The sequence below is a fragment of the Xyrauchen texanus genome, chromosome 16 (assembly GCF_025860055.1).
Source record: "Xyrauchen texanus isolate HMW12.3.18 chromosome 16, RBS_HiC_50CHRs, whole genome shotgun sequence".
Classification (NCBI taxonomy): domain Eukaryota; kingdom Metazoa; phylum Chordata; class Actinopteri; order Cypriniformes; family Catostomidae; genus Xyrauchen; species Xyrauchen texanus.
Window position 1 is genome coordinate 8,356,714 of NC_068291.1, and position 72,089 is coordinate 8,428,802.

The window sequence follows — 72,089 nt, forward strand, 5'->3', positions numbered from 1 at the left end:
GGAGCCCCTTCTCCCCTCGCGGTTGGCAGCCGTCCTCCGCTTCCAGGCGGCCAGGCTTCTCGTCCCCCGGCAGATGGCCGCGGCAGCTCTGTTGGGGTGGACGGTAGTGGTGAGAACTCTACTACGCCGTATCCCTCCTCCTTCCCGGATTTTGGCACCAGTGTAACGCGTTCAGGAGTTAAGGAGGACACGAAGGTGAATAGCTCCTCTCAAGGTAAATATTTTATTGTAGTATAACACAGCTTTTAATTTACAACAATAAATTCGGGCCCCAGACTCTCTCTCCGGATGGGCACTTGACCACACCCCCGCTGCCACAGTGAGGATTATGAAATATAAGATTTAAGAACTTTCAAGAGCAAAGAAAGATTTTTTTTATCAAACCCCTCATCTCCAAAGGCTAGATTTGAAACTTGGGGCAGCTTGAAAACCTGGTAGTGTTCATAATCTTTCCATTCAAGATCGTTAATTGACAGGGGCATGTGATTTTTGATGATCATACTAGAGATAATTTCCTTAATCAAAGGAAACAAATTCAAATGCATCCAAGACATCTAAGGCTCCTCGGTTCACCCATCGGCCTTTCTGTAATATGAGGGTTATTTTGGGGATAATGAGTGGAGTAACCAATCCAATAAATCACCATTGCTTCACCGTCCATTAGGAAACATTTACGTTTACCACTTGAATCAACAATCATGTGATAGGCTGATGGATTAAATGTTTGACCCTCATGATCATTTAGACATAGGTATTTAACCCATGATGGACTTCAGTCTTGAACTTCACAATCCCAATTGATAGTAAAATAATGATATTGACCTGTCCAGAGAGACATTTGTATCCACATCAAAAATGATAAGACAATAATGATTACCAGTAGTAGTGAGAGCGTGAGGCCCAATCGGATGAAAGTCTGCCTCACTTTCAGGTGTATTTTTCTCTGGACTTCATCCTGGAGTATTAGCAGCTTAAGTTCATCTTCTGGTCCAGCCATCTGCAAACACAAGACCCTGGTTCCAGAATGCAATTGGTCACACAAAAGACAGGAATGAATGTTAATGTTTCCCATAGGAAAATTAGAAAACAAGGTTTAGATGATCTAGCCCTCCCCAATGGGTTTCAGCTGAGACCAAGTTCTCCATACTGATCGTAAATATCCTCTGTCTAACAAAACAGAGGTGTTTGTTGAGAACAATACCACATAAGGTCCATCAAATTTGGGGCCTAGAGGAGAGACAATTTCATGCTGCAACATAAATTTATCTCCAACTTCAGAAAGATTTGGTGTCTGTTTCCAATCTTTTTGGTCTTTTTCTTCCTGAATGATAGTGACACTCACTGTCTTTCAAACTTTGATCTAAAACCTTCAAATAATTTTGAAGCACATCTTTTAAAGGACCTGTAGGACCCTCATGTTGCAGAGGAGCATCCCACGGAAATGCATGTATCCGCCTGTCATGATTTTGAAAGGGCTGAGCTGAATCATTTTGTTTGGGCTCGCCCTCATGCCATACAGAATCATTGGCATGGCTACATGCCTTCCCTTCCCCCACTCTAGAACTCTCTTACTCAGAGCAGTTTTCAAAGTGTGGCTGAAAATGAGAGCCGGTTGCATTGATTTTTGCAAAAGATGTCTGATATGTCTAAAGGTAAATTCCTGCTCCAAGCTAAATTTCCTTCAGGACATGCACCCCAGCACCAGGGCCCATGGACACATTTACAGTTTGATTGAATTGGTCCTTTATCTCTTAGTGGATATGTATATACATACTAATGATTGTTTGTTCAATGAGGTATTCCCTAGATGGGGCAAAGTCACATTTGAGCGGGTACAATAACCGTAAATAATTCAGAGATATTAGTTATTTAGACATGCAATGTGTAGATATTATCTTCTTCTCAGGAGTAGAGGCCTTCTCCCCAACCTTGATGGAATGCCTGGCCTCACCCTCTGTGGAAAATTAGGAAAGAGCACAGAGAGGAACAAAAGGACACAGATGAGCAGAAGAGAGCACACCATTGCTGCATCTAGATGCCTACTATTATAGTAAAGTCAGGACGTAAATTCATGTTTCAATTAATTGATGACATGTAGATCATAATGAGGTAGATGTGTTGTTCAGTCATGGTTACTTTTATGAATCATAAAAAAAAGATAATAAAAAAAAACATAACTACGATCTTCCCCTCTTACATTTTTACTTGTGATTAATCAATCCTCAATATAATCAAATGGTTAAATAGGTTATGATTAATTATGTAATAAAAATAGAAATAGAATAAATGCATACAACATAAAATGCATATTCTCCGGAAGCCGTGCTAAATGAGAAATCACTGTTACTACACTCCTGGCATGGGCCAGACCCTCAGTCACCCCCTCATATTACATACATATTACTTGCACCTTTTAGGAAAAGAGAACAGAACATTTTATAATAGATTAATATAATATAATAAGTGAGGATTTTGAAGTTATAAGATATAACTTTCAAAAGCAAAGAGGGATTAGAATTTTTCCCCTTCACTAAAACAACATATAAAAATAAAAATTCAGAAAAATATTATTAATATTGTGCTATTAAGTATTGTTGGCATCTGTGGTCTCTTGTGGTCCATGCATTGTTGTCAACTAAAACTGGTCCTTGTTGAATTAACTGTAACTTTTTAAATAGTCGGGGGAAATTATTTTTATTTCTAAAGCAGACTGCAACTCTGAAAAACAGATAAACAGCACCTATTTATTGTTTTTCTATTTTAAACGAATTGATGAGCTGATTGAAATATGCTCTTTTACAGTTTTTTTTTCCCCACAATAAAATATTTTATAATAGAATATTTTGGGCAGCGACATGTTTTGTTTATAATTTAATTATAGGTTGGGTGACCAGACGTTCCGGTTTATTACACAGGACAGTCACAGTTTTTGGTAGGGTCACTTTACTTTATAAATCTCCTCATTGCCCTTCTCAATATTGTCTCTGATATCGTTCGCAGAAAGAAAATCTATTTTGTTGCATGGCACGTTGATTTGACGATATATTCAGTCTACTCTTCAGCAAATCAGCTTAAATGTATCTGGTTACCATGGCAATAACGTCATGCGCTTAGCACTCTATGTCGTCCTGTCAGTCAGCAAAAATGAATGCGTTTTCAAAAATTAAAGAAAGAAGCCAATACTTGTATTCACGAAACATGGCACAGAGAGTGAGACAAGTGTCACATTCAGACAGCTAAACGTCTAGGTTGAGGATGTAACCTCCATTCCCTGATGGAGGGAACGAGACGTTGTGTCAAAGAAGTGACACTAGGGGTCTCTCTTGAGAGCCTTTTGCATCTCTGATCTATGAGAAAGGCCAATGAGAAATTGGCTGACAGAATTTGCATGTCCCGCCCCCGGACATATGGGTATAAAGGGAGGGAAATGCATCTGTTTCATTCAGGATTTTTCTGAGGAGCCGGCAATGAGGTTTGGCCGCAACAGTGGCTCGGTTCAGCGACGTGGCCGGGAGGACACAACGTCTAGTTCCCTCCATCAGGGAACGGAGGTTACATCTGTAACCTAGACGTTTCCCCGTCTGTCGCTCACTTCAACGTTGTGTCGAAGAAGTGACACAAGGGGTCCAATTTAATTCACACCATGCGCTGAGCCGTGTACGTGTACTGCTGACACAGGAGCTGGCAGGTATTTTACGTGCCAAAGCAACCAGCTGTGCCAGGCTACACGTACCCATCCCCAACGCCCCATAAAATCGTCAAAGCCTTCTGGTTCTTTACCCCCGACAGGGGGGAACAAGGCGACGTGCCAAGCATGGGAGCAGGCTGTGCCAGCCGTGCCTTTTCTCTCTCTATGTTTCTCGCATAGAGTTAAAGCAGCTGGGGCCATCTTAACGCTATCAAACGCACTCGGGGAAGGCGATCTTTCCAAGTTTTCCTATTCTTTCAGGGGGGAAAGACCCTGCGGAGACCACACATGCCCAGACTGGGGGAGGTAAAGAGTGGTGAAATACATCACATGGGCTTTAAGGTCACATGTGGAGAATGTCATGTGGTAGATCCTACCTCATTGGGAGGGAGGAGTTGCTACAAACACCGCGACCAGGGGTCCGTGAGGACTGCCCAAGGGAGACGCTGGTCCGCTTGCAAGGGGACCATACCGCAGAAAATACGCACAGGGGGAAAAGTCCATGTGGGAGCCCGTCCTGTGGAGCACCTATTCCAGTACAGGGTAAATTGAGTACCCGCACTGGTCTTGGTCGGCGAATTCCTCAGCTGAATTTGTGGACCAGAGGACTAGGGAGGAGTCATCCAGGGAGCAGAGTTCGTGAGATCTCCTGGGGTAAAGGCGCATTGTATTACCTCAGCGGAGGGAAAGGGCGCTATGTGCAAGTGGTCCACCTGGTCAGTTTGTCAGCGTGTACCGAGTTCTACCATCTTGGACCTGAGAAAGCACGGGACGAAACCGACTCAACCCTGAGATTGTAAAATCTCGCAACGGTATTGGGTGCTGCTCTGCATATGTCTGCTAGGGAGGTGCCCCTGGCCAGTGCCCATGAGAACGCAACACTTCTTGTTGAGTGTGCTTAGAACCGCAAGGGGGGGGGCACGGCTTGGGTGCGATAGGGCAATGTAATGGCGTCCATTACCCAGTGGGAAAGCCTCTGTTTGGAGACAGCGTTCCCTTTCCGCTGTCCACCAAAGCAGACAAAGAGCTGCTCAGAACATCTAAAGCTCTGCATGTGGTCCAAGTAGATATGCAAAGCACGTACCAGACACAGCAACGAAGGGGATGGGCCTGCCTCTTCCCGGGGCAGCACTTGCAGGTTCACTACCTGGTCCCTGAAGGGAGTGGTGAGAACCTTGGGCATGTAGCCCGGTTGCGGTCTTAGGATCACGTGAGTGTCAGCCGGACCGAACTCCATGCAGGTGTCGCAGACAGAGAATGCTTGCAGGTCCCCAACCCTTTTGATGGAGCTGAGCTCGATCAGGAGGGCCGTCTTTAAGGAGAGGGCCCTGAGTCCGACTGATTCTAGCGGCTCGAAGGGGGGTCTCTAAAGGCCCGAGAGGACCACTGAGAGATCCCTGGAGGGGAACAGGCTTGGCCGAGAGGGATTTAACCTACAAGTGCCTCTTAGGAACCTGATAATTAAGTTGTGCTTACCCAAAGACTTGCCGTCAACTGTATCATGGTGGGCTGCGATAACAGCTACATACACATTCAAGGTGGAGGGGGACAGCCTCCCCTCCAACCTCTCCTGCAGGAATGAAAGCACTGACATAACTGCGCACCTCTGTAGGTCTTCAGCCCTTCAGGGCATGACACTTCCACTTCCTGTGACCTTTGTGGCCCTGAGGGCAGGTCGGTCACTGAGCGCAGTTCCTGCAGCATGTCAGGATCAGGACTACCCAAGTGCAGATCTTTAAGAGCCTTGGCCTGGTGGACTTGCAGGAGGGCCATGGCATGCAGGGTGGAAGTGGCCTGTCCGGTGGCGCTGTAGGCTTTAGAGGTCAGTGCAGATGTCATCCTACAGGCCTTGGAGGGGAGCACAGGGCAACCCTGCCAGGTGGCGGTATTCTCGGGGGACCGCCGTGTACCTGTGGGCCGCTCCGCTGTCGAAGGTAGTGAGAGCGGATGAGTGAGAGGCACGGTGACGGGTGGAGAAGGGTGTTCTCCATAAACTCGTCAGCCCATCATGCACTTCCAGGAATAAAGGAACCAGGGGGGCGCAGCTGTGAGCGGCACGCAGACCTGAGGAACCAATCATCCAGCCGCGAAGGCTGTGGGGAGGATGGAGGGTTCCAATCCAGCCCCATGCTAACGGCGGCCCAGGCGAATATGTCGGACATCTGGGCATCAGCCTCAGACTTGGCGTGCTGGCCCGAAGGCAGCAGCCCAGTCGAGTCATTCGCGTCAGACGCCAGACCACTCTCCGATGCAGCGGCGAGCTCATCCGGCTCGGGGGGTTCAAGAGGAGGGGGATTCAAGAGGCGAGCCGCTGTTGCCTCGAGCCTGGACGGAATTCAACAAGTGTGTCGGGGGCAGGTGGTTCGCGGTAGATGTACCCAGCGAAACCACGTCTGCTGCTATCCACAAATCGTCTCCATCGCCAGCTGGGTCGTCCTCAATCCCATGGGAAGAAGGAGCGAAGCAGGAGGCGGCTGGAGTGGCGTTCCTTCCGAGGAAGGAAAGCCGCGACCGCAACGTTGCCATGGTCATGTTCTCGTAGTGAGAACATGAGCCATCCACAAATGCTGCATAGGTGTGATCGCTGCCCAGACACACGAGACAGCACCTGTGGTGGTCATGAGCGGAGAGCACTCTACTGCATCCAGGAACTACACAGGGGCGGAAGGGCATCTTTATAAAGACACGTCCTGAAAAGGACGTTCAACGCCAGCTGTGTATATGCTCTTTTAGAGAAAATAACTCTTTTAGAGAAATAACTCTTTTAACTGCGCTGTCGAAGCGCCCAGGGTCAAAGCTGCACTGCCGTGCAGAGAAGGAGAAAGCCGCTGATATGTGCCGTAGATCCAACAGCAATCGCTCAGAGATGGGAGTGACTCGCAGCTCGCTGAATACACAACCAGTCGGCTCCGAAGAAATTTTCTGGATGAAACAGACGCATTTCCCTATCTTTATACCCGTATGTCCAGGGGCTGGACATGCAAATTCTGTCTCCCAATTTCTCATTGGCCTTTTCTCATAGATCAGAGATGCAAAAGGCTCTCAAGAGAGACCCCTAGTGTTGCTTCTTCGACACAACGTCGAAGTGAGCAACAGACGGGGAACTGCACTTTTTAAAGGAATGACCTTAAAGGAATATTCTGGGCTTTGTACACATTAAGCTCAATCGACAGCATTTGTGGCATAATGTTGATAACCACAAACATTTATTTCGGCTTGTCCCTCCTTTTCTTTAAAAAAAGCAAAAATCTGTGTTCCAGTGAGGCACTTACAATGGAAGTCAATGGGGTCTATTTGTAAACATTAAAATACTCACTGTTTCAAAAGTATAGACACAAGACTTAAACAATTTGTGTGTTAACATGATTCTATTGTAAAAACACTTACTAACTGCATCTGTGTAAAGTTATAGCCAATTTTACTAACAATATCATGATGTGTAATGTCAACAAACCCTAAAATGACAGTTTAAACAACATTACAGCTCAAATAATACATGCTTTTAACAGAAGAATTAATATAAGTACTTTTATAAATTATAAGCTTCACATTTCTGCCTTTAAACCCTCCAAAAATTGGCCAAATTCACTTTCAATTTTCCCATTCACTTCCATTTTAAGTGCCTCACTGTAACCTCGATTTTTGCTTATTTAGTTTTTTGAAAGAAAAGTAGAGATGGGTCGAAATTAATTTTAGTGATAATAAATATTATGCCACAAATGCTGCTGACTAAGCTTCACTTGTATTGAACTCAGAACATTCCTTTAAAGGTTGAGAATTTGTAAATGTAAAAAAGCTCAAATGTGGTTAAATAGTGAAAAACAAAATATAAAATATACAGTACATTTTCACAAACTATATATTGCAGAAGTCTGCATACCACTTTTGTTTTAGGCCTATATGTGTTCACACCCCTTTTAGAATGTAAGCAAATATAAGAGATAAAAGATTATATATTTGATATAGTACTTCCCTTCAAAAGCTAGATTACACTAAATGTACTGTAATTTTCACAAATCATTCCTTGGTTCTTGTGTTGTATTCTTGAGCGTCAATGAATGTTTGCACCTTTTATAATAGTTGTGTATGTGTCCATCAATTGTCCTAAGTGTCAAAAGCTAGATGTCTATATAATTTAGCTACTGTTGGAAAGAACTCAAATGTGCAGAAGATGCTGGGAAACCAAAGAATGTACAGTGTTTTTCTTAAGAAATGTGGGCAACATCACAGCTCAAGGACAAAGCAAGGACTTGTTGTGGCAAAAAAAATTATTAACCAACCATTATCACTGCGTAAGTGACACTCTGAATCAAACAGTCTTTTAAAAGAATTTATTCTTGCAAGAAGGACCCAGTCATTACACAGGAGATAATCTGTGCCATGAGTGAGACGAGAAGGGGAGGGCTGACTTGTATTTTATACCTCTTTTATCCAAGGTCTCTAACAGAAGCAGATCCTCCCCCTCTGCATTCCTCAGACACAGGGGCATTCCCTTGCAATGACTATCATTGATCAATGAGTATCAAAATTTATACAACAATTCCCCGCTTTTTATCATTCAGATTACTCAATCACAAAAATAAACAATAAGACAAATTTTAAGTCATATCATCACACTTACACTCTTCTTCTCTGATTTCCGCATAATTAATCACTCTCTTAAACATTTGTGAAATAACATTTGGAAAAAGTAAAAAAGCTTAGGCTGTTTTTTTTTTGTTTTTTTGTGGGGATAGTCCCTTAAGTATTAGCAAGCAAGTAAAGACTTTATCTGAAGCCGGGCTAAATGAGTAAACACTGTTACTGCACTTCTGACATAAAATCAGACCCTCAGTCACCTCAGTATAAACAAGGAATAGTGTAGAGATTAAGTAGGAAAAACACATCAATTTAACATTTTGGATATGTCACATCTCTTGGTTATGTCAGCAGGCGATAAAAATACAAGTAGAATAAAATCCCACATTTCAAACCCTCTCCTTGTACGTCATCTCGTAACACAGATTACAGCTGCTTATAACCCTCTTTACATATCAAAACTTTCTCAGAGAGAAAAGACATAGCCTACCTCATTTTAACACATTTCACAGTAGCTCTCGCTACTTGTATCATCATATTTGTGTTCATCATCCTCTGGATAGACTGTCATTTTGTCCAATTGAGCAGACATCCCTGCTTTAACCAGTCTCTGTACTGAGCTGGAGACACACGTTATAATGCATGGTAAACATAACAATATCAACAGTCCTATCACCGCAATTGGTAACACAGTTTGAATCAGCCAATATCCCCATCCTCCCCAGAGATTCATAAACCAAGTAAACCATGTACTCTCAACATGTTCTGGCTCTTGTACAGCTTTTCTCATGTGTTCAATTACATTTGTGATGTTGTCACTGTAATCTGGAATATTGAAACAACAAGACATTCCCAACATTTTGCAAACTCCCCCTTTCTCTGCAGTTAACATATCAAGAACCAACCTGTTTTGAATGACCGCATCTCTTAACTGTTTCATTTCATAATTTATCATTGTCAAAGCATTTTCTGTGTTAATCAGCAAAACAGATAAGACTCTGAGTGCTAGCTATTGCTAATACTGTCCATGCTAGCCCATTTATCTTATTAATTGTTACTGTTGTACCCACCCCTAAGAACAATGACCACCCCACATTTGCTGCATAGTGCTTTGGTAAAACCCCAGGCAAAATAAAAAAAATAAAAAAAAATCCCTTCTTGTAGTCGTAGTAGTACGCTTTCACGTCACCCCACTTGCATGGATCTCTGCAGACATAGAAAGGTGCATACTCTTCGCTGCGTCCCTCACAGTTCGGACAGTTCTTTTGAAACGGGCTGCAGTTGAAAGTCACATTTGTTCCTTCCTGAATCGTGATATTTCTCCTTCCAGGCCACGTGTTGGCTCCACGAACATAAATGCGCTTCTCTTGACAAGTCGGATGGTATTGTTTGGCGCAGTTGTCTCAGTCCAGTTGGTGTGGTTTTCTGTTGATAACACTCCCGGCACTCTGAATGGGTGCCACGGTCTCGGATGCTCCATTTCTTCCATTTGCTAGATCAGTACTGCAGCTGTGTGACCAGAATGTGTGAAGGAGTTCAGTCTTTAAAGCACTCAGAGTCTTATCTGTTTTGCTGATTAATGGTGACCAGCAGGATGCTGTTTCCACAACTAGGGCTGCCTGCCTCCTCTTAAACACACACAGCTAGAATGCAGGGGTCTGTTGTTAATATTCCTTGAATTATTTTCAGTTTGTACCTTTTCACGATGATTACTGCTTGTGACCACACGATGGGGTCCACTCTGCACACGGGCCATGTTATTCTCTGTGGTTGGCCTTGCTCTTCCACTGATAGTGGTACTTGGTGTTCAAACTTGATCTCAGCGTTTATTGACATTCACTCTGAACAATCTCTTCCTGTTGCTGATTCTCCTGCGATGTGGGAAGAACTTTCCTGCAATAGTTGGCATGAACCCACGTAGCTCTCTCTGCGACCTTCACTGGCGTGTGAGTCGTTAGTAGCACTTGGAATGGTGCCAGCCACCTTTTCGCCTTCCAGCTCTTTCTCCTGAGGTCATGAATCACAACGAAATCGCCAAGCCTGATCTTAAGCAGGAGGGTTTCAGCAACCTTCCCCTGAGCAGCTTTCACCTGAACACAAACATTGGACAACCGAGAAGACATTTCTTTGCAATAATTCAACATGTCATTCTCACACAGATCTGTTGATGGCAGCCTCTGTCTACCCCCCTCTATTCCCATGAATGGGGTCTACCAAAAATATTTCAAATGGACTTAAATTTGTTTTGACTCTTTTTCTCATTCTGGTGTACATCAACACAATTGGGAGTGCTTTAACCCATGTGAGCCCAGTTTCCTCACAGCACTTAGCCAATTTGTTCTTGATCGTTTGATTTTCCCTCTCCACAGCGCCTCCACTGATGGCGTGGTAACTGCAGTGTGTTCTCATGTCAATTCCCAAAAACTGAACCACCTGCTTTATTGCTTCATTGACAAAGTGTGTCCCATTGTCCGAGCTGATTTTTCTTGGAATTCCCCATCTCTGAACAATTTCGGTTAAAAGAGCTTTCGCTACTGCTGGCGAGTCTTGTTTCGAGGTTGGGAAGGCCTCAAGCCATTTGGACCACGTCAACCATCACCAGGCAGTATTTTTGTTTCCCACAAGGGGTTAACTTAATGAAATCCATCATCAGATACTCAAAAGGCCCCCCTGATGGTGGTTGAGATACTATAGGTGTTTTTATCCCTCTTGCCACGTTATGTGTGTTACAAATGACACATCTTTTGCACAAATTTTCAGCAAACCACAATTCTTTCATTTGCACAACCATCCCCGCTTTTGATACATGGTCTAACCGATGTATCAACTTTCCATAATGAGGAAAGAAGTGTTTGGGTAAACAAGGCATGCCATCACAGCTCATCCACACATTCTCCTTGAAGCTACTGCCAGCCACCTTCCACTTGTGTTTCTCCTCTCCTGTGGAAAAAGTTTGCATGCTCTGTAAACAAGAAGAAATGTTGAGGTTATTGTCAGATATCAATGCACACATAGTCTCTTTTGTCTCCATCGCTGCCGCGGCCTTCGCTGCCGCGTCTGCTTGTGCGTTTCCTGTTGAGACTGAACTGTTATCGTTAGTGTGCGCTGCGCATTTGCAAATCGCGACCTTGTCTGGTAAAAGAATGGCCTCCAAAAGCTCAGACACAAGAGATGCATTTAATATTGGACGACCATCTGACTTCAAAACTTTTCTGTGCTTCCATAAAGCACCAAAATCGTATGTTACCCCAAAGGCATAACGCTAATCTGTGTAAATTGTCACACATTTGTCTGCCATAAGTTTACATGCTTCCGTTAAAGCAACCAGTTCAGCTGCCTGAGCCGAATAATTTGATGGCAGGTTGCCAGATGTCACAACCTCAAATTCAGTGGTTATCGCGTAACCAACCTTATTCTTTCCTGTTTGTGGATCTTTGGAAGCCGACCCATCCACAAAGAGGATATTGTCACAATTGTCTAAAGGCGTGTCTAATAGATCTGGATGCGGTGTGCACACCTGTTCAAGCGCTGACAGACAACAGTGATGTTCCTCGCCATCCTCCTCTGTGGGGAGGAGTGTGGCAGGATTCAAAGTTGAGCATCTTTTAACAGTTATGTTTGGCATGTCCAATAAAATTGTGTGGTACCTCAGCCATCGGGCTGTAGATAAATGTGACGTTCTCTGTTCTTGCAAAATCATGAAGACTGTGTGTGGAACCATCAAAGTTAAATCAGAATACCCCACAAATTCCTGGATGCATGTACTGCCAATTCAGCAGCCGCCACAGCCCTCAAACAGTGTGGTAGACCTGCTGCTACTGCATCAAGTTTGGTTGAAAAATATGCCACAGGTCGCAGTCTGTCTCCATGAGTCTGCAAAAGAACAGAAGTCATAAACCCATTTTTCTCATCAACCATCTGAACAAACGGTTTGTTTACATCTGGCAGGCTCAAAGTGGGAGCCAGAGCCATTTGCACTTTAAAAATTTTCTGTGCTTCCATAAAGCACCAAAATCGTCATGTTAGCAAATGCCTACTCTGCTTCGCTTGTCCAAACAAGCTTGTCACATGACCTCAGCCCTTTCCCTGTCATCAGGGCTCGTAAAGGCTGTTCAAGAATGGCATAATTAGGAATAAATGTACGACAATAAGCACACATTCCTAAAAATGACAATAATTGTTTTTTCGTAATTGGTTTTGGCTCATCTTTTATGGCCTGTACACATTTGCCACAGATGGATTTACTGTTTGGTCTGATTACATGTCCCAAAAACTTTATTTCCTGTTTCACAAACTGCAATTATTTCACCCCAATTTGTTTTCTTTCATGCATTCTCTCACAAAGGGGCCCAAATCTGCCCACAGCTGCTCTTTGGCATTGATCGCTGATAAAGTGTGGCTCAGTGTTCCCTGCTATCAAATTACAACTGCATTTGTTTTTCTGTCAGGCAAGCTGAGAGCGCACACACATTTTCTGTCCAGAAAATCTTCAGTCTCATTTTCTACCCTGTTAAACCACCCCTCCTCATATTGTGGTTCCCGTTCAATTACGACATGTGACGTGCAATGCAATTGGTCAGGCGTCATATTTTCTGTGTTAAATGACATTGTTCGATCCTTTGCCAATTTCAAGATCATTTTTGCCCGATCATCATTTTTCACACGCCATTCATATGCCCACTGCGGTTCAAATTTAGAACAACATATTTGTGGTTCTTCCTCAATGCTAATTACAAAGGAATAAGGTAAGGGTCAAATTCAATTCACACATTAAATCTCTGGCCATTAGAGGTACCGGACAAGCTGGTGAACACAAATACGCATGTTTAAATGTCCTCCCCTTCTCCGACTCACACTCTAAGGGCACTGTGAATTTTTCAGAAACCAAATGGCCCGACGCTGAAGTGCTCTCGTGCACTGAACCTGTCAATTTTGTGACACATGGCAAGTCACATGGTCGTATCGTAGAATGGCCAGCCCCAGAATCTACCAAAAAATTTACTAATGTCCCCTCAACTAACATTTGATATCTCGGCATTTGTAAAAACCCTGAACTTTTGTACATTCTCAAACATTCATCCAAAACATTATCACATAAAACTTCATCAGTCACCTTGAAAGATTTGCAAGCATTGTCTTCATTCCAGAGAGCAGTATGTAAATCAGTGTATGTGTGTGTGGTTAAAAAAAATTCACTTCCCTTTTCTGTAGCCCAGTAGCTGATTGCCCTGTGCTCGACCCAACCCATTTCCCCATACCTGCTGTTTCTGTTCCTCTGTGGATTTACCGTTCAACGCACGTCTAATAATCTGTCAGACGTCTCCAATAGATCTGATTTCTTAACCCAAGATCAGCTAAGGGTGCACTCCCTAGTGCTTTGTTAATTACGGTTTGCTCAAAATCTTTCTCTGGAGTACGTTCCAGCACTCTGTATTTCAGCCAACCCAATTAAACAATTTTTGCGAGAACTCAGTCTCTGTTTAGAAAACCTCTTGACCTGTTCGTAGGTCTCAGTTTCTGCTCGAGAACCTCTTGTACTCGCACCACAGAAAAAAGTTTCAGCCACTATGTTTCACTCACTTTTATACCAAAAGAAAATAATTCAGTCGTCCCTTACCAGAGATATTTGGGTTGCCACCGGTTCGTTTTCATTTGATTCCAGTGGAGTTTCTCCTGGCCCTGATGTGGTCGGCCCCTCTCTCTTAAGCTTACGAGGTAGAGCTGGAACTTCTCAGTCCAGGTGGCCAAACACTCAGGTCCAGAAGGCACTTCCAAGGAATCCCACTATTCTGACACCAAATTGTTGTGTCAAAAAAATTATTAACCAACCATTATCACTGCGTAAGAGACACTCTGAATCAAACAGTCTTTTAAAAGAATTTATTCTTGCAAGAAGGACCCAGTCATTACACAGGAGTTAATCTGTGCCATGAGTGAGACGAGAAGGGGCGGGCTGACTTGTATTTTATACCTCTTTTATCCAAGGTCTCTAACAGAAGCAGATCCTCCCCCTCTGCATTCCTCAGACACAGGGGCATTCCCTTGCAATGACTATCACTGATCAATGAGTATCAACATTTTTACAACAGACTCATGAACAATTATTACACAAAAAGTCATTAATCCTAGAGAAAGCAAAATGCCATTTTAAAGGGTTTGCTCTCGAGCCAGTAGCTCTAAACCTCGTGTTAAGTCTGTCTCATGAACGAGCACAGGAGATCAATGGTCGTTGAAGAGTTTCACTTCATAATACATCAGATTTCAGTTTGTTTCTCACCAAACCTTATCATATTCCTTCAGAACAAGACATGAGTCACATACTATAATTTATTAGACTGATGAATTATAATTTTGTGTCCTTTTGAAGCTTTGAGCAGTGGTCACTATAAACTGCCATTGTATGACATCACTGAGCACAATTTGAGTTCCCCCCCACAATCTCTCGCTTTGTGTTAAGAAAAAATAAAGAAAATCATATGGAGTTATAACAACACAGGGTTGAGTAAACAATGATTGAGTTTTAATTTTTGGGTGAACAAATCCATGGGAATGTAAACTTTGGAACCGGCTAATTTGTTTAAATTCAGTTACCATTTTGTCTTGTGGAATATACATGACGTGAGTAGATCTGTTGTCAAATAGCTTCTTCAGGGTAGTCTTAAATAAATTTTTATGATGCCTCTATTTTTTTTTAAATGATAACACACGGACACATCAGGTTTTTAAGTGCACAAGCAGAGTGTAGATCTGCCCCACATTTTTGGATAAATTACCCTATTATTAGCAGTGGGCTTTACCAGTGTTTCTGGATGTAGCATTTGCACTCAAGTCATGAGATGTAACTTCTCAGCAAGTGATAATTACTACCGTGTTGACTCATTATTTTCCCAAACCAGTCTGCAGATAGAGACAAAAAAGAAATCTCAGTATATATTATTTATTTAGATAGGGATTTTAGATAAATCTAAACTAAATTGAAAGGACATATTGAAAATGAAGTAGAAAAAAAAAATACAAAAAAATACAAAAATTGAAACAATAACTTTGGTTTTAATGACTAATGCAGCTTTCACTTGGTGAAACTAAGTGAATCAAAACACTAGCCTCAGCACACTTCCAGGGGGACCTCAAGATCTCTTAAAATTATTTGAAATATAATAGATTATAATAATTTTATTATAATCTATTATATTTCATATAATAGATAATTTATATTATATATTTTTATATAATTATTCAAATTCAACTCAATTTTAATAACTCCCTTCAACAGCTTGCTTTTTATGAGGAATATACAGATCTAGACATTTCTGGAATCAAAAGTTTTAAGGAAGTATCTTATAATTAGGGCTGTCGATTTAATGCGTTAATTCAGTGCGATTAATTTTACCAAAAATTATTTACGCAATTAATCGCAATGCCCCCAGACCATAATAAGAAAGATTCCTGAGAAATGCAAGCTTGAAGTACCACTTGTTTACTTCAGAGGGCAGTAATTAAAATTTCAGCTGTATGGGCAACGTGCAGTTTATATAGTGAAGAAAACAACACTTCAGTAGGCAGAACAACACAAACATGCGTTACGTTCTTGCGTTCAAAACACTTGAAGGAGCGCAAATGCGAACAAATGGAACTCAAGATGTGTTTAAAGATTGAGTATTAAACTATTTAACTTGACAAAGAGACCTAAACATTTTATGTTTATGACGCAACGTACCTGAGACACTACACAAGCTGTATCTGATGCAAGTGTAAATTGACGGGTCCTTAAACAAGCCCTCATAATAAATCTCCAACTGACTGACAAATTCACTTGTGAAATGGATTGCTGTATGCCAATGATTGACTTATGATCAATAATATGATAGTAAACAATACATTTGAAATACCAAAACCCCATGTGAGGTAGAATTTGAATCATAGAGCCTTCTTGTGGAGCTTATGTTCCAAGACCACCTTCCTACTGATGTACAGAGAAGGAAAATTTTAGAGAGCCTCCTCCCATCAGCATATAATGTATTGAAGGTGCTCTCTCGGGACCTCTGCCAGTCCATATGAGTATGTTATACTTCTTGATTCATCTTATGGTCTTTTAGAAGATGGAGAAGAAACATATGCCAGGTTCCTGAACACCCATCATAATTCTGGTGAAAAACCTTCAGAATATCTTCAAAGACTACAGTCACTCCTCAGTACTGCAGTTAAGAGAGATGTGTCAAGCAATCACACGCCAAATGTCAGCTCCTTAAACAATTCACATGTGGATGCTGGGACCAAACATCTTATCATTATCTTCAGTTGGAAGCAAAACTTGATAATCCCCCTGATTTTGCAAATCTGCTTCTTTCACTCTGAACCGAAGAAGACAAAAGAGCCTTCTGGATACAACAAAGCTGGATAGAATGCATTGGCATTTTGGAGGTTCAAAACAAATGCCAATGATGAAAATACAGAGTGTATATGAAGCACCAGTCATGTCTGATCAGAACACAGACAAACTCCATGCATATGAAACAGAAAAAAAAAACAGTTTGCTACACTTAGGCTCATCAGATCACGTGACATTGTGATCATTGTTCAGCAAACAGCATCTTAAATGGACATTCCTTAATCCAGAAACATCCCACACAAAGTCACAGTACTTTGCTGAATCAATCCTACAAAATATACAAGACCGCATGGACCCACACACAATGCCTAGTCTTGGTAGGTAATTCAGAAAAGTTATTTGAACTGTGTTAACTTGTATAACTGACAAATTAATGATTATATCCTGATGTACCTCTTTAAAATCTGTGTAATGTTTAATCCATGTGGTATAACCAAGGAATTAACCAGTATAATTTGTAACCAGGGATTTTCATGTTTTGTTACCTACATGTATAATATCCATGAAAAAAATGTCATGTTTAGTATGCAAGCGTTCGCTGGCGTATGCAGTCTCTTGTACCATTCTCAGATATAAAAGTTCATGATTAAATATGCACTATTTTTGAGCGGGAGATTTGTAAGAACCTGAAACAAAGGACCATAAATCAACTGTCGGAAAATACAGCCCAGTTGACCATTTGACAAGTCACTTCTGATTAGCGCAAGACACCTTTGGGGATGCGGCCATTTTCAGTTCAAATGTTTCCAAACAGGAAGAACACTCTCTCTTCTCTCTTCCTTCTCTGCTCTTCTGTCTCTCATCTGACATCTCCTGACTGCTTAGACATCGCTCTGACTCTTCCCTCATGGTCTTCTTGGGATCTCATCGGAACCAGGTCCATGCCATGTGAGGTTCAAGGAAGCACGGGACTTGACGTCCCGAGAAAGCTTGTCACTCGCTATGGTTCACACACCCATGAGAAGGCCTCGCTTCAAAAGCCAACCTCATCATTCATAGAGACAATAACTATACGATCTTACAGAGGTCCAAAACATCGACGGAACGAACTTTCGACCAAGCGTCAAGAACCAAGCAACACAAAGAATGCAAGGAAACACCACTATATGCAAGTACATCTCAAATATTGTGCTAAATGTGATAGTGTATAAATTAAATAATTTGGTTAATCTGATAGCAAATCAATGTAGACTCAAAGAAGGATAAATGGTTCTTAAGGCATTGACGACAGACTCCATAAAGTTCATTTTCACTGTATTGATAATTTATTTCACATTGTGTCACTCTTTTCACCAACCTGTCTCATGTATATATGTGTTAGATTAGATTTATGTTTAGAACAATAATACAATTTAAAGATGATGTGACATCCCTCATCTCATCCCTGTTTCTAAAAGATTTCACTTCAAAGCTGTACCTACGTGTACATACGTGTGATATTATTTTCAATAAGCCATGAGAATAATATCACTCCAATAAGTGAATTAATCTTAATTCACTTATTAAAGATAACTCCTTACAGTAGAAATTGTGAGCGGATACAACAAAACGTTGTATTACAATTTTAATGGTGGAGACTCTATTAAGATATATAATCTAGTTATTTGTCATTTATCTAATTTATAATGGTTGTCGAACGCAACTAATTCCATTATAAATTTCATTACCTAATAATGTACAATAAGGAGAGTTTAATTCAGTTCATAGCTCACATATTTCGAGATCCTAAATTCCCTTCTAAATTTAGCATACCAAATATCCTTACATATAATGGTGTAAGAATGATGACACTTTAAAATTCCCTTCTAAATGTTGAATAACAAATATCCTTAAAACATCAAGATGGCGCCGATTATGGCTGCTGCGTTGTGAGCTCCGACCCAATATTGCAGTTTTTTGTTTGTTTTGTCTACTATTCTTATGTTTTTTGCCTTGGATGTTGTCTGCCTTATTTTCTACAATAGACAAACTCTTTTGGACATTGGTTCTGCAATAGCACACCGAAAACCGGACTTAAAATACTTAAATTCCGACCTGCTGTTTGCAAACACACAAGCGGAGCCCTTTATCTGGGCAGCCTGGCTGTGGAAATGCAGCCGGAAAAAGGGAAGGAGAGCCGGCATTCTCATTAAAACTAAGACGTCATGCAAATTGACCCCTACTACCCAGTAATCTACTGACAAATGATCAGTCTCTGGACAACAAGCTCTGCGAGCTGAGAGCGTGGATCTCTTTCCAATGAGTGATGAGTAACTGCTGCATTATCTGCCTTAAAGAAACTAGAATGTCTCCAGAGATTCCAGACTCAGCCATCAAACCCATGCACCGAGCGGACGGAGTGATAGACTTCTCAGGTAAAAGCAGATGAGGTGGTGTATGTTATATGATCAACAAATCCTGGTCTGATCAGAGGAACGTACATTCTATTAAGTCTTTTTGCTCTCCTGATCTGGAATTTCTCTTGCTTCTGTGTTGACCATTCTGGCTACCGAGGGAATTCACAGCGGTCATTATCACAGCTGTGTACATCCCGCCACAAGCCGACACAGACCAGGCACTCAAGGACCTGTATGGAAATATAAGTGAGCAGGAAACCATGCACCCTGAGGCCGCATTCATTGTGACCAGGGACTTTAGCAAAGCCAACCTCAAGTCAATAGCACCGAAATACTACCAATACATCAGCTTCAACACACGAGGGGACTGGATTTTGGACCAATAATACTCTCCCTTCCGGGATGGCTACAAAGCCCCCCCCGCCCACCATTTGGCAAATCGGACCACTCCTACTTTCTGCTTCTGCCCGCTTACAGACAGAATCTAAAACAGGAAGCAGCCACCCTCCGAATGATCCAGGGCTGGTCGGACCAATCAGATTCTATGCTACAAGACTGATGATGACATCGAGGTATACAGAGATAACGTAATTTGGTTCATCAGGAAGTGAATAGATGACGTAGTACCAAACAAATCTATACGGGTTTACCTGAACATAAACTGGGGGATTAATAGCGATGTTCGTGCAGCACTTAATGCACGGACCTCTGGTTTTGATTCTGGGAACACGGAGGAGCATAAACTAACCAGTTATGCCCTCCGCAAAACTATCAGAGCAGCCAAACACCAGAACAGGGAAAAGATTGAAGGACAGTTCAACACCACTGATTCTAGAAGCATGTGGCAGAGAATTAATATCATCACTGACTTCAAAGGGAATAAAAACTCCACCGTGAAAATAACACAGTCCTCGCAGAGAGAGCTTTCACGGCCGAAGCTACAGAGGTTAGTTAACTCTCCGTCTCTGTAGTGGATATAACCCAATCCTTCTGACGGTTGAATATCCGTAAAGCCGCGGGTCCAGACAGCATTCCGGGCTGCGTCATCAGAGTGTGCACGAACCAACTGGCTGGTGTTTTTATGGACATTTTCAACCTTTCCCTCTCCTTGACTGTGGTCCCCACATGGTTTAAAACGTCCATCATTGTACCTGTACCAAAGCAATACAAAATCACTTGCTTAAATGTCTGGCATCCTGTTGCTCTTATCCCCATCATCAGAAAATGCTTTGAGAGACTAATTAGAGTTTACATAAGCTCTGTGCTGCCTGCCTCAATAGACCACTCCACTGATGATGCCATTGCATCTACACTACACTCTGCTCTCTCCCACCTGGAAAAAAGGAGCACATATGTGAGAATGCTGTTTGTAGACTACAGCTCAGCATTCAACACCATAGTGCCATCCAAGCTTGATGTGAAACTCTGGGCTCTGTGCTTAAACAGCTCACTGTGCAGCTGGATCCTGGACTTCCTGTCAAGCAGATGCCAGGTGGTTAGAATGGGCAGCAACGACTTCCGGATTCACGATGTAGTGAGAGGTCGCACGGCGTCTGTGCTCCGAATTTTTGCTTAAGTAGTGTTTAATACAGCTGTCTTTTCTTATCATTTGTGCGTGATAAAGTGTCTTTGGTGATCAGGGAGCGGAGCTAATATAGAAATGGGCAAAAATACTAAACCTGGCACTGGCAGTGCTAAAAACCAAGTAACCTCTGGCAACGACAATGAGGCATCCGAAATGGCGGCGGCACCTGTTCCACTAACAGCAGCAGTGCTCGTGTCAGAGCTTGAGAAGTCGAGGCGAAGTTTGACAGAGGAATTCACAGCTTTGCTGAACTCTTCTCTATCTCTATTACAAACATCATTGGAAAGCATTCACAGCACTTTGGCCTCTCACAGCGCCACTATTTCCGAGATGGTGATGGCTCTCACTGACCACAGCGGCAGGATCACTGAGTTGGAGAGCGAAGTCACTTCGCGAAGTCACTTCGCTCAAGGCCAATCTAACGGCGGCGGCCGATTTGAATGCAGCGCTTGGTTCTGCTGTGGAGGATTTGGTGTCCCGATCGAAGCGACAGAATCTACGGGTGGTGGGCTTTCCAGAGGTGATTGAGGGCAGAAATCCAAGAGAATTCATGACCGACTTTTTCTTTGAAACTATGAAAGATGTCCTGTCAGCCCCTCCTGAAATTGATCACGCGCATCGGAGTCTGGCGCTCAAACCCCGTCAAGGCGATAGACCGCGGCCGTTCATAGTTAAATTTCACAGGTTTCTGGAAAAAAATGCTGCACTGCGCTGGGCCAAGGAACACAAAGAGATCTCATACCAAGGTCACACCATAAAGGTTTACGAGGACTTCAGCGTGGGTGTCGCCAGGAAGTGCGCAACCTTCAAGAAAGTCAAGTCAAGTTTGTACAAAAAGGGAATACGCTTCGGCATGATCTACCCAGCCCGCCTGCGCATCACTCATAACGGTGAGCATGTCTTTGACACTCCGGAGGTGGCTGAACGTTACTTTCAGGATCACATTCAAGATGGATAATTGTGCTGCCCTTTTATTAACCATCAGTTAATAGATTATTTCATAAACTGAGTAGCTATGTCTTCTTCATTTGCGTGATTATGTGGATCACATAAGTTCATGCTCTCCCTTATTTGCAAGGACTGAGTTTTTTTTTTTTTTACTGGGGTTTTTTACTGTTTTTTGTCTCCCTAGCAAGTCATTTGTGTTAGTTGGATGTAGTTTTTATTATTATTATCACCATCACTATTAGTAGTATATTATTCATTATCAGAGTGGTCATCACTGCATGGTTTTCCGGTTGTGCTACAGTTTGCTCCTGCAACTCGTGTGGGTTTCTATGGCGAGTTTAGGATGTATGTTCTTTTGTTTTTGTTGTTTTATCTGTTTTGGGGTTGTTTATATTCATATGGAGGAAAAGAATAACTTAATTGTGTTTTGTTTTCTTTTTTTTTCTTCCTTTTTACTGATTTTGTTTTCCATGCATCAGTGAAATGGCTGGACTAGGCCTAAATACGGGGCTGAGTAGTAGGGATATTTCTGTTAACTTAGTTAGTTGGAATGTCCTAGGTTTAGGAGGGAAATTAAACGTTCTCGGGTGTTTTCTCACATTAAGAATCTGAATTCTGATATAATTTTTCTTCAGGAAACACACCTGCGAGTCAAAGATCATGTTAGATTAAGAAAACCCTGGATAGGCCAGGTGTTTCACTCTAATTTTAACAGCAGAGCCAGAGGTACAGCTATTGTTATGCATAAACGAATTAATTTCTCTCCATCACAGATTATTGCAGATGCTGAGGGTCGTTATGTTATAGTCGTTGGCATTCTCTTTCATTTGTCAGTTGTGTTTGTAAATATTTGTGCCCCAAACTGGGATAATCCCACTTTTTTCTCTACCCTTTTTTCATCTATTCCAAACTTAAGCTCGCATTACCTTATTTTGGGAGGTGATTTCAATTGTGTGATGGACCCAAGGTATGATCGGTCAAATCTTAAAACTTTAGAGCAAACAGCTATGGCCAAAGCAGTGTCAGCATTCATGACTCAGATTGGTTGTGCTGACCCATGGCATTTTTTTGAACCCGTCAAAAAAGGAATTTTCTTTTTTTTTTCAGTGTTCACCAATCTTACTTACGTATTGACAATTTTTTCCTAGATAAAGCTCCCTTGCCATTGGTTCGTTCCTCTGAATATTTGGCTATAGTTATTTCCGATCATGCACCACACTCTCTAAACCTGAATTTTTCTAATATTAGAGGAAGGGCAAATCAGTGGAGGTTTGATTCAGGATTACTGTCTGATAAAGAATTTTGTAAGTATATAAGTACTAATATTGATACGTTTATTGAGACTAATAAATCAGATTCTGTTTCTCCTTCATTATTGTGGGAAACATTCAAAGTGGTAATCCGAGGTTATATTATTTCATACGTACAAAGTACAAACAAAGGAAACAAAAGTTACAAGATCTGGTAACTTTTAATAATCCTTCCCCTGAGTTGCGTGCTAAGAAATTGGAATTAAAAGCGGAATTCGATTTGCTCAGTACAAAAAATGCGGAATTTATGCTGCGAAGAACTAAAGCTACTTATTGTGAGCATGAGATAAAGCTGGTCAGTTACTGGCATCCCAGTTTAAGGGATTAACTGCCTCTCGTCTAATTACTCAGGTATATGATTCTTCTGGTTCCTTAACTAAAAATCCATCGGACATCAATGATGTTTTTTTCTCTTACTATTCAAATCTTTATAAATCAGAGCCATCTAAAGATGATTCCTTCATGGAAAGTTTCTTAGACAGTTTTAATAATATTCCTCGTATTGATGTAGCCGTAGCAGATGATCTTGACAAGCCTCTGGAGTTAGATGCGATTTTGAAAGGTCTCCAGCTTATGCAAAGTGGTAAGGCAGCAGGCCCAGATGGCTTTCCGATTGATTTCTACAAAATGTTTGCCAAAAATCTGGCACCTTTGTTGTTAGATATGTATAATGATTCTTTAGCAAATGGTTCTCTTCCCTTAACTCTCACTCAGGCCTCTATCTCACTCTTACTCAAGCGGGATAAGAATCCAGAAGAATGTGGCAATTGGAGACCCATAAGTTTGTTGAATTCTGATGTTAAACTATTGGCTAAGGTGCTGGCTTGCCGTCTGGATTCCTGTCTTCCTAAAATAATCTCTGAAGATCAGACCGGTTTCATTAGGGGACGACAATTATCATCAAATATTCGACGACTCTTAAATATTATTTTCTCTCCATCCACCTCTTTATCTAGTGAGATAATCATCTCATTAGATGCGGAAAAGGCCTTTGACTGGGTTGAGTGGAATTATTTATTCACTGTATTAGATTTGGCTTTGGCCCCTTTTTCACGTCATGGATACGCCTTTTGTACACTGCTCCTGTTGCTAGTGTGAGAACAATTTTTTGTGTTCCCAATATTTCCCTCTCTCAAGAGGTACTCGCCAAGGTTGTCCTCTTTCCCCTCTATTGTTCGCTTTAGCAATAGAACCTCTTTCCATAGCCCTGAAAAATTCCCCTCTTTTTTCAGGTATTGTTAGAGGAGGGATAGAACATCGTGTCTCGCTCTACGCTGATGACCTTTTGCTTTTTGTTGCGAACCCTGTCGGCTCTGTCTCAGATCTTTTGAATATTTTTAACAATTTTGGTTCTTTTTCTGGTTATAAGCTTAATATAAACAAAAGTGAATGTTTTCCAGTAAATAACATGGCTAAACAAATCCCAGCGGAGACCCTGTCTTTTCATGTTTCCTCCACAAAGTTTAGCTACTTAGGGGTAAATATTTCACACTCCTTTGATCTACTATATCAATATAATTTCTCCAAATTGCTCACTCAAGTCAAATTAGATTTGCAATGTTGGGATAAGCTACCTCTTACTCTATTTGGTAGAATTCAGTCAATCAAAATGAATATTTTACCTAGGTTTTTGTTCCTTTTTCAGACCCTTCCAGTGTTTTTATCAAAGTCCTTCTTTAAACTGTTGGATGGGGCTATTTCTACTTATATATGGCAGGGCAGACCTCCCAGGCTAAGCAAGGCATATCTTCAGAGACAAAAAAGATGGGGGTCTTGCTCTGCCTAATTTTTTTATTTATTACTGGGCAGCAAATATCAGCAAAATTCACAGTTGGTATAATTCTCCCCATTTAGATTGGTGTGTATTAGAAGCACAGTCTTGCTCTTCATCCTCGCTCTCTGCCTTGGTGTGTGCTCCTTTGTTCAATCGCCCCTCAAAATACACTACAAATCCGGTTGTTTGTTCTTCCCTTAGGATTTGGAGTCAATTCAGACAACATTTTAAACTTTCTGCTGCTTCTCTTTATGGACCTATTTGCAATAATCATTTATTTGTGCCCTCAACCTTAGATTCTGCTTATGTTTTATTGGAAAAATAGAGGCCTCTCATATTTTTCTGATTTATTCATTTTATTTATTTTATTTTCACAACTTTTTCTGATCTTGCAAAGAAATTCAATATACCACAGTCTAACTTATTTCGTTTTTTTCAAGTTACACAATTTTGTTCATTCTCACTGTCCTTCATTCCCAGACTTGTCTGAACCTTCTTTATACGAGAAGTGCTTAATACAGAAACATGGCTCTATATCCATTTTATACAATTTAATTCTTCCTTATGTTTTGCCACCTTCTTCTCAGTTTACACATCAATGGGAGACAGAACTCGGACTTAGTTTGGATCAGGAATGGTGGGAAGTGGCTGCTGGCAGGGTTAATTCTTCGTCATCCTGTGCCAAACTGAGTCTGATTCAATTTAAGGTTTTCCATAGAATTCATCTTACAAACGTTAAGCTAAGTAAGCTATTTCCAGGTGTGGATGTCACATGCAGTAGGTGTTCTCTGGCTCCTGCTGATCATACCCACGTGTTTTTTTACGTGCCCAAAGCTGGAAGATTTTTGGTACTCCTTTTTTGATACTTTTTCTAACATCCTTAATATTTCTATCGAACCATGCCCTCTGATTGCCATCTTTGGTGTCCCAGCAGTTTTGGATGAGTATACAAAAAAATATGCTAATATTCTTGCCTTTGCCTCATTGATAGCTCACAGACGAATTTTATTGCACTGGAAATCTTCTAAACCTCCTCCTACTTTCTCATGGTTAGAGGATTTGATGTCTTTTCTATATATTGAAAAAATTAAGTTTGCACTAAGAGGTTCCACTGACAAATTTTATAAAAACTGGGACCCTCTACTTAATTTTGTCAAGAATACACATCTATCTTTGCTGATTTGTAATATGTATTTTTAATTAATCTATGAATATAGCTCTTCATATTTGCGTTTGTGTGTGTGTATGTGTGTGTGTGTATATATATATATATATATATATATATATATATATATATATATATGTACATGTACATGCATGCATTAGTGCAATAATTTAATATTATTATTATATTTGTCCTTTTTTCTTTTTTTTCTGTATAATTGTCTAGATCCAGGAAGGACTATGGGTGGTTACGTATTATTCTTCCCTTTATTTATTTTTATTGTATTGTTATTGTTGCATGTGTATATATATATATATATATATATATATATATATATATATATATATATATGTTATTTATTAATTTATTTTCTTATTTATTTTTTTTTTTTAATATTTATTTATTTGATTTATTGTGTAATTTGGAAATATACTTCTGTTTAATTTTCCTCCTCGGGGTGGGTGGGTCAAGGTTTACTGAGGGTTATGGATTGTTCATGTTTGTGTCCACCCTTAGTAGTTGTAAAAAAAGGGGAAAAAAAAGGAATGTATACATTTATTAATATTGCTGTATCCTTTTGTATATTCCATTAATAAATAAATTTATTAAAAAAAAAATAAAAACAAAAAGAATGGGCAGCAACATCTCATCACTGATGAGCTTCGCTCAGGTGTGGCTCATCTGCAATTAAGAAAAGGGGAGAGACACTGCACTAGAATGCACGTATATCAGCAAACACCAGAGCTGGGGGACGTAACACCCCCACCCCAAAATGGTGACTTGTCGCCATACATTGAACAAGAAAACACTTTTTTTTTTTCATAAACTTTGTTTTCAGCTCTTCTTCCGAGCCAACTTAAACAAAAGAGTTTTAGGTACAAATAATTATAACTATAGCCTATAGGCCATTTTAATCAATAAGGCCAGATGCAATTTAATTTTCATCAACAAAACGTGTTTTGAAGTTGTGTGTGTTTTTTTTTTTTTTTTACTATAATCATAAAACAAAATGAATCCTATCAAGCATCGACTCTAGACAATGCATCCGCGACAATATTGTCTTTTCCTCGGACATGCACAATTTGAAGGTTAAACGGTTGAAGCAATAGACTCCAGCGCATTAACCTACGGTTTGAATTGTACATGCGACTGAGGAATTTGAGTGGATCATGGTCAGTATAGACCTTAACTGGATGTACCGTAGAACCTAGATACACCTCGAAATGTTGAATAGCTAAGACTAAAGCTAAAGTCTCTTGCTCAATAGTGGAGTATTTTCTCTGGGCAGAATTAAATTTCTTAGAGAAGAAACTCACGGGATGGTTTATGTCGTCTGTGTCTGATTGCAAAAGCACGGCACCGGCGCCTACGAGGCTGGCGTCTACGGCAAGCTGGAAGGGTTTGTTAAAGTCTGGCGCAGCGAGCACGGGAGCAGTCAACAGGAGAGCCTTGACGTTTTCAAACGCTCTATTACAGGACTCCGTCCAGTTATATTTAGTTTTGGGGCTCAGTAGGTTAGTGAGGGGACAAACTACGGTCGAAAAGTTCTTACAAAAACTGCGATAGTAGCCTACCATTCCTAAGAATCGGTGTAGCGCACGCCGATCGCGAGGCACAGGAAACTCTTGAACAGCGGCCACTTTAGCCATTACTGGCAAAACAAGTCCTCTCCCTACTATCCGCCCCAAGTAAGTAACAGTGGCTTTTCCGAACTCACATTTTGCTAAATTAATGGTGAGGTTTGCACTAGACAATCTACGGAAAAGCTCTCGAAGTTGCGTTATGTGTTCGGACCAGTGTGTACTATATAGGACTATGTCGTCCAGATACGCTTCGCAATTGGACATTCCAGCTAAAACAATACTTGCCAAACGCTGGAAGGAGGCAGGTGCATTACGCATTCCGAAAGCCATAACTTTATAATGCATAAATGCATCGGAGGTCACAAAATCTGATATTTGTCTTGCTCTTGGTGTAAATGGCACTTGCCAGTAACCTTTTAGGAGGTCGATTTTAGTGACAAACATGGCGGAGCCAACACGGTCTACGCAGTCATCCATCCGCGGTAATGGATAACAGTCTGGCAGAGTAATTGCATTAACGCCTGTAGTCCGTACAAAACCTGTAAGTGCCATCAGGTTTGCCAACTAAAAGGCACGGGGAGCTCCAAGGGCTAGAGCTAGGCTCAGCAATATTATTCTTTAACATGTACTCAACCTCTCGTTGCAGGATTGCTCGCTTTTCTGGATTTACCCTATATGGGTGCTGTTTTATCGGGCCATTATCACCCACGTCTATGTCATGTTCCAGGACTGTAGTTACAGTCGGGACATCTCCGAACAATTCAGGAAATCACCTATCGCAGACAATATGTCAGCTGTTTGAGAGGGAGTTAAATGTGGCAAGCGATTTGCAATGACCGAAAGCATAGCCGAATTGCTGAGTCGACCTTCAATCACGCGCAGCGACGGCGCAGTCACCGCGTCATCATCCTCTACCAGTGAAGACAGCAACACGAGTGATTCATCTGGATCTGGTAAGTTAAAATTACACAAGTCAGTTTTAACATCTTCACGGCGTATAATATGGTTTGAGCATGTTTATATGACAGGCGCGAGAATGCCGTCGCTTGTCTGGGGTTAAAATCATATAATCTAGATCAGATATTTTCTTTTCAACAGTATATGGCCCTCTGAATCGTGCCTGAAATAAAGATCCGGGCACGGGTAAGAGAACCAACACTTGGTCTCCAGGCTTAAACGAACGGGCTCTTGATTTTCGATCATACCAAGTTTTCATGCAAGACTGGGTCTTTTCTAATTTTTTTCTAGCGAGGCCACGCGCTGTGTAGTCTGGAGCGAACGCCGCTAACAAACTGTAGTGTGTTACGAGAAGTAGGTTTGCTCAGCCACTGATCTTTAATGACGCTCAAAGGCGTGCGAACGTCGTGAGCAAATACCAGCTCTGCAGGGCTGAAACCAATCGACTCTTGTACAACCTCTCTAGAGGCCAAAAGCATCCAAGGAATCGCATCTTCCCAGTCTGTACCCACCTCCAAGCAATATGCACGCATCATCGATTTTAGCGTCTGATGGTAGCGCTCGAGGGCCTTGACTCTCTGGATGGTGCACGCTAGAAATGTGGTGCTTAATGTGGAGCGATTTTAGGACTTCGGAAAAAACACGCGATGTAAAGTTCGTTCCTTGGTCACTTTGAATGATTTTCGGTAGCCCTACTAAAGAAAAGAATTTTAATAAAGCCCTGGACATGATTTTAGCAGTGATCTTTCTCAGAGGCACCGCCTCTGGAAAGCGAGTAGCAGTACACATAATAGTTAATAAATACTGATATCCACTTTTTGACCGTGGAAGAGGACCAACGCAGATCAATGATTACCTTCTCAAAAGGCTCACCCATGGCAGGTATGGGGTACAACGGTGCAGGTGGAATTATCTGGTTTGGCTTACCAGTAATCTGGCAAACATGACACGTTTTACAATACCGCCGCACATCACGCTTCAGCCCAGGCCAGAAAAAGTGACGAAGTACGCGGCTGTAAGTTTTAGTCACACCTAAATGACCAGAAACACAATCATGTGCAACACTCAGAACAGCGAGTCTGTTTTCAGATGGCATAACAATTTGCTCAATGTCATTCCACTCATTACTTTTCTGAGGTCTCCACCTCCGCACAAGTAAGCCGTCTTTGATAAAATAGGTTGGACTCTCGCTTGCACGGTTCGAAACAGATTTAACTGCATTAAAACATGAAACAAGTGTGGGGTCTTTTTGTTGCGCATTAATAAGTTTAACTAATGACAACGAGACATCTGATTGTTTTTTTCTCTCTTTTCCTACCGTTCACTATAGGCACAGGACCACGGGGGTACTGGGTGAAAGCCGGTTCGAAGAGCCTCTCACACTCTGCAGGGTGAGCAACGAAACTGTCACCCAGGTCGATGTCGTTGGGAGGTAGGCCTACGTCACCCCTCAACCTCTGGGACTGTGACCTAGTGACGACACTAGTGGGAAAAACCTCGGGGAATTTTTGTGCGCACTCATCGGGGCAGTCTTGATGGAGCGGCACAGACACAACCTCGGGTGGGATATCGCCACGGCTCCACACGTTTCCACCGGCTAGATCATTGCCAAGGAGAAACGTGACGCCGGGGATTGGTAAAGAGTCTTGAACACCAACAACCACATCATCACATACCAAGTCAGAATCAAGATGCACACAATGTAAAGGGACACTGAGAAAACCCATCTCGATTCCTCGAACAAGGACACTACTACCAGTTGCAGTCTTTTCAGACAACGGCAACAAACCGCGGAGGAGGAAAGACTGTGCGGCGCCTGTATCTCGCAAGATGCGCACAGCCACAGCCTTCTCACCAGGCATAGATACGGTCCCATTCGTCAGAAAGGGCTCGTACATGGACTGAGTTTTCTCTGATTTTAACTCTGCACGAAGGACAGGCGACATTTTATTCGAAGAACTAACGAGACCCATTGGTTTCGTGGACTGTTTTTCTTCAATATTAAACATTCTGCCACAATATGCCCTGGCTTTTTACAATAAAAACAGTGTCTGTCTTCTTGTTTTACTGCATTCCTCTTCGTGTCTACATCAGGGGTCGTAGATGGATTAACTCTTAAGCGATAACGTTCTCTGGAGATGTTATGCGTTAAGTAATATTCGTCTGCAAGTATAGCAGCTTCCGCAATAGACTTCGACCTTCTGCTCAGTTACATAGGTTGCCACAGCGGTTGGCAGGCAGTTCTTAAATTCTTCTAAAATAATTAGTTCACGCAGTTTCTCCTGACTATCAACCTTCTGCGATGAGCACCAGCGATCAAACAGGGCTGCTTTGTCTCGACCAGATTCAACAAAAGTTTGCCGCTCCGTTTTTTTTAAGTTCCTAAACTTCTGTCGGTATGCTTCAGGGATCAGCTGATAGCACCTCAGAACTGACGCTTTCACAACATCATAGTCGCCGCTTTGTTCCACTGTTAGCGCTGAGTAAACCTCCTGTGCCCTTCCCACTAAAACGCATTGCAGGAGGAATGCCCATGCAGTTCTTGGCCAATTTAAATTAGTCGCGACGCGTTCAAAGTGTGGAAAATATTTTTCCACATCTCTTTCTACAAAAGGTGGCACAAGTCGAATGTGGCGAGTGACATCAAATAAATTAGGGTCAGAAGGAACGACACCTTCCCTCTGGGCGTCGACTTCTAGCTTTCGCAACGCCAGCCGGTGTTCAAGTTCACGCTCACGGGTTTGAGCTTGTATGCGCTCACGGTCGAACTCAATTTCTTTCTCTCTGATACTTAACTCCCTTAACTGAATTTGCAGCTGTAATGCTTCTGTAGACACGGGAGAGTGTTTCTCTACAGGCAGGATGCCTTTACTAATCAAAGCAGTTTGCAAGACGGTCTTAATTGTATCTTTGGTGCGCTTTTCAGCAGAAGTGAGCTCAACCTCATAAGTTGCAGCTAAATTTAGCAACTGATCTTTTGAAAATTTCAAAAATAACTCAATTGAGGGTTCTTTAACGAATGCTTCCTCTGTTGCCATTTTAACGCGTAAAGACGCCTAAAAGCGCAAAAATAAATAATCACAAAATAAAACAAACTCACTAAAGCAGTTTTAACTGCGACAAAGCTACAAAGTAGCAAACACCTAAAGTGGTCAAACAAAAAGCACAATATAGGCTAACAACGACCACGAATTTTAATGTCCACCCATAAATTTAATCACGCTAGTACAATCAGAGTACCGGCGCTTACTAAATCATACAACAAGCCATACAACTTAACTAAAGGTATTCTGATAGACAAAAATGTTGTCTGTGGCTGCTCTAACTAACTATATACAAAACCAAAACAAAATCCTAAATACCTACGCAATCTTCAGTGGCTTACTCAGCTCGAGGCCTCCTACGTGCCCCCTCCTGAGATATCCACCAAAATAAAATAAAATAGTTTCGACTAAACAAAGGAACAGACATTCATAATTGCTCACCAGAATACTCACCAAAATGTTGTACTAGTTGTAGCGTTTTTCAAAAGTTCCGCAATTAACACTAAAGTCCGATTTAATCAAATTATTGATCCCGGACGAGCCCCCACTATGTTACAGGCGGTCGGACACCACCCTTAACATAAAGGAGGACGCACACAGATCGGCTCGTAGCAAAAATAATAGGGGTATGTTTATTTAACAGATAACAGCAAGATTTACTATAAAGGCGGAACACTTCAATGCTGCCGGGTGGACAGCAAGTAGGCAGCTGTTTACGAAGACAGAACACACGGCAGTGCGTTGCTTCTGGTCTCGGTCTCTGTGTGCGCCCTCAGGAACGGTCCCAGAAGCTTTATATAGCGCAAACTTAGGCTTCGCTCAGGTGTGGCTCATCTGCAATTAAGAAAAGGGGAGAGACACTGCACTAGAATGCACGTATATCAGCAAACACCAGAGCTGGGGGACGTAACACCCTCAACACTGGAACCCCACAGGGCTGTGTTCTCAGCCAACTCCTTTATTCCCTGTACACACATGAATGTGTGGCAACACACAGCTCCAATGCCATCATTAAGTTTGATGATGATACGGCAGTGGTAGGTCTTATCACTGACAACAGCCTACAGAGAGGAGGTGCACACACTGACACACTGGTGTCAGGAGCACAACCTCTCCCTCGACGTCAGCAAGACCAAGGAGCTTGTGGTGGACTTCAGTAGAAAAGACAGAGAACACAGACCCATTACCATCAATGGAACACCGGTGGAGAGAGTCAGAAGCTTCAAGTTCCTCAGTGTCCACATCAGAGAGGATCTCACATGGTTCGTCCACACTGAGGCCATTGTGAAGAAGGCTCACCAGTACCTCTTCTTCCTGAGATGGCTGAGGAAGTTTGGAATGAACCACCACATCCTCACACGGTTCTACACCAGCAATATAAAGAGCATCCTGACTTGCTGCATCACTGCCTGGTACAGAAACGGCACTGCCCTCAACCGCAAAGCCCTGCAAAGTGTGGTGCAAACTGCAAGACACATCATCGGAGATGAGCTTCCCTCCCTCCAGGACATATATGCCAGGCGGTGTATGAAAAAGCTTGGAGGATAATCAGAGACTCCAGCCATCCGAGCCTTGAGCTGCTCTCACTGCTACCATCAGGCAGGTGGTATCGCAGCATCAGGACCTGCACCAGCCAAATAAGACAGCAGTAAAAACATTGTGGAAAAACTTCTTCATCCACTATAGGTTCCCAGAGTGTTTGTGTAGTGACCAAGGGCAAGATTTCAAGTCATTTCTCATCAAATCAACTCACCGGGATCAAGAAAACAAGAACAACTCCCTATCACCCTAGTGGAAATCCTGTAGAAAGGATGAACAGAAAACTCCTTGAGATGCTTTGAACTCTACAAGAAGAGGACAAGAGTAGATGGGAAGTTTTCATGCTACCATTAGTACATGCATAACATTTTACAAAGAATGATATGACTGGATTTACACCGTATCAGCTCATGTTTGGCAGCCAACCTAATTTCCCCATCGACATAGCTTTTGGACTACATCCTAAAAGGATTTCATGAAGTAACATACAGAGTATGTCAAGAAAGTGAGAGACTGCCTGCAAGAGAGTTACAAAGTAACTGTAGAACAGTGAGAAGTGAAACAAGCTTCGCTATGACAGCAAAGTGCCTGAGTTATGTCTTGAAGCAGGTGACAGAGTCCTTGTAAGGAATGTTGGAGTAAAAGGAAAGCATAAGCTTGGTGTCAGATGGAGTCGTGTTTGCTGTCCTTATCGCTGCTCCGTTTTGTGGTCCGTTCTACAACGGTCGGTTCTCCCTATGGACAGATGCCCTGTATGCCAGATTACCAGTCCAGCCCTGGCTCTCTCCGATCTATTTATAATAGCTTTGGCATGCGCTATGGTGCGCATACACCTAGAACATGTTCCGAAAGTAGCGATGGATTAATGTGACCTTCCATGTGTAAACATGAAACTTATGCCACTGAAGATAAAGCAAATTTGCAAAAGATGCTAATGCACTCCCAAACCTTGAAGAAGCTTTTTCGGCACTCCGTGGTTCTAAATGGTTCAAGGTGCTCAATTTAAAGTCTGGCTACTACCAGATTGAATTTGAGGCAAAAGATAAGCTCAAAACAGCCTTTGTTTGTCCCTTGGGATTCTGGGAGTTTAACCGAATGCCTCAGGGGATAACAAATCCTCCCAGTACATTCCAGCGACTTATGGAGAAGTGTATGGTTGATATCAATCTCACTGAAGTCTTGGTATTTTTAGACAATCTGATTTTAAAAATATTTTGCCAAGTCCAAAAACTCTCAAATAGCTACGTTCTTTCTTAGGATGTTCTGGTTATTATCAACTATTTATCCAAGATATATTAAGATTATTAGAACAGTTCAAGGAAATATTTTTACTTTCTTTAAAAGGATGAAAACAGAAGGTAAGATATTGCTATGACTAGTGCACAGTTAAAACATTACATGTTTTAAATAAAACTATTTTCAGGTTTTCACCCATATAACACTCTTGTGTGTAGAACAGGGATGAGGAGGAGGGTGGGGGATAAATGCAGCGGAATGCAGGAGAGAGAGAGAGAGAGAGAGAGAGAGAGCCACACTCAGCTACAGTGTGTGCATTTATGTTTTGTGTGTCTTGTTTAATTAAAATATTAATTTTACTTTAACTGTTCAGCTTGTTGCCGCCTCCTCCTATCCCCATTTTAACCTTGTTACATTGGTGCCGAAACCCGGGAAGGAGGAGGGATGCACTGTTGTGGAGTCCTTGCAACTACCAGCCAACAAAGGAGCAGCCATCCACCAGAGATGTGGAGGGGCTGAGGGCCGGGCCCCTCCCCAGCCCTTGAGAGGTGTATGTCATGCTGGGGGTTCCCCGACCTGAGGCAAAGGCGGTAGGAATGCCCTAATCTGGCTAATCAGCCTAGGAGAGGAATAAATGTAGTGGAAGGCAGCAGTTTAGGAGAGAGAGAGAGCCACATGCAGCTGCAGTGTGTGCATTTATGTTTTGTGTTTTTTTGTTTTCATTAAACATTATTTTGATGGTTCAGTCAGTTCTCACCTCCTCCTTTCAAACCTTAACCTTGTTGCTTAAAATGCTTTCTAACACCACAAAAGATGCTTGTGCCCGACAGTGAATGAGTGATCGAAAGAAAACCTTTTTCATGAGCTTAACTATTCTTTTGAAAAATGTATCATTAAATACAATAACAGAGGGTAACAGGTGCATATTATGGCCATGCTCATGCATTAGCACCATTAATCCCCCTTCTGGACACCAAAACAGCACCAACCCGCATCTCAGAAAAGCATTCTGAGATGATATTCTTCTCACCACAATTGTACAGAGTTGTTATCTGAGTTACAATAGACTTTGTTAGTTTCGAACCAGTCTGGCCATTCTCTGTTGGCCTCTCTCATCAACAAAGCATTTCTATTTACAGAACTGCCGCTCACTGGATGTTTTTTGTTTTTGGCATCATTCAGATTCAATTCTAGAGACTGTTGTTTGTGAAAATCCCAGGAGATCAGCAATTACAGAAATACATAAACCAGTCTGGGGGAAATGTGTTATGTTCCCTGTTGTCTTTTGTTTTTTGTACTGTTATTGTGAAGTTTTGTTTAGTTCCTGTTTTGGTCTTTGTAGTCCTTTTGTAGTTTCTCTTATGCTGTCATGTTCTCTGTTGTCTTTTGCTTCTGTGCTTTTATGTTGAAATTTAGTTTAGTTCCTGTTTCCTGTTTGGTTTCTGTCATGTTCATTGGTGTCTTTTGTTGTTGTGCTCTTATGTTGAAGTTTAGTTTAGCCCCTGTTTGTTTTTTTGTAGTCCTTTGTAGTTTGTTATTATGATTGGTGTTCCCTTGATTGTTTCTTCCAGGTGTCCCTCATTCCCTTGTTTGTTCCTCTTGTATTTAAACCCTCGTTTCTTGTTCAGTCCTTGTCGATCGTTGTTTGATGTATGGTTATATGTCGTGAATGGTTTCCTGTCATGCCTTTGCCCTTGTACCTGCCCTTCGTGTTCTGTTCTCCCAGCCGTGTGTTCTTTTGTGTTTAAGTTAGTTTTTCCCATTGTGGACTTTTCTTTGTGTTCTCTTATTTGTTATTTATATAATAAAGCCCGCATTTGGATCCACACTCCCGTCTGCCTTCTCCTACTTCCACTACCCAGCATAACAGAACGATCGATCTACAATGGATCCAGCGGTGCAACAGGCGAACTTCAGACTCCTCTGCCTGAAACAAGAGGACCATCCTGTGGAGGACCACATCCGCGACTTCCTCGAGCTGGCGAGTGTCGCGGACTTCCCAGACTCCTCCCTGGTGGCTTTCTTCAGGGGCAATCTGAACAGTTCGCTTAAGGAGCGGTTGCTACCGGCGACGCACGGCTGGACTATCCTGGAATTCGTGGAGGAGACTTTGCTGGTCTGTGGCTCGTCACTCACTGTGGGCGTTGTTGAGGAAGACCCTGCCTCTCCTCCCGCAGTGGTGACCCTCCAGTCTTCCATGGCTCGTCCTTTTGCGCCTGCCCCACCTGCCAGCAAGCCAACCTCCACATCTGCCTTAGTCCACAAACCAGCGTCGCCAGTTTGGTCTGCTCCAGAGCCGGTGTGCTCAGCTTCCTCTGCTCCTGCGCCAGCGCGCTCAACCTCGTCAGCCCGAAGGAGGAGGAGGGCAGAAGCTTCTGCTCGCTACTCCACGCCTGCCACGGCCAGCGAGCCAGAGCCCACGCCTGCCACGGTCAGCGAGCCAGAGCCCACGCCTGCCACGGCCAGCGAGCCAGAGCCAGAGCCTGCCACGGCCAGCGAGCCAGAGCCCTCGTCAGCTACGGTTACCCAGCCAGTACCTGTCGCCTCAGAGGTCAATGAGCCAGTGCCTGTAGCCTCGACCGTCCCTGAGCCAGTGCCTGTAGCCTCGACCGTCCCTGAGCCAGCGCCTGTAGCCTCGACCGTCCCTGAGCCAGCGCCACTGGCCGTGACCGTCCAAGAGCCAGCGCCAGTAGCCAGGACCATCCAAGAGCCAGCGCCAGTGGTCGTGCCCGTCCTAGAGCCAGCGCCTCTCGAGCCTTTCAGGGCTCCTCCTCCCGAGTCTTCCAGGGCTCCGCCTCCCAAGTCTCTCAAGTCTTCTAGGGCTCCTCCTCCCGAGCTTTCCAGAGCTCCGCCTTCCGAGTTTCCCGAGCTTCCCAGAGCTCCGCCTTCCGAGTTACCCGAGCTTTCCAGAGCTCCGCCTTCCGAGTTACCCGAGCTTTCCAGAGTTCCGCCTTCCGAGTTACCCGAGCTTTCCAGAGCTCCACCTTCCGAGCTTTCCAGAGCTCCGCCTCCCGAGCCTTCCAGGGCTCCGCCTCTCCAGTCTCTCAAGCCTCTCGGGCCTTCCACGGCCCTTCTCCCCGAGCCTCCTACGGCTCTGCCTCCGGAGCGTCCTGCGGCTCTTCTCCCCGAGCCTTCTACGGCTCTTCTCCCAGAAACTCCCGGGCCTCCTACGGCTCCGTCTCCCGAGCCTTTCACGGCTCCACCTCCCGAGCCTCCTATGGCTCTGCTCCCAGAGACTCCAGAGCCTTCTAGGGCCACACCTCTGAAACCTCCTACAGCACCGCCTCCCTTGGCTTTACCGCCAGAGCCTTCCAGGCCTCCGCCTCCTAGGCCTTCCTCGGCTCCACCCCCAGAGTCTTCCAGGCCTCCGCCTCTAAAGCCTCCTACGGCGCCACCTCCAGAGCCTTCCAGGCCTCCGCCTCTCAGGTCACTCGAGCCTTCCAGGACTCCGCCTTTAAAGCCACCTACGGCGCCACCTTCATCGGTTCTGCCTCCAGAGCCTTCCAGGCCTCCGCCTCCAGAGCCTCCTATGGCGCCACCTCCCTCGGTTCCGCCTCCAGAGCCTCCCTCAGCTTCATCTCCAGAGCCCCTTGCAGCTCCCCTAGGGGCCACTCTTCCTCCCAGGCCCCCTGAACCAGCCCTAGCCCTGTGGCCACCCCCTAGGTCACCTAAACCTGTCCCTGTCCCGGAGCCACTCCCCAGGACCCCTGTGCCGGCCCTTGTTTTGCGACCATCTCCCAGACCTCCTAGACCTGCCCCTGTCCTGAGGCCGCCTCCCAGGCCTCCTGGACCTGTCCCTGTCCGATGGCCACCTCCCAGGCCCCCCAGACCTGTTCCTGTCTTGTGGCCGCTTCCTAGGCCTCCTGGACCTGTCCCTGTCCCTGTCGCAGTGGTGACCCTCCAGTCTTCCATGGCTCGTCCTTTCGCGCCATGCCCCACCTGCCAGCAAGCCAACCTCCACGCCTGCCTTAGTCTACAAACCAGCGTCGGCAGTTTGGTCCGCTCCAGAGCCGGTGTGCTCAGCTTCCTCTGCTCCTGCGCCAGCGCGCTCAACCTCGTTAGCCTGAAAGAGGAGGAGGAGGGCAGAAGCTTCTGCTCGCTACTCCACGCCTGCCACGGCCAGCGAGCCAGAGCCCACGCCTGCCACGGTCAGCGAGCCAGAGCCCACGCCTGCCACGGCCAGCGAGCCAGAGCCCACGCCTGCCACGGTCAGTGAGCCAGAGCCCACGCCTGCCACGGTCAGCGAGCCAGAGCCCACGCCTGCCACGGCCAGCGAGCCAGAGCCCACGCCAGCTACGGCCAGCGAGCCAGAGCCCTCGCCTGCCCCGGTCTGCGAGCCAGAGCCCTCATCAGCTACGGTCACCCAGCCAGTACCTGTCGCCTCAGAGGTCAATGAGCCAGTGCCTGTAGCCTCGACCGTCCCTGAGCCAGCGCCTGTAGCCTCGACCGTCCCTGAGCCAGCGCCTGTAGCCTCGACCGTCCAAGAGCCAGCGCCAGTGGCCGTGACCGTCCAAGAGCCAGCGCCAGTAGCCAGGACCGTCCAAGAGCCAGTGCCAGTGGTCGTTCCCGTCCTAGAGCCAGCACCTCTCGAGCCTTCCAGGGCTCCGACTCCCAAGTCTCTCAAGTCTCTCGAGTCTTCTAGGGCTCCTCCTCCCGAGCTTTCCAGAGCTCCGCCTTACGAGTTACCAGAGCTTTCCAGAGTTCCGCCTTACGAGTTACCCGAGCTTTCCAGAGCTCCGCCTTCCGAGCTTTCCAGAGCTCCGCCTTCTGGGCTTTCCAGAGCCTCGCCTTCCTTGCTTCCTGAGCTTTCCAGGGCTCCGCCTCCCAAGCCTTCCAGGGCTCCGCCTCCCAAGCCTTCCAGGGCTCCGCCTCTCCAGTCTCTCGAGCCTCCTAGGGCTCCGCCCCTCAAGCCTCTCGAGCCTTCCAGGGCTCCGCCCCTCAAGCCTCTCGAGCCTTCCAGGGCTCCGCGCCTCAAGCCTCTCGAGCCTTCCAGGGCTCCGCCCCTCAAGCCTCTCGAGCCTTCCAGGGCTCCGCCCCTCAAGCCTCTCGAGCCTTCCAGGGCTCCGCCCCTCAAGCGTCTCGAGCCTTCCAGGGCTCCGCCTCTCAAGCTTCCCGAGCTTTCCAGAGCTCCTCCTCTCGAGCTTTCCAGAGCTCCTCCTCTCGAGCCTCTCGGGCCACCCAGGGCTCCGCCCCTCAAGTCACTCGAACCTTCCAGGGCTCCATCTCTCGAGCCACTCGAGCCTCCCAGGGCTCTGCCTCTCAAGCCTCTCGAGCCTCCCAGGGCTCCGCCCCTCAAGTCACTTGAGCCTTCTAGGGCTCCGCCTCTCGAGCCTCTCGAGCCTTCCAGGGCTCCGCCCCACAAGCCTCTCCAGCCTTCCAGGGCTCCGCCTCCCAAGCCTCTCGGGCCTTCCAGGGCTCCGCCTTCCAAGCCTCTTGAGCCTTCCACGGCCCTTCTCCCCGAGCCTCCTACGGCTCCGCCTCTGAAGCGTCCTGCGGCTCTTCTCCCAGAAACTCCCGGGCCTCCTACAGCTCCATCTCCCAAGCCTTTCACGGCTCCGCCTCCCGAGCCTCCTATGGCTCTGCTCCCAGAGACTCCAGAGCCTTCTAGGGCCACGCCTCTGAAACCTCCTACGGCACCGCCTCCCTTGGCTCCACCTCCAGAGCCTTCCAGGCCTCCGCCTCCTAGGCCTTCCTCGGCTCCACCCCCAGAGTCTTCCAGGCCTCCGCCTCTAAAGCCTCCTACGGTGCCACCTTCCTCGGCTGCACCTCCTGAGCCTCCCTCGGCTCCACCTCCAGAGCCTTCCAGGCCTCCGCCTCTCAGGTCACTCGAGCCTTCCAGGCCTCCGCCTTTAAAGCCTCCTATGGCGCCACCTTCATTGTTCTGCCTCCAGAGCCTTCCAGGCCTCCGCCTCCAGAGCCTCCTACGGCGCCACCTCCCTCGGTTCCGCCTCCAGAGCCTCCCTCAGCTTCATTTCCAGAGCCCCTTGCAGCTCCCCTAGGGGCCACTCTTCCTCCCAGGCCCCCTGAACCAGCCCTAGCCCTGTGGCCACCCCCTAGGTCACCTAAACCTGTCCCTGTCCAGGAGCCACTCCCCAGGACCCCTGTGCCGGCCCTTGTTCTGCGACCATCTCCCAGACCTCCTAGACCTGCCCCTGTCCTGAGGCCGCCTCCCAGGCCTCCTGGACCTGTCCCTGTCCGATGGCCACCTCCCAAGCCCCCCAGACCTGTTCCTGTCTTGTGGCCGCTTCCTAGGCCTCCTGGACCTGTCCCTGTCCGATGGCCACCTCCCAGACTACCCAAACCTGTCCCTGTGTGCCCCCATGGACTGCCTAATTGCCCCTTGTGCCCCCGTGGCCTGTCTCATTTCCCTTTGTGCCCCCATGGACTGCCTTATTGCCCCTTGTGCCCCCGTGGCCTGTCTGATTGCCCCTTGTGCCCCCGTGGACTGCCTAATTACCCCTTGTACCTCCTTGGACTGTCCCTGTACCCCTTTGGTCTGTCTGTTTTCCCCCCGTTCCAATCCCTCACCCCTTGGACATTTATTTGTGTTTGTTGTTCTTGTTGTTTTCTTTAGGACTGTCTGGAATCCGGTCCTTTTGAGGGGGGTTATGTTATGTTCCCTGTTGTCTTTTGTTTTTTGTACTGTTATTGTGAAGTTTTGTTTAGTTCCTTTTTTGGTCTTTGTAGTCCTTTTGTAGTTTCTCTTATGCTGTCATGTTCTCTGTTGTCTTTTGCTTCTGTGCTTTTATGTTGAAATTTAGTTTAGTTCCTGTTTCCTGTTTGGTTTCTGTCATGTTCATTGGTGTCTTTTGTTGTTGTGCTCTTATGTTGAAGTTTAGTTTAGCCCCTGTTTCCTGGTTCCTGTTTGTTTTTTTGTAGTCCTTTGTAGTTTGTTATTATGATTGGTGTTCCCTTGATTGTTTCTTCCAGGTGTCCCTCATTCCCTTGTTTGTTCCTCTTGTATTTAAACCCTCGTTTCTTGTTCAGTCCTTGTCGATCGTTGTTTGATGTATGGTTATATGTCGTGAATGGTTTCCTGTCATGCCTTTGCCCTTGTACCTGCCCTTCGTGTTCTGTTCTCCCAGCTGTGTGTTCTTTTGTGTTTAAGTTAGTTTTTCCCATTGTGGACTTTTCTTTGTGTTCTCTTATTTGTTATTTATATAATAAAGCCCGCATTTGGATCCACACTCCCGTCTGCCTTCTCCTACTTCCACTACCCAGCATAACAAAATGTTGTCATTCCTTTATAGAATAAAACATATATTTACTCAAATAGTAAATCCAGATAAACTGATAATTTTGCAGTGGTCTCTTCATTTTTCCAGAGCTGTATATATATTAGGCTGCATACACTTCCGTTCAAAATTTTAGAACACTAAGACATTTGGTTTATGAAAGAAACTATGCTTCTACTCACCAAAGATGCATTAAATTGATCAAGAATTACAGTAAAGACATATGCTACAAATTACTATTTCTATTTAAATAAATGCTGTATTCTTCAAACCTGATCGTCCAAGAATCCTGTACCCACAGTAGAGCGTGTTTGTCGTTGTAAGAAATGCAAGTGTGCACAATACCTCAACTGATCTAATAATAATAATATTATACAAATATTGAGTACCAAATTAGCACATTAGAATGATTTCTTAAGGATCTTTATTTTCTTAGGTGACACTATATACTATACAGTAGACTTGTGTAATGACTGCTAAAAATGGGTGAAAATGTTCTTTAAAATAAATTAATATATACAAAATTATTTTAATCAGTAATAATAATTTGCAAATGTTTTTGGAAGTATTGTTGATTAATTTAATGGTGAAAAAAATATCTGTGTTTAGTGTGTAACTTTAGTGTTGCCTACTATTTCTCATGGGAAGTCGCCAAAGATTCACTGAAATGTTGCTACAAAGCTACAAAGGCGCAAAGAGCTATGGCAGTTCTTTAAAGTTGTAGTACTGAAGAACGATCATACGTTTTTAATTTTTAACTAATAATCATTTAGCTATAAGTAATTGAACTTGTCAAACATTCAGAAAGTTGTGGTGGGCAGTGGGATAGATTTTTTGTTTTGTTTTTTCAAACACTGCATAGCAAGCAGGGGAAGACAGTTGAGGATTACAATTTAATCATTATTTATTTATTTATTTTGTTTTGTTATTGAACAACAAAAATGCCAAATGTATCCTAGCAATAGCAATCAGGGGTAGGTAGGGGTGTAGTGTTGGGGATGTTTTTATTATTATTTATTTTTAAACATAGATCTATATGCATAATGATGCCTCACATGGAGCTGTTTTGGAGATAATATGTAATATATCTTTTTTTTTAACATATCTGGGCTGTGATGCAAAACCATCAGTGTTTATTTCTTGTGCCAGTGTTACGGGGTCACAATTATTTTTGACAATGACATAAGAGTTCACATCACTTATCTCTACAGTATACTTTATTATAGACCAATGGTTCATATCCATTATCACTCTCTTTCTCTCTCTCGCACTGCTAGATAATTTCTTAATAGCCTATTGCTGTAGGCTTACTTTTGTTCTCTAAACGGAGAGCATGCACATGAATTGAGGTTGAGAAGGTTGCAACAAAAACCAACTACATGAAAGCTCATCAGTCATTCGATTTATAGAACATTCGTTTACACTTAAGTCCAACCACTGATGGCATGCAGGCCAGCCATATTACTTGAAACTTAATTGGGCTTTAGAACACCGAGAAAAATTTGACATCAATCATGGTAGAGCTGATGTTTTTTTCTGTAGCCAGATGTGGAAGAATGTTGCTAAAGCAGAATACAAAATTAGCAAAAACTGTCACTAGTTGTTAGATGACTCTTTTACTCGCTAAGGGTGTCAGAAAGTCGCTAAATCTAGAGACAAAGTCATTAAATTGGCAACAGTGCTTTTGAATGTTATTTATATATTATATATAATATAATTTACATAAAAGTAATTTTTACTGTTAAAGTTATAACTTGAGTAGTTTTTCAGCAGTCTACTTATTTACACTTAGTTGTATTTTATTTGTACTCTTTTCACCACTACACATATATTAATTTATATATTTTAAGTCTTATGACTGATCACCATTTCTTATAAGTTTTTCACAGTAGCACAAACACTCCCACCCATGCCCATTTGCCTGGCAGGAAAATTGCACTTAGAATTAACTCTTTTCTTGTGAAAATCGGAAAAGACGTTGCGCCCAGTCGCAGCGTGTTGCGCTTTGCACACTCATGAAAGAGCAATATGCAAAACACATTTTTACCTTTTTAAAATCCCACATGGACACAGGATATTAAAAGGCAGATAAAAGCAGCATGACTCACACATCGATAGAAAACTCCATCTACAATACAATCAGAGTCTACTGTATTCAATTATTGCCAAACAGTGTATAACATTAAATATAAATCTGTATTTCACACTTTTAGTGCAGAGCTATAATACACCCGACATACTCACAGCAGTTCTCCATAGTTCTGCAGCAGATTTACCCTAGTACAGCAGCTATAGCAGCAACTCTGCAGCCAACAGGAAAAACAAACCCATTTATGCAGGATTTAACCATATATAATAAAAATTATAAACTTATATTTTCAGCAGAAAATGCATTTATATCCTGCGGACACCTGTACCCTTGTATGCCTGTGTCTATGCCTCTGTGTCTTACATCAAAAAAGTATTAACCCCCTTTGGAGCGCATCGCCACTTATAGAGTAATGTCTGTTTAGATTTGGTGCAACAACTCTGATGTTCCTCTTGCGATCCAAACTATATGGGCCAAGGGGACAGCAATTAAGGGAATTTAAGAGATGACTGCAGTTTTGTGCAAGTTGAGCATTCTTTCCATTCTGATCTGAGCCATGAGCTATTCATTAGTGGAAAGGCGCTTTACTGAATGTCTTTTTGTTGGTTCAGACAGAATGCTACCATGTGCTGTAACTGGATTACTGAAGCAGCAAGCCTTCCAAGGAGCAAAGCGAAAGAGGGCAGGCTGTGTCATCTACATGGCAACAGTGTGGTCTAATAGGGGTGGCCAAGGAAGGTTGAAAAAGAGTGAAATAAACAATGCTCAGAAGAAACTGATTACATGTGGGTTGGGGTTCCACTGATTACATGTGGGTTGGAGTACAGTGTGTTTTTATTGAATACAGTCTTCTTATTTTCTGTATACTGTATATAATTTTTTTTTTTTGGTATATCGTCTTATTTTGTGTATAATATATATTGTATATTATTAGGTTATATTGTGTTGTGTATCAAGATGTGTAAACTGTGTTATGTGTAAATCAGATGTTTATTGTAATTGTTATACTGCTATGTTGCTTGGAACTGCACCCAAGACTTGTGTATTTGGTTGAGGGATAAAGGGATTTTTATTTGATTTGAAGCTCCAAAAAGTCAGCATAAACATAATGCATGAGACTCCAGTGTTTAATCAATGTCTTCTGAAATGATCCAGTTGGTTTTGGGTGAAAACAGAACAAAATGTAACTCCAGGACATGTAAATCAAGCTTGAAATCATAATTGTGCATAGAGACTGCAGTGGCAAGTTGTACATTGAAAAAGTTTGTTTGTATTGTGTCTTTCACAATGCATAACATTTCAAAGCAGCTTTACAGAAAATCATGCATTAACATAAAATTAAACTGTAATATTTATAATGTCTTAGAGACATAATAGCACAGAGGTTAACAAGGCTGGGGGGCTGTCCACGGACCCATTATCATCCCCCTGACCCACTATTTTACCCAAATTGACCAGGGAGACCCCCTGACCACCATGAGGGGGCGGGGCTGTCCACGGACCCGCTATCTGCCCGCTAACCATCTATTTTGCACACAAACTGAGTCCACCAACAGACTAACTGCCCATTAGCAATTGATTGTATAGCTTCATGTCCACCAACAGACTAACTGCCCTTTAGCAATTGATTGTATAGCTGTATGTCCACCAACAGACTATCTGTCCATTAGCAATTCATTGTATAGCTATATGTCCACCAACAGACCACTGCCCATTCATTTGACTGTAAGTGGGACAACCCAAATACAATTTATTCAACAGACTATCTGCCCATTAGCAATTGATTGTATAGCTGTATGTCCTCCAACAGACCACTGCCCATTCATTAAGTGGGACTACCCACGTACAATTTATTCAACAGACCACTGCCCATTCATTTGACTGTATGTGGGACTACCCACATGCAATTTATTTGCATTGGCTGAAATCATCACTTGGTGGTCAGTGGAATTTATATGTTTTGAAGGGTGCACTATGTTCAGGGGGAGTCCTACATGTCCACCAATAGACTAATTGCCCATTAGCAATTGATTGTATAGCTTCATGTCCACCAACAGACTAACTGACCATTAGCAATTGATTGTATAGCTGTAAGTCCACCAACAGACTAACTGCCCATTAGCAATTGATTGTATAGCTTCATGTCAACAAACACACCACTGCCCATTCATTTGACTGTAAGTGGGACTACCCACGTACAATTTATTCAACAGACTAACTGTCCATTAGCAATTGATTGTATAGTTTCATGTCAACCAATAGACCACTGCCCATTTAATTGACTGCAAGTGGGACTACCCACATACCATTTATTCAACAGACTATCTGTCCGTTAGCAATTGATTGTATAGCTATATTTCCACAAACAGACCACTGCCCATTCATTTGACTGTAAGTGGGACTACCATCTTACAATTTATTCAACAGACCACTGCCCATTCATTTGACCGTATGTGGGACTACCCACATACAATTTATTCAACAGACCACTGCCCATTCATTTGACTGTATGTGGGACTACCCACATGCAATTTATTTGCATTGGCTGAAATCATCACTTGGTGGTGTGGAATATTTTTATCAAGTTAAATAAATTAATGAAGTGTAATCAAACGTAAATATAGCCAGTTATATCTACGTTAAATATATACATTGTTTCTGTTGGTCATATGTGTTTTTTGTGTATGTGAGTGGCTCAGCAAAATGTCTGGGAATGGAATGTCGGACGTACATGGACACTCACACATAAATGGCTTGCAGATGTTTCCTATTTACTTCTGTTGAAGCTAAAGAAGATAAATGATGAGGCCCCTCTTAGTAAAGTGTTTTTACATAGTGTGAAAATTGCTCACAGGATGTAACTGAAGCCTTCTGGTTTAAAGATAAAGAAGATTGGTTGGGGCCACAAAGATCTTTTTCTGCTGAAAACATGATACAAACAGGATAAGGGTTATTTTAGCCACGCCTTGTGAGACCTATGTAAGAGGGTGCAAACTCAAGACATGTTAGTTGTTCTGGAGGCAACTCGGCTTTATGGTCTGACAATAAAGTCTATTCTTCTGAAATCAAATACTTTCTTTGAGAGTGAGTTTTTCACAAAGTGGGCAGAAACCACAACAAATGGCACCCCAGATGGGACGGAACAGGGCAGAGTGACCACAGCAGCACGTTGACTGGCCAGGCAACACAATAAACGGTGGCCACCGAAAAAAGGTAAGCAATTTGCTTATTAATTTTGTGTTGCTTGTCAGTTTACCTGTGGTGGTAAGAACACTCTAAAAGCTCTTCCAAATTTAAATAAGGAAAATAAAATAAATAGAGGGTTTTTGATTCCAGAAGAAATAATTGCATGCAATGATCTATGTTCTACTGTTAAGTGGGCCTTGATGGATAACAGTTAAAAATATATATATATATTCCACATAGGTTGAGGAATTGAAAGTGTTTGTGTGTGTGTATAAATCCTGTAGGAACGGGTCACTCAAGAAGAGTGTGTGTGTATAAATCCTGCAGGTGCAGGTCACTCAAGAAGAGTGTGTGTGTATAAATCCTGCAGGTGCAGGTCACTCAAGAAGAGTGTATGTGTATAAATCCTGCAGGTGCAGGTCACTCAAGAAGAGTGTATGTGTATAAATCCTGCAGGTGCAGGTCACTCAAGAAGAGTGTATGTGTATAAATCCTGCAGGTGCAGGTCACTCAAGAAGAGTGTATGTGTATAAATCCTGCAGGTGCAGGTCACTCAAGAAGAGTGGTAGAATAGCTGCGTTCTAGAATTATTTTGTGTTATTGTGAGCTCTGTGTTTATAAAGGCCTTGTGTGTGTACTAAGTGTGACATTTCTGTGGTTGTGAATGTATGAGAGTCTGTGTTTGAAAGTGTGTGTATGGAAGTGTATGACTGAGTACAAATATAAGCCCAATACAGGAATTGAGATGTCTGATGAATCTTTAAACAATATAAGGAACACAGAGTGGATGTTACATGAGCCCTAAAAAAATAAAAGGGACAGGATAAATGGAGTACATGTTGTCTAATAAAGAAGATTTGTCTATTATATGTTGAATGGATGTTGGGAATGAAAGCCTGTCTCGTGACACTTTGGAAAGGAATTTCCTTGGTTAACAGAAATCTTGGCTTTGTTGGTTGTTTGACAAATTTACAAAGTTGCAACATTTGTAATCCAGATAGAAAAACTCAGTCTTTAATGCAAAACTAATGAAGAGAATATATACAAATTATAGCAAAGAAAATCTATTTAGACCTATTTTCAATCTTCCATCAATAATTTTGAACCTAGAAGCAAAAGAATACTACAGTGTAAATTAACAATAGGGAAAATAATAAAAACTATAAGACAACATGGCTGTAAAAATGTGCATGGAAGAGAAAAACTAACTGTTGGTTGGCAGAACAAGATTTAGTCATGGGCTGTTCTATTCAGGAAACACAGGAAGCCTGGTGTAAGATAAGCTAAACTGAGAAAAAGCAATTGTTGACTGGTCATAACTCCTAATTAGACTGAAGCAAAGACAAGTATTTAACTTCATACAAAATAATTTACGTTGAATCATTTACAAAAACATACATACGGTTAAGTGATATAACTGTGGTTATAAGTTCATTTCATAGAGACAAGTAAGAATATTAAAATAATATAGTACTTGAATTTCATTTGGGAAATTACATTATCTGAAAAAAAAAAAAAAAAAAAACTCCAGTGTTTTGCAATAAACTAAATTCAACTAAGTAAGTGGATGTTAAACAAAGGTTGTATTAAAGATAAGTGTTGTCATAATACATAAGGTATAATTATGGCAGCCACTCCTGTGGACATATTAAAACATCCATTGTGTAAAGAACTTATAGATAAACTCTCAAACAAATGGCAAAAAAGAACCAAAGATTTGATGACAAAATGGCCAAAGGAAGGGACATTTGATGTATCCTTGTGAGAGGAAATGGAAACATTGATAAAAAACTACAAAACTAAAGATAAGAGTAAAAAAAAAAGAGAGAGGAAAAAAGAGAAAGGGAGAGAGAAGTGCTAGCATTGTTCAAAACAGAAGGAGAAAATTATCTGAAAAATATAAGACAGGCTAGGAAAATATTGAAGGACGCTGAAAAAGAGATAAGTAAATGAGGTACTTGTCAAATCACCTCTATATGTGCCCTCAGAAGGTCAGTTCCCAATACTCAAGGGAACTGTAGAGGTTCTAGGAGAAATGCAGATAGAGGGACATGTGGAGTTAGAAAAAGAAAGACAAACAAGACTGTAAGTCAGACCAAAGGAAAAAAGAGAGTTCAGAAAAAGTGAGAAAAACCTGCCACATAAAATAATTAAAGAAATGTATACATCATAATAGTTAAACAGGGAGCAGCTTTGAGTATAACTGAGAATTAATTTGTAAAAATTGGTTTAATGTAATAGAATTCTGATCCATTTGTATCCTTATATGTAGGGAAGAATTGTATTGCAAAATATTGGTGGCCAATGATTAAAAAAGCTAAACAGAGCCAATGGGAAACAACAGTAAATCCATTAAGTTTCCATTCTGCTGACAGAAAATTACATGAAAATGTTGTGTGGGACTCCATTGATGGGTACTCCTCAGGAAGTAGTCATCAATAAAAAATATTCAAACGCAGATGACGCCAACAAACAAATTGATAGAGACCATTGATGCTGAACTATTTAAAGAATTGGAGCGTCAGGTACCAAATAAGTTATGGTCTCAGCATGACACAGATGTAGGACTGGTAAATTCAGCCAGTCCAATAAGAATACAACTTAAGCTAGGTGCACTTCTCGAAGAAAATCACAGTACCCTTTGCGGCCTGAGGCTGAAACAGGCATAAAAGACACTATAGATGGTCTAGTAAAATCAGGAGTTTAATGGAAACTAACAGTTACTGTAATACTCCAATATTTCCTGTGATCAAAACAAACAAATCTAAATGGCGCCTTGTTCATGATTTACGAGCAATCAATGATATAGTACAAAATTGGCCAGCTGATGTTCCAAATCTGCACACGCTGCTGACAAATGTCCCTCTTGATGACAAATACTTTACTGTGATTGATTTATGCTCTGCCTTTTTCAGTGTTCCGGTGGTGGAAGGAAGTAGACACGTATTTGCATTCATGTATGCTGGTAAGCAGTATACGTATACCAGAAAACCACAATGGAAATGCCAACATTTCAAGATAATGGGAAAGAGAAATTAAAAAGGAGTTTGTAACTGGAGTATGAAAAGTAAATCTTAAATGAGAAAACTTCACATTCATGTGTCTGTTTAAGTGCAGTCTATTCAAATTTATGAGAAAACACAATTTTTGACAATATTAAATTAAACATTATAATGTCTTGACATCAAAATGTAAAAACCCATGATTTTATGTTTTGTTTTTGATTTGTTTTAATATGTCTGGAAAACAATTTACAGGTGAGTGCAGCTTTATCGGTGTAAACTTGATCAACCAACAAAAATAGGACAGATAGCGTTTATTATTTTTGTTAGGGAATGTCTGAATGGAGAGATTGAGGGAGACCTTTGAAACTCTGTAAGGAGAGTGAGCAGGAGGGGTTAATACTCTGCATTAAAAAAATATCGTCTTTCTTGATGTCTCCACTCAAACAAAGGGATGTCCCGAATTTAGAAAAGATAGATAGCAGATTCTTTTAAGATTAGATATTTTTCTTTTTATTTCTTGTTTTATATATACAGTGTAGGCATTGGTTGATCATGGGTACACTGAAAGCTGTCACTGAGACTAGAATTAAAGAAAATAAATTTAAGAATGATTTAGATCATTTCATGTTCTCTACTTTTCAAATTTGCTTAGAGAAGTTTTTTCTTGGATTTGGTCTGTGACTAATCATGCCAGATAAAATTGAAATAAAGTCCAAATATGTGATATATTTAATTGTAAAAATAATTGAAAATGCTAATAAAAATTGGTCATTGGTAGCAGGTGAAACCCATGGGAAACATTGATATTAAATTGAATATCATAAATAATTTCATGATGTCATCATTATGTGTATGTTGTTCACCAACTCATTCTGCAACTAGTCTCTCACCATTGTAGATGACCTGGCCAAATGATTTATTGAAGCGGCTAACACTGCAGGAGGAAGTCAGAGGGAAAAAGACTGAAAAATGTGGGCTATTATCTGATTGGCCCTCACACTATCATGACTGCTGGTAATCATTACTGAACTTACATTTCAATTGTGGATTAAATTTCTCTGGATAAGTTGATTTCCGTCATATATGACTAATTGGATGTTTGACTTTCTAACTGCCATCCATGGGTTCAATACCCATGTCCAAATTGTTCTGAGGGTCTAAATTTAAATCCAGCATCTAATCACTGAGTTATTGATTTAAAGAGCAAATATTACAAATGTATGGCACAGTAAGAGTTACCTATTGGATTGGTACTCGCCTAAATTTTCCAGAGCGTACCCTCACTTTAAAGAAAAAGGGTAGTGGGTGTTACAAAGAGTTGATAGAGTATCTTTTTCTAGTGTAAATATTTCCATTTTAAGATAAATCTATGAAAGTATCACTTTAGAGGCATACAGTTTTTGGACAATGATGTTTGTCTCTACTATTTAACTGAATCATTTATCAGGAAATGCTGATGAATATAAGAGAATAATAACTGAAAAATGGTATTGTTAAATTATGTTAACTTTAGGATTTAAAAGATGAGAGTCATGAGAAAGTAAAAGGATTTAATGTATTTTCTGAAGAGATTTGATGAATTTCAGTTGTGCCTCTTTTATACCATATTCAGTTTAAACATTTACTTTTCTGTTAGTTTATAAAGGTGATTTTGGTTGTTTCATTAGATAGAATGGAACTTGCTTCTCATGAGAGAGTGAAAAAACAGAGTTATTCAACAGAAAGAAAAAAGAAGGGATAAGATAGCGGCTGTAAATGTAAAGCTCAGCTTGAACAGAAAGCTAAAGTAAGTTGAATTGAATAAAGAGAATGTTAAAAAAGGAGAGGGAAAGTTGTTGTTTTAGAAATCATTAATTGAAATATTGCAGGTCTATATGAACATACTATGTGAAAAAAAAAAACACAAGATACATGGTGTTTTCATGAAGCATAGATGGTTGCATCAACTAAGATTAATGCATGGTTTTAACCAATGCATAAGGGGAGAAGTAATAAAAATCATTAAATAACAGTGATAAGGAGAATTAAATAACAAGAATATTGGTCTTCATTTTTAGGTTGATGAGTTTTTGTCAACATGTGAAGTTTGTGCACAAAACAATGTCAGAAAAGGAATAATACCACCCATAGCTCATGTGTTAGTGCCAGAAGAACCATTTAAGCATTTGGTTATGTATTATATAGACATGAGAAAGATAGATTTAGCACATGGCTGGAAGCAGTGCCATCAGCTGATCAGGGGTCAGGATCTCAACAAGAGAAGAAGGTTGAAAGTTTTTGAAGATGGTTTAAAATGGAAAAGTTTGAAAGAAGTTAATATAATTAATTCTTATAATGATCACTTTTTACACTGTTGAAGTATAACTTAAATATATTATTGTGAGATTCTAGAATGAAAAACAAGGAACTGCTGTAATGAGATGCAATGTCCCCCTCTGAACCCCTCCCCTTTCTCACTCTCTGTTTGTCTGCTTGAAACAAGAACCTCAACAGCAGATGTTGAAGTGTACTCTAAAGGCACATCTTTAAATTGTTTAATTTTCTTTTATATGTAAAATGATGTGATGTGACACTAATGTTAGATACAGTGATATGAAGGAGAGGTTCAAACCGCTTTCCTTATCATGATTAAAGATTTTAAGGGCAATTAAGGTTTTCCCAATTCAGAGGACAATTTGAGGTTACGGTTTTATATTAAAGATAAGAGATTAATTGAACATTCATCTGAGAATAAATGTAGGTTCAAAACTATCTAGAGACCATTATTCATTAAGGTGATGTTTTAAATTAAGCTGCCTAGAAGCTTGACAGAGGCTACCCTGTATTTTGTTTTGTGGGGCGGCTGTGGCTCAGGTGGTAGAGCGGGTCAGCTTCCAATCGCAAGGTTGATGGTTTGATTCCTGGCCCACACAACTCCACATGCTGAAGTGTCCTTGGGCAAGACACTGAACCCCAAGTTGCTCCCAATGGCAGGCTAGCGCCTTGCATGGCAGCTCTGCCGCCATTGGTGGGTGAATGTGAGTGTGTATGGGTGATTGAGACACAGTGTAAAGTGCTTTGGTAACCTCTAAGGTTAAAAAAAAAAAAAAAAACAACATTTACCATTTGTTTTGTTCTGATATTAGTTCCCATGATTATACAAGGTTTTTTGTGACATTTGCTAAAGGAGCAGAAATACAACTGTTCTGGAAATGAGTAAAATTTTTACATTTTATTTAATTTGTTAAGCTTTAATAGACTGTTTAATTTTGAATAATGCTTAGTGAATTTAACCATGTTTTGAACTGTCTCCATATTTAAGCAGTTGTAGATGGTTCCATTGACTGTGACGGTTCTCAGGTGATACTTCCTGAAGCAACAGAAAATATCTGTTTACAGATACCAAATTATTAAGAATTGGCTGATAGGACTGAGCGGTATCAGACCAGTGGCAAGAAATGGTGACCCAATGACGGGAAAGACTCTCCAATGGCAAAATGAGAGCGGCCTAAGACAGGGCGCCACCGCCCTGGAAACCTGCCCAAGCTGGGAGGGTAATATGGGTTTAAGGAAGTGGATGTATGCTTTTAGGTTAGAAGCATCAAAAAGGAGGTCTAGAAGAAACCTGCTTGAAAAGTAGTTCCACTCAACCCGACTGTGTCTTAATAACCGCTTTATTAAAATATTTTATCACAGTGATAAATACCAAACATTCTATCACTGTGTTATCAGGGGATCACACCCTGTGTAGAAGATAAATTAAAGATTGCATTTGGGGGTCAAATTTCGAGAACCGTTACATACAAACGAGTGCCTAAATTATTAAAGAAGTATTGAACAAACCTGAGAATGTTAGTATGATGAAGGATTAGGATTGAACAATTATTTTTACACATGCTTTTATTAAACTCATATACATTTCAATATAAATAAAGAATGGAAAAAGAAAACACGGTGGTGACTGAAAATTAACATGGCTTGACTTGTTTATAGCAATTTAAATAGATTGCATAAAGAAATGGGGTGCACAATTAGCTAAAATTTATATAATGTTAGGAATAACAACATTGTGGAAGGAATAATATTCTGTTGTGTGTTACCACTGGCAAAATCATTTTTTTGAGCAACAGTAAGTAGATTACCTTGATCGATGTATATGGTCCAATGCAATTCAAACTAACCTGGATGGACAGAAAGACCAAGATGGGAGGAAACTGATCTCTCTAATGAATATAGATATGAAGATATGAAGAACCATGCCCTGGGTGTAAGTGCTAGCCTAACCTCTCCCCAAAGGGTGACCCTCTTCGATGCGCAAAGTATCTGGGTTGAAGATGTCTACACTCAAGCAAGAACTTTTGACATTATAATGAATATTAGTTTTATATTTGATGTAGTCTACATAACTGTGATATCCACATGTGAGGCTGAACCAATTGCACACTCATGCTTAAAACAATTTTGTATGTTTTATTTCTTGGATGAATATGGGGACAGAATCTTTTACTCTATTCTTAATCAAAGTTGAGTAGAGATGTTTGGTTCTGTGATCTCCAACGAGTCGTGGTGGCATAATCTGGTCATTTGTAGCAAAGCTGTGTGACTTAATTTAGTCATTAGATAGCATAACTAAGGCTGACTGAATTGTGAAACTGCACTCAGAGGAAAGAAAGTGGAAATGTGACTTCTAAGTCACAAAGGGGGAATGTGGAATATTTTTATCAAGTTAAATATAAATTAATGAAGTGTAATCAAACGTAAATATAGCCAGTTATATCTACGTTAAATATATACATTGTTTCTGTTGGTCATATGTGTTTTTTGTGTATGTGAGTGGCTCAGCAAAATGTCTGGGAATGGAATGTCGGACGTACATGGACACTCACACATAAATGGCTTGCAGATGTTTCCTATTTACTTCTGTTGAAGCTAAAGAAGATAAATGATGAGGCCCCTCTTAGTAAAGTGTTTTTACATAGTGTGAAAATTGCTCATTGGATGTAACTGAAGCCTTCTGGTTTAAAGATAAAGAAGATTGGTTGGGGCCACAAAGATCTTTTTCTGCTGAAAACATGATACAAACAGGATAAGGGTTATTTTAGCCACGCCTTGTGAGACCTATGTAAGAGGGTGCAAACTCAAGACATGTTAGTTGTTCTGGAGGCAACTCGGCTTTATGGTCTGACAATAAAGTCTATTCTTCTGAAATCAAATACTTTTTGAGAGTGAGTTTTTCACAAAGTGGGCAGAAACCACAACAGTGGTCAGTGGAATTTCTATGTTTTGAAGGGTGCACTATGTTCAGGGGGAGTCCTACATGTCCACCAATAGACTAATTGCCCAATAGCAATTGATTGTATAGCTTCATGTCCACCAACAGACTAACTGTCCATTAGCAATTGATTGTATAGCTTCATGTCAACCAACAGACTAACTGACCATTAGCAATTGATTGTATAGCAGTATGTCCACCAACAGACCACAGCCCATTCATTTGACTGTAAGTGGGACTACCCACGTACAATTTATTCAACAGACTAACTGTCCATTAGCAATTGATTATATAGCTTCATGTCAACCAACAGACCACTGCCCGTTTAATTGACTGCAAGTGGGACTACCCACATACAATTTATTCAACAGACTATCTGTCCATTAGCAATTGATCCATTGCACAGATGAAAGCTTTATGCACACAAGTCGGTTTTGACACTCTGGCACTATTCCTTTCTGTTAACAAATACTATTGGCTGTTGATCAAATCCTGTATTGATTGGCTGCATCTCTTCGAATCTCGTGATTGGCTGTTGTTGGAGGAGTACAGACAGAAAGCGGGACGATTGGGAATCGGATAATTCTTGTAGCTGTAATATGTTTTGTGTGTGTATATATATGTACACTCACCTAAAGGATTATTAGGAACACCATACTAATACAGTGTGGAAGACTGGAAAAATGTTGCCTGGTCTGATGAGTCTCGATTTCTGTTGAGACATTCAGATGGTAGAGTCAGAATTTGGTGTAAATAGAATGAGAACATGGATCCATCATGCTTTGTTATCACTGTGCATGCTGGTGGTGGTGGTGTAATGGTGTGAGGGATGTTTTCTTGGCACACTTTAGGCCCCTTAGTGCCAATTGGGTATCGATTAATGCCACGGCCTACCTGAGCATTGTTTCTGACCATGTCCATCCCTTTATGGCCACCATGTACCCATCCTCTGATGGCTACTTCCAGCAGGATAATGCACCATGTCACAAAGCTCGAATCATTTCAAATTGGTTTCTTGAACTTGACAAAGAGTTCACTGCACTAAAATGGCCCCCACAGTCACCAGATCTCAACCCAATAGAGCATCTTTGGGATGTGGTGGAACGGGAGCTTCGTGCCCTGGATGTGCATCCCACAAATCTCCATCAACTGCAAGATGCTATCCTATCAATATGGGCCAACATTTCTAAAGAATGCTTTCAGCACCTTGTTGAATCAATGCCACGTAGAATTAAGGCAGTTCTGAAGGCTGAAAGGGGGTCAAACACAGTATTAGTATGGTGTTCCTAATAATCCTTTAGGTGAGTGTATATATATATATATATATATATATATATAACGCACAAAACATCTTACAGCTACAAGAAATTAAGGAGAAATTTAGAAAGAAACAATAACCTCTTCAATGTCTGCCATCATCCGATTCCCAATCTTCCCAGTTCCCTCCTTTGGAAAAATAAAACAAATGATAGGAAATCACAGTTAGTGAAAGAGTATGATAAGGGTGGTATCAACGCCTTGGACTTTGAATCAATGTTTGGGGCATTTAAGAGTAAATGCTTGAAATCATAATTATCACAACCTTACTCTATGTGGTTTCACATGCCTAGATCTCTATTTAATAAAATAGGTTGGCTTGAATTTCTTTTAAATTCCTATTAAATTATCAAACTTACAGAAACAACTTCTCCAATACTGTAAAATGATATTTACCCACAACTTTTCTCCCCATGGGATAACAGGGTCATTACAATTAATAGGTAATCGTTGTTTAAAAGTGATTGGTATGAAACAGGTATTGTGTTTATGAATGATATATTAGATGATAATAGTAACTTCTTGGAATATATTGGCTTTTTGCTCAAGTATAATCTTAACTGCACTTATAGAGAATATAATAAAATGTGTAAATCAATACCGTTATTACAGTTAATCCAAAACACATTGATGTGAGAATAAGACTTTCACCAACCTTACCAAATTTAGTAATTAATTAATGTAATTTGCATTACAGTAAATGTAATAACAAATGTATTAATGATTTTTTAAATCTAGAATGCTTTTGGATTATAATAGAGGATTGTGTGTACAAGTTCCAAATATGAATGCCTTGTCCATAGATAAACCACATTTCAAATTCATCAAATGGCCCATCTCCCCAAAAGTCAAAGAGACTCACTTTAAAATAATTTATAAAATATATCTGGTTGCTGACTTTCTTAGAAAGAGGTTTAAATTTGAAGTAGATCCCTGTGAATTTTGTGAGGCAGCTGATGAGACTCTGGAACACTTGTTGTTTTTATGTCCTATGGCCAAAAGCTTCTGGTCTGATTTACATAATTGGCTGTCATTTAAGATCGATGACATCCCGATGATTGACTCATCACAAATTCTCTTTTATATGGATAATGTAGATTCATCCCTATCTGATTTGGTTAATATGATTGTTCTCATTGGTAAATATCATATTCATTGTAGTAAGTGGAGATATTCGAAGCCTTCTTTTTTATGGTTTATGAACGATTATAAATTGTATTTTTCCTCACTGAAAAAGTAACGTCTAGTAAAATTGCAAGAAAGATGTGTAGTGATATATCAGACAATTGTTTTTATAAATATTCACTTGTATGCTACGTCTAAAGGATGCTTTTATTTAAAATGTTTCTTTAATATAAAAATTTTTTCTCTAGACTTTGCTCTCGAGACTTTTTTTTTTTTTTAACTAATACTGTCTTTCCAGGGAAAGCACAGCAGCGGAATAGATGTGGAAATTATGGAGATTCTAAGCGTGCAATTAAAAAACCTCCTTGTTCGATTAAGCGACAAGGGACTAAATTTAAAGTGGAGTAACAACGAAATAAAATCCTGGTATTCTGCTGAGGATGCGAAATTGAAATCAAAATCCAAATACAATAACATTCCCGCTGCAATTGTTTATTTGCTTCGTCGTAACGACCTCGAGACCATAACCGAGAACGAACAATAGCAAATATCAAAGAAATCGAAAGATTGCGATCTGACGAATTGCAAAAGTTAAGAGCGCAAGTCGAAGCCTTCGCGTACGAGCAACAGGGGTGGGCTAGACAACGCGAAGAAATGGCAACAAAAATGGATCAAATTTAAAGAAAACTTAAAACCGGCAGGAATTACATATCTGCTCTCGAAGATTGCTGCAATAAATCTGGGTTTCCAGGAGCTGCAGTTAAACGTGCAGCACTGGATAAAACCTTTGAGCTAGAGACTTAAAATGATGATGATGACGATGCTGCGCTAGGAGACAGGCCACAGAGAGGAACTCGTAACCGAGCTCTTGAGAACCTGTGGCCTGAAGAACCAAACCTGCAAAGCTCAGTAAAGACTCGAACAAAATCGAATGACTTGCCAAAGAAATCAGTTAATGTCGCTGTGCTTAAAACCATGACGAATGCGGATGATGAAATCACAACAATCAGCCGCCCGTTAACATGCGAAGAATGCACTAGACATAGACAGGTCGTAGGAATTATGCCGAGAAAAGGGCCGTTTCAACCCTACTGGGAAGCATTGATGTTACAGGCCACGGTGTACAAATTAGAAATTAGAGACGTTTGGCAAATAGCTCTCTTCACAATTCCTGAGGAGCTCAGACCAAAACTAACCACAGAGATGAAATCTGGCAACATTATGAACCGAGACAATAACGAAACCGACGAGATTATCTACGAGCGTCTAAAACAGGCATTATTAGACATGAGGGGACCGACACATGCAGATTGGAGAAAAATATTTGAAATCAAACAAGCCAGTAATGAGTCATTTGAAACGTACGCAGAACGGTTATGGGTAACATACAGAGAACACTCAGGCCTAGAAAATGCAAACCGTGACCATGACGCATTACTACAACTTGTTAAGAAAAATGCCAGCATCCCAGTTCAAACGGCTTTATCCAATGGTGTCGATCCCGCCGAAAACACGTTCAGATCAATAGTAGACTGGGGTTCAAGAATAGAAAGCAGGTGGCGATCAAAACCCCGTAGTGTTGCGTCCGCAAAATGGTTAACAGAAGGGAACAGCACAGAGAAATTTAACCAAAGATCTCAAAGCAAAATGCAATGCCATTATTGCAAAAAGTTTAACCATCTCATAAGAGATTGCCAAAAAAGAGAAAGAGATTTGAGAAAACAAGCAAAGCATTGCCAAAAAACGCCCTATAGCGACCTGTTGAAACTATTCACAAATTTCTTCACAGAGTTTAAAAAACAAAATTGCCAAAACGGCGTGGCCCACAACGCGAACGGAATAATGGAAAATACCATCACCATTAGGGATATGTGGCCTCCATCCCCATAGGGAGATGAATGGCAGCCTGACAGGCTGATTGTTCCTGCTGTGAGTGCGGTTCAGACTATTCCTATTAACTTAAAACAGTACCAACAAGATCTGTGGCGCTCTGATGGAGAGCTGACACCGCACCTGCAGCAGGACCAACTAGTCAAGGTCACTGAAGGCATGATTTATGACGATAAATACATCGTTCCAGAAGCCCTCCAGAAACCAGTGATAAAATCAGTTTAATTTATACTATTTTAATATAATATAGTTGTATTATAATCACATTATAATATGCATTATATTATAATGGCCATGCATGGCCACAGACGGGGAAAGGTTATGCATGGCATTGCAGATGTACATTAGACATGTATGTTTGTAGTGACACTGCAAACCGAACAACCTTACCGGCCCTGAAAATTCTTGTGATTTGAATTTCATTGGTTCTCTTATCAGTGCCAAGAGGGAGGAGTATACGGTCGTTGTTTGCTGTGCACCAATGCAGTGGCACATGATAATGAACCAAATCATCTCTGGCTGAGAAGCACCAATTGAATTTAAAATCTGATCAGGGGAAACATTCCACTGGATAGACAATGGAAAAAAATGTGTGTGTAAAATGCTAAACATCAGGCAAAATTTCATAACCCTAACGGACCACCGAGATCATAGGTCATAGATGATCAAACGTGTGAATAGCACCCTTAAAAAATGCTAAGCAGAAGACACATCACCAAAAATGTGTATTGATTCTTTGACCACAGAGCTGTGTTGGTAGCAATAAAACAAAGCTCAGAAAGTTCCCCAGCAGAACTGGGGCTTATATTGCTCACAACAGCAGACTGTACAGACTCAACTGTGAGAACAGCTTAAGGTGCTTCACACTTCAAACTGCACTAAAATATCAGCAGTAATTCAGATCTCACCAAGGATGCTCAGTCTAATTTGATCTTTGAAATAAAATTTGCATTAGACATTGTAATGGTACATGTTTCTTCCCCCTGATGGCACAAACCATACATTATGAGACTAAAGCTGTCTGTAACAGTTTGGCTTTGACCATCAGAGGAAAATAAAGTACCACATGTCTAAATGCAAATTAATTAAAAGTTCAACATTAACTGTTTTCTATTTCTGTAGTTGTTCATATTTCAGTTTACAATGTTGTGATGGACAGATGAAAAAATAATTCTGATCCCCCGGCCTCAAGCCAGGACATCAATTTGGCCATGCTGGAGATGGGTGCGAAAGCAAATCTAACAGGCCACTCACACCTCACAGCTCCACAAAAACAAAATAGCTATATGGCCTCCCGGATTAGCACCGGAACCAAAAATTATGCAACACCAATTGCTCTAGATCAGGTTCCACCCATCTCCTAAACATACAGAGCACACACTTTTATTACTACACATCATGGAACAAAATAATGACAGAGATTCTGAAAATACTAATCCACTGAAGATCTGGCCCGCCTCTCACATACACATAGCCTCTCACCCATAGGACATTACAAACCTGTTTCCATAAAACAGGCACTATTTACAACTTTCCTTTTAAATACTGTAATATACATGGGACATTTGCATGGCTACAGTCACACATCGATGATTTAATTACTAATTGCAAGCAAACTTGCCACCCAAATTTCAACATTTCCACATACATATAAATCAAACCAATTGATTGTTGTTGAAATGGTTGCAAACCAGAGGGCCCCTGGTTTCCAACGCATTGCTAATAACAATATAAAAATAAAAATAAAATAAGTTGACGATATGAAATGCAGATGCTTCTATCGATCCACTTCACATTTTGAAAATAGACATGTATCATCCATCGATTGTGACTTAGCCACCAAATCACACACATTAGATCATTTTGAATTAACACTGTTATTATTGTATATGTCTGTAACTGTGATTCTAAAATCATAGAATTAGTATTATAACTATATGTTTAATGATGCCTGCCACTGATGGAAATACTAGTTATACTGACTTTGTGGTATGTTTCCTTTAATTTAGTATCCACTGTAACTCTTTCCCCGCCAGCGTTTTTAAAAAAAAGTTGCCAGCCACCGCCAGGGTTTTTGACGATTTTCGCTAAACTTTAATGGCCCGCAGAATATTTTCTTCCATGAATATATGAAGATGCTATATATCGAAATCTTTTATGCTGAAAAAGATCTGGGCCTCTGCTTTTAGGCAAAAAAAAACAATTTTATTTTATCTTCATTTGTTCTTTTTTTATTGCGACTTGAAAGAGGTAGGTTTTGTCAAAAAACAACATTTCAGACAAAAAGCTGAGAAAAAGGCATGTTTATGTCTGATATTTTGAGCTTCTCATACTCCACTTCTTCATGTTTGAGACGATCGCAGTCTGTTTCTTTGATCAAAGAGTTGCGTACTCTTTCAAAACATGCGGAGGGGTCTTCCTTACCGTATAACACCTAAAACAGGAAACCCGGAAAATTCCGTGTTTGGCGGGGAAAGGGTTAATATTGTATATTGATGATACATGTTCTAATTGCCTTGAACTCTGTGCCACCTTTCCTTTAATTAATACAGATTAATTAGTCCCCTTTGCATTTTTAAATACACACTTGAGACCTGGATTACCACTCGCACTGGTGACATTGATTCATTGTTTGTCTTTTCATCATGTATTACTCAACCTTTTCTTTTTGAAAAGTTTAATCTTTACACGGTCATTTAAGAAGCTGTTCAGGTGTTTATGCATTGCCAGGGAGAACTCCTTCACCTAATTGAGGTCTGCCCAGAAGACCACCACTGGAGGTGGCAGAGAATTCTTCAAAGAGTCAGATCATCATCAAAGGGAAGGTGCAATGTTTCTCCATGATGGAATGACATGTCCACTGAACAAGCCACAAATGCCTTGATGGACTCTATGAACTGAATGCATGTGCTAACCTCAACCAGACACATTGTTGCGACTTTCCTCATCAGATCCATGCGGACATCAACCGACATGGCACTGGCTCTCAGCCCTTCGCAACTGCACACTCTTCTGCGACTGAGATAAAAATAGAAACTAAGGCACAATGACCCCACAGGGACTCTTCTGGAATTGTCCCCGGGGGTCAAGCGGAGGAAACTGTAAGGCAGGGTGCCAATGTGTTTGCATTCAAAGGCAAAGAGCAAATGTATGAACTTTGAGAAAATCACCAAACTAACTTTCTCGCAATTAGCATCTCTTCCTGAGGCACCACACCCCACTGAGCGGAGACTGCAAATTCACACCTCATTGTCGCCCTCCCACATCTGTCCCATTCTCTCCTCTCTCCCCCATTCAGCTCAGAATCACCTAAGATCTGTATGTAACAAAAGTATATATCTGATGTATACAAATAATGTAACTAGTGTAACATGTTTGGAATCATTTAAAATGTCTCAGTGCGTCTGGTATAGTGCTCTTATTCCCAGGTGTGTAAACTTAATGACAGCAAAGTTATAAGGTCTTTGCCAAATGCTTTATAATTCTGGAGGTCTGTCTCCATCCCTGCTTGTATGTTAATGAAGTATGTCCCCAGGACTTCCAAACCTAACCACTCCCAAAATCCCCTTTGTCCATGGTTTGGGTATTTAAGGAAAGGCGACACATTGCTCAGGGCTCTCTGTAATCAGACGATCCCAAACAGTTTACTGTTTGTAACTTATATCAGGTCATTGCAATTCGAATTTCTTATATTTTGATAAAATGTCTAACTTTGACTTATCACTGTCTAATTGGAATTGATTATGTTACCTGATCAATAAATTGTCAACATTTGATTTTATTCTGACTGACTCTGAAATTGTGTTTCCCAAACAGATTAAACGATTCGTATGTTACCGCAAGTCTGCGTCAGATTAGTGACGACTAATATTTGGCATCGATTCAAGTGTACTTGGTTTGCAAAGACAAAAAGGGAATTTCCGTTTAGAACAGCAAACGCTGCTTGACCAATCTAAATTTGGTTTACCTCTGTTTTAATTTGATGTTTCTCCAGATAAGTGTACGTGGGAAACCATGCATGGCCAATCCAAAGCTATTATAAGAGAAGTTATGTTGGTCAACTTACATCTGTAATAGTGGCCGTGACCTCTACTGAAGAAAACGTTAAGTTACATTCAAGTGTATGAAATTCCATGGGGCTATACTGAAGTATCTTTGATTGTGTGAACTTGAACGTGACCGATCTCAGGTATATAGCAATTACCTCTGTTTGATGATCCAATACTGGCCACTTGTGATCGTGAGACCCGCGGTGTAGAGAAAACACGCGAGGACCTCAAAGCGACATAGTTTCTTAATCTAAACGGGTAAAGTATAATTAAAGAGTTAAAGGGATAATCAAACATTCGCTCACTTTTAATGATACTCAGATATCATTAAAAACCTTTTTCATTTATGGAGTCAGATGAATAAACGAGGTAATACATAAGAGAAAATATATTTCATTTAATCTTGTTGTGTTGCGTAACAAGAAAGACAGTAACACGCAGAGACCTTCACCCGTATTATTGGAGCCCGTCATTGGACCGATAAACGGGCTTACAGTTCAAAAGACTTAAACTTAAATCCTGTCCTCTGAGCAACACCAAAAACTTCAACGTAAATTGTAGCAAACACCTCCTCCTCGACCCTTCAGACGGGGCTCATGTTTATAACAAGAACCAGAGAGTAGATTGATTTAAACTAATATATTCATCCGGTTTAAGCCAGGTTTCAGTCAAACAGAGAACATCCAAACTATGATCTGTAATAATTAAATTTACAATTAGTGCTTTGGTACAATGAGATTTAGTTTTTAGTAGCCCTGCCTTCATATGATGTTTATCTTAAAACATTTTGTTTTGTTCAGGTTTGACCTTAATCAAAGTTTTTCTAAATGATTTAGTGAGTTTTGTGTTTGGTAGTTTGGGGAACAGACACAGTCTCTATGTGATATCTAGGTAATAGTCTCTATGTGTTGTAGTTTATGTGACCTGTATGACATTTCAAGGCAGCTATCTGACATTTAATTATGTATTAAACTATTAACAAGTTTATCTGCTTCCTGACCTGGGACCCAGTTAGTCAAATACTATCATTATTAATACTATTATCCAAATTACTAGAGAGGAGAGCAGCACCTTCCCTGGATGGATGGTGTCCGTCTCTCTTTAGCAGGTCAGGTCTACCACAAAAACTGTTCCAATTGTCAATAAATCTTATGCTATTCTCCAGACACCACTCAGACATCCAGCCATTCAGTGACACTAATCTACTATAAACCTCATCACCACGACAAGCAGGGAGGGGGCCAGAGCATATTACAGTGTCTGACATTGTTTTTGCAAGTTCACACACCTCTTTAAAATTATCTCTTGTGATCTCTGACTGGCGAAGCCAGACATCATTAGTGCTGACATGAATAACAATTTTTGAAAATCTACATTTAGCATTAGCCAGCACTTGTAAATTTGATCTGATGTCAGATGCTCTGGCACCCAAAATGTATTTAACAATAATGGCTGGAGTCTCTATTTCCACATTCCTTACAATAGAATCATAAATTATAAGGGCTCTTTCAAAATGATTCTCAGTGGGTACATCACAGGGTGGGGAGAATCAATTGGAAACACTAACAGGCACGGGAGAGTGGTGTCACTTTGCTGAGCAAGTATGCCGCTGAGACCTCACCCAAACGCCCTGCTGCAGGGCTCTAAATCCGGAACCAAAGTGTGTGTGTGTTGCTCACTGTTCTTCCTGCATCTGAAACAGTATCTACTAGCTGCTCTTTCTCACTGACCTCCACTAGAGTTTAGATGCGTGTCTATATTTATCACATGTGAATCCCTCACTGCTGATGGAAGAATCTATTGTAAACATGTTACATGCAATGCAGGAAGATATAACAGGAGCGGATGCCATGACTTACCACAATTGATTGTTGATGTTGTTGGTTGTTCCTGAGTGGTGAGGGTTTGAGATCGATGTGAATCCCTCATGCAATTGTTTGTTATGGTTGTTCTTAATAAGCAGTGCTTTGAGATCAATTCAATAATCTGTGTAAAATGCAAGCAGTTTAATCGTGATAAAAATAGAAAGTGAATGCGTGTGGAAAATGCACGCAGTTGAATCACAATAAGAGAATAATGTGGGGAAAACCTGATGCGCCCTAAAAAATGTCATATGTTAAGGATTAAAAGCTGAAAAGAGATAGATAAGTGATTCTAAATAAAAGCTAGCAGGCTACAAACACAGACTTGAGCTAGGTGCCAGCAGCAACATGTAAAACGCAGAGTTGAAACAACAGAAAAGTGGAAAAAACACAAAACACCTGGTAAAATGACAAAGCATAAACTATGAACATATGAGAATTAGAATAAACAATGCTAAGCAGGCTACAAACACTTGTAAAGTGTGCTGTCAGCAACAGGAACAGGAAGTCCAGTCCTGTATTAAGGAGTTATATATTGGCCTATTCTCACCCAAAACCAACTGAATCGCTTCTGAAGACATTGATTAAACCACTGGAGATTACTTTCATGCTGACATTATCTTCTTTTTAGAGCTTCAAATGCCTAATCACCATTCACTGGCACCGAAAGGACCTACAAAGATATATGGTTAAATCTTTATCTTCATAAGTGATATGATAGTTGTGGGTGAGAAACGGAACAATATTTAAATAATTTTTTACTATAAATCTCTTTCAGATGTGAAAGCAAAATTGGAGATTGAGTAAAATAAGGACTTATATATTGATCTGTTTTTGGAGCTTGAAAGGTCTGGCCACCAATAACTTGCATTGTACAGACCAAAGACATTCTTCTAAAAATCTTTGCTTGGGTTCTGTTGAACAAAGAAAGTCACACACATCTGGGATGGCATGAGAATGAGTATATGATTATAGAATTCACATTCTTGTGTGAACAGTGCCTTTCATTTGTGTGAAAATAAATAGTAATGGAAGGGTGTTTTGATTAAAATTCAAAAGGCTAGGGAAACTTTTACCCCACATTAGGGGTTAAAGGCCTCCAGGAGGTTTATAGTTATATTGTGTAAATATAGGAACAACAGTTATAGGGTCAACTTTCTCAACTTAGGCAAATACTTTTGTGTCAGCAAAATGCTATTTTGAGTAACACAAATAACCACTTTATAAAAGGTGGTTAAAAAAATTAACCATTTTCTGTTCGTTTAAATCACATTTGAAATTTCATAACATTTCAAGTATTTATTTAAATAAATGAATCTCCATTGTATTTGGATCAGTCAATGTGAGCCCACTTCAAGCTTTTTTCATACCAAACCCCCCCATTAAAGTGCAACAAGAATTATTATTATTTAATTTTATTTAGTGACTGATTAAGCGCTCATGGAAAACATAGATTGACTTAAATGTAAGCATGAGTATTTTGTATACAATACGGGATGGGCCAGGTAGCCAGTGAAGGTTATATGGGATGGGAGTAATATGTGCAGTAGTGCTCTCGCAGCAGATTTTTGAATATATTGCATGCGGGAGATAGAGTGTGTTGGTAGTCCAGAAAAAAGGAGGTTACAGTAGTCAAGGTGAGATGTAATAAATGCATGGACTAATGATTCAGCTTCTTTCGGGCTAACATAGGGACGAAGTTGGGAAAATGCTGCTTTAGAGAGTTTGTTAATATAGGCATCTAGGGCCAATGAAGGGTCAAGAATGATACCTAAGTTTATGACTGTGGCAGATGGGAAAATTAGAGTAGCATCAAGATCACATCTAGGGACATTATTTTGATTTTTTATGAGCTCAGTTTTGCTCATGTTAAATCTGAGAAAGTTGTAGTTAAGCCAGCCCTTCAATTCATTTACACATGAGGATAACGAGGCAATCAGGTGAATAGAATCTGTCTGGAAAGCTGTATATATTTGTATATCATCGGCATAGCAGTGATACTTAAAACCATGATGGTGAATAATTTGTCCAAGAGGCATAATGTAGATAATGAATAGTATAGCAGCGTTCCCTTTCCGCTGTACACCAAAGCAGACAAAGAGCTGCTCAGAACGTCTAAAGCTCTGCGTGCGGTCCAAGTAGGTACGCAAAGCACGTACCAGACACAGCATCGAAGGGGCTGGGTCTGCCTCCTCCCGGGGCACCGCTTGCAGGTTCACTACCTGGTCTCTGAAGGGCGTGGTAGGAACCTTGGGCACGTAGCCCAGTCACGGTCTTAGGATCACATGTGTGTCTGCCAGACCGAACTCCAGGCAAGTGACAGAGAACGCATGCAGGTCCCCGACCCTCTTGATGGAGGCGAGCGCGATCTGCAGGGCAGTCTTTAGAGAGAGGGCCCTGAGTTCCAACTGATTATAGTGGCTCGAAGGGGGGTCTCTGAAGGCCAGTGAGGACCACTGAGAGATCCCAGGAGGGGAACAGGCTTGGCTGGGAAGGATTTAACCTCCGGGCGCCTCTTAGGAACCTGATGATTAAGTCGTCCTTGCCCAAAGACTTGCCGTCTACTGCGTCATGGTGGGCCACGATAGCAGCAACAAACACCTTCAAGGTGGAAGGGGACAGCCTCCCCTCCAGCCTCTCCTGCAGGAATAAGAGCACTGACCTAACTGCGCACCTCTGTGGGTCTTCAGCCCGGGAAGAACACCAATTTGCGAACAAGCGCCACTTCAGGGCAAAAAGTTGCCTGGTAGAGGGGGCTCTGGCTTGGCTGATCGTGTCTACGATGGCAGGTGGTAGACCAGCTAGATCTTCCGCGTCCCATCCAGGGCCCAGACGTGGAGGTTCCTTTTTATAAAGTGTTATCAAATTACCCATCAATGTTTAAAAAAAATCAATAAATGCCAGAGAAATTCTGTCCAAGACAGATTAGGATGTGTAAGCTTTTTCGCCATTTATGTTCATTGCTCTTCGCTTGTCTTTCTGTATATTATGGGTTTTGTTATACTTTTCATTGTCTTTATTCATTGGTCCCTGGGGTTATTATTGCCAGGTGTTCCTTGTTTTCTCATTTGCTCCTTGTGTATTTATTATTTAGTTTTCCTGTGTTCTTTGTCAGTTTTTTCCATTCCAAGCTGTAGTGTTTGGATTTTGTTTATTTTGATTCCTTGTTCCCAGTGATTCTTGTTTATGGTTATTTTCCGAGTTTCTTTATTAAAAGGCTGCACTTAGATCCACACTTCTCATCTCATCACTCTCATAACATTACAGAGTGCAACAAGTTTATACATAATATATATAATTTTTTATGTATGGTCAAGTCCTCATGGACAGTATGTGTCTTTAGCTGTTTTCTGAAGACAGAGGGGAAGTCTGCTTCATGGATAGTGTTTGAAAGGCCATTCCACCAATGAAGTACTGTAAAGCCGAAAGTCTGGGAAAGTGATTTGGCGCCTCTTTGTGTTGGTACGACAAGGCACTGCTCATTTGCAGATTGCAGGCTTCTGGTGGGAATGCAGCTCTGCTGGAATGATTTTAGGTAAACGGGAGCAGACCCAGAGACTGAAAGGCTTTCTTATTCGAAAACACATTGGTCATTATATATGTTTTAGATGTTGTAGCCCGGTTAAATAAAGGATATTTAATTCATACCATGTGAATTTTCTATTTTTTTTCCAAGACTGTATGCCAGCATCAGAGCCTTGAACCTGATATGTGCAGCAACTGTCAGCCAGAGTAGAAAGACAAGGAGGGGTATAAAATGCGCTCTCTTGGGTTCTATCACGTTTATGTGTTTTGCTCTTGTTTTCATGTCTTTTATTTTCTAGTTTAGTTCCTGTTCTGGTCATGTGCTGTCTTGTCATGTGATTTCCTGTTCCTTCATGAGATCTTGTCCTGTGTTTTCCCTGTTCATGTGTCTTGTTTTCATTGGTTTATTGTTTGATTGCTTTCGTTATTAGTCTTGTCTTTTCACTGGTTATAGTTCATTGAGTCTTGTTATCTTGTTTATAGTTTAGTCTTGTGATTGGTTGTCTTGTTTACCTGTTACCCATGTCCTTGTATTTAAGCCCTCATGTTTGCCATTGTCTAGTGTAGGGCCTTGCCCAATCAAAATGGCAGTGGAGACCGCATGGCCCTTTGTTCTATGATCAAAGGTGAGACTTTGAACTCAGTTTCCCAGGGTCCTTCACAGTTTCACAGCTGGATGTGAAGTCCCACCCATGACCCAATCTCAAACGTCATTGGTCAAAAATCGGCCTATGACCAATGATGTCATCTTGTCAACAAAACTAGCGGACAGAGGTAAAAGTGGCCTCTCTGCGCCCAGATTCTAAGCTAGCATTTAAAAGAGTCACGTATCTACACATACAAAGGAGTTTTCCCTCCTTCTGGACAAAGGACAATGCGAGACCACGTTTTTCTAACCTCACAATTTGGCCACGGAAGAGTGAGATTAACTTAGCTTTGTTCCAGTCTAGCAGTATACTTATTACAACCTGTTCATTCATTTTATTTAGAAAACGGAAACCATCGCCTGTATTTCTCTCTGTCACAGGACCCGAGGAACAAAGCAGAGACGTGTCTTTTCGCTGATGAGCATAAGACAAAGGACCGATTCCAGATTGTTTTCTCCTGATCGCTCAATGCAACAGGAATTCAAACCATGCTGAAATCACACATGATTTCCCAAGTAAGGCTTGATATCTGGGCAGATTTAGTTTAGAAACTGTGACTTTTCTTGTACAACTAAATCGTATATTTGATGCTGAATGTTTGATGTTTTGAGTATAATTTTGTATGTTTAACTCTGATCGCTATTTGGATTTGTGAGATCGTCAATTTTGGGTGAAATGTTGTTTGTTGAGTGATCTGAACTAGCGATTCGGTCCCACTGTTACCAGCGGCTATCCTCAGATAAATTGCATGCACACCTGTTTGTTCGCGCTCGCTCTCGCTCTCACTGAAATCCAAGGAGTGAGTGACACCACGGTTTATGTCCGACTGAGGTTAAAATTCTCCCACCTGTTTTGTCAGTTCCTTGGTGTGCCAGCTCATTTCTACCCACAAGTGGTATTAGCTCCAATGCTCTGGATCTGATCCAGCCATTTTTCTTTCCTCCCTTCCCTACAAATTCATATGATCATTGGGTCCACCTTTTCGATCTAGTCTTCCATTTTGAGCCTAGTTCTCCATGCTGGACCTTGTCCTTCATTTTGAAACTAGTTCTCCATGTTGAAATTGATCCTCCATTTTGAAACTAGTTCTCCATGTTGAAATTGATCCTCCATTTTGAAACTAGTTCTCCATGTGGAGTTTAATCTGACATTGTTTTCTTTGTTACCGAATCTAGATACACCCCCACATACATACATACAATGGCAAATAGCTCCACTATTTAGTTAGGATTTCCATGTTATGTTTTTGTGTTATATTCATATAGTACTGGTGGTGTTCATTGCGGTTGGATTATGATAAATCTTGTTATATTATAATAAGTACTCCTAGTTGTTTGTTTGAATATTGTGTCGAAGCCAGCCTCTGCCACGTCAAGAACTCCCCTATTACTTCAGTGTATTGTCATTTTGTTGTTGTTAGAAGCCAACTGTAACCAGATTACTGTTGGATTCGTATGGCAATAATTTGATTAGTTTCTCCCCTTTTTGATTATTAATCAAGATACTCAACCTTCAAGAAATACTTTGAGACTTGATCAGTCATTTACTATAATTTTCTCTTTTCAAAGATTGGTGCCCTGAGGATAGAATTGAATTAATTCAATTATATTATTTAATTTAATTAGTAATTAATAAATGTTAATTATTAATAATTTCTGATAGTAAACTTGATTTAACAACCAGTAGCACCCTACACCAGTGTCAGGTATTGTGAATGTAACTTTATTGTTTTGTTCCAAGTCTAGTAAAGTCATGTTTACGTTTATGTTTTGTTTTCATAGACTTACCAAGTCATGTCAAGTTTAGTCAAGTTCTTATGTTTTGTTCACGTTAAGGGTTTCTGGATTTCACGATTCATAACAAACTGCACTTGGGTTCATCTTCACGTCATCGTCTCTGCCTGTGTCCAGCATCGTTACAGAATACCTGACCTCCAACCATGAACCCAGCGGTCCGCCTCCTGTGCCTACATCAGGGGAATCGATCCCTGGAGGAATATGTGGGGGTCTTCTGCTCTCTGGCAAGCGAGGTTGACTTAAATGAGATCGCCCTCAAAGACTGTTTCCATTTCAGATTGTGTGAGCCAATCTCCTCATTAATGCCTTGCAGGCGCAGTTCCCTCAGTCTGGTTCAATATATCGACCTAGCCCTGCAGATTACTGGTTCTGCATTTACTGTGGGGGAGGCGGTCCAGGCCACTTCCCATGCCCTGTCTCGCCAGGTCACGTTTCAGAGTTGCACAGCGATTCTGGTAACTTAGAGCGATGGGATGGTCTGTGTGGACTATAGAAAAGTGAATGTGTCTAAATTTGACGCATACCCCATGCTTGATGAATTGCTTGATCGGTTGGGCGCAGCTCAATTTTATTCAACACTGGATTTAACAAAGGGTAATTTTCAGATCCCCTTAACTCCCATGAATCCACACCATTCGGTTTAAACCAATTCGTTCCTCTCCTGTTCGGTTTGTTCGGGGGCCCCCCCGCCATGTTCCAGCTTCACATGGACATAATGTTTAGGCCACATACAGCATGTGCTGCTTCTCTTCTAGATGACTTCATAATTTATAGTAATGATTGGTAGCGGCACATGCAACATCTGAGAACTGTCCTGAGATCGCTGCAGTGGGCAGGGCTCACGGCCAACCCAAAGAATTCCGCCATTGAGTGGGTGGAAGTTCGTTACCTGGGTTTCCACTTGGATCATGGGCAGGTGCATCCCCAAATTAACAAAACCGCAGTGATCACAGCCTGCCCAATGCCCAAGACCAAAAGGA